We start from the raw sequence: 72089 nt of genomic DNA on the forward strand, positions 1-72089 counted from the left end.
ATCGAAAAAATGTTCAAGTGTATTCACTCGTCCTCAAATCAGGTTGACACTGCGTTGAAACCAGTCTTGCGTCATCGTAGATTACCCGACATACGATCTCACCGTTGGGATATTGGCTGCTTTGCACACAGAAGATCAGGTTAATGTCATCCACTTTTCTAATCCATTCAGATTTCGGCTACGAATATTTTGTAATACATTCCTTGAATTATTACTAGAAACATGCAATCATAGTAGACTGCAGTTCAATTTGCAGGATTACTGATAACAACAGAAAACAAGCTCAGATACAAAATCAAGAGCGAATGGTTCTTTATGTTGCACCGAAACATTTCTGAATTTTGGGTTTACATTGAGAAAATTCCATGGATTCATTTTTCTCCGCAATCTACCGTAGTCCACTCCATTTTAATGTCTTCCGAAACGTCTTCAGTTAAACATGACTGTCGAAATTAATATGTGGGGAATAAACATACCCCAAACACGTGACCAACATCATTGATATGATCGCTTTAGTGATGTATGAAAGCCGCGACATGACCGAATAAAAGCCGGCCGAAGTGGCCGTGCGGTTAAAGGCGCTGCAGTCTGGAACCGCAAGACCGCTACGGTCGCAGGATCGAATCCTGCCTCGGGCATGGATGTTTGTGATGTCCTTAGGTTAGTTAGGTTTAACTAGTTCTAAGTTCTAGGGGACTAATGACCTCAGCAGTTGAGTCCCGTAGTGCTCAGAGCCATTTGAACCATTTGACCGAATAAAATCTTCTCGGCCATTGGGTTGTCGACAGTCCGCAATCATCTCTTTTGTTAGCTGCGTTGCGAAACGATACTGATCGACAGACAGCTTTCGCAATCTCACAAAAGACACCGACCAAGAATCCGACAGTCAAATCCTTTTGGACACACAAGCTAACCACGCAGAGGGACATCACCTAGGGGTCTATAGAGGCCCTCTCTTGGTTTGAAGATTGCGATTTCAGTACGTGTCAGTATTAAACTTAGCGTCCTGGTCATGTACGGTTGTATAAACCTAATCATTTGTATGTTGGCATGCATGTAATGTATCCTAATAAGTTCATTCCAGTCTCATGCATCCCTCTCTGTATTGCAGTTTACACAAACGTAACTGTATTTCGTCTTTACTATCCTCAGTATCTGTTTGTTATTCTTTTTTTCAGAGCCAACTTCTTAGATCTATGCAAGATTGAAAGGACCTCGACAAAAAAGCATGTGAGTATGTCGTAGGCTACGATTAGTGCCTATTCTCTCATTCCCATAATATTCACAACGTATTGTTTAGTCAGCTGATTGTAATTATGCAGCTGGAAGACGGGCAGGAGGTGAAAAGACTACCCACACCCACTGGTGCCCGGAGTTGCCCGCTGTCAATGACATACTATTTACATCTCGCTCTTCCAAGAAGATCTGCCATCCTAGGGAAATTGGAAATTTGTGTTAAGTTCCTATGGGACCAACTGCTGAGGTCATCAGTCCTTAGGCTTACACACTACTTAACCCAGCTTAAAATAACTTACGCTAAGAACAACACAAACACACCAATTTCCGAGGCAGGACTCTAACCTCAGACGGCGGGTGCGGCGCGAATCGTGCCAAAGCGCCTTATCCCGCGCGGCCTCTTAAGGAACTAGATAGGATTACTGCAGCTGAGTCTGGAAGAACAGTTTCAGAATTGTAGATAGTAAAGCAGTCAATGTCTGTCTCATGTCTCACTTTGTGGCTCCAAATAAAATGGCACTATAGGCACAGTCGTTGATCGCCCGACAAACGTATCTCGTCAGCCCAAAATGTTTCTAGAGAAGATTAATTAGAAATAGAGAAAAGTTTAGATGGTGGTTTTAATATTTTCCCCTCACTTCAGTGCAACGCACATAACGTTGATAGTGCTAGCACTGCTGCCTCGACCGAGCGAGGTGGCGCAGTGGTTAGACACTGGACTCGCATTCGGGAGGACGACGGTTCAATCCCGCGTCCGGCCATCCTGTTTTAGGTTTTCCGTGATTTCCCTAAATCACTCCAGGCAAATGCCGGGATGGTTTCTCTGAAAGGGCACGGCCGACTTCCTTCCCCATCCTTCCCTAATCCGATGAGACCGATGACCACGCTGTCTGGTCTCCTTCCCCAACCAACCAACCAACTGCTGCCTCTGGATCACAGAGCCCCGGGTTCTATTCCCGGCCGGGTTGGGGATTTTCTCCACCGAGGACTGGGTGTTTGTGTTGTCCTCATCATTTCATCATCATTCATGAAAGTGGCGAGATTGGACTGATTAAAGATGGGCAATTTGTACGGGCGCTGATAACCGCGCAGTTGGGCGCTTCACAAAGCAAACATAATCATCATCATCATGACGTTGATACTACCATATGAAACTGTCAAAGAAGTTCTCCTTAGGCATGTCGTTCAGCTCGTGTCTCACGTTGGCTTCAGTGTCGGTGTCATCGTCAAAGCGTTGATGCTTCACGTGAATTTCTGCACTTTGTCGTTTTGTGGTTCAAATGGTTCAAATGGCTCTGAGCACTATGGGATTCAACTGCTGAGGTCATTAGTCCCCTAGAACTTAGAACTAGTTAAACCTAACTAACCTAAGGACATCACAAACATCCATGACCGAGGCAGGATTCGGACCTGCGACCGTAGCGGTCTTGCGGTTCCAGACTGCAGCGCCTTTAACCGCACGGCCACTTCGGCCGGCGTCGTTTTGTGGTAGTGTAACGTCACCAGTGATGATTTTGTTCTGTAAAAGTATTGTACACATTTTGTAATTCAGTAAAGTCGCAGCATACGTTAACACTAAAACTACGTCTATTCAGGCTATTTTAGTTTTATTTCTAGACCAGCCCTCGTAGATATATTATAGAATCAGATTTATTTTCTGGAGAAGGCTCAATTACTTGGGCTGAAACCTAGGTAAAGGTTGGTGTCATTAACGAAATCGAGGCTGATAGTTTCTTATACAGGGTGGTCCATTGATAGTGACGGGGCCAAATATCTCACGAATTAAGCACCAAACGAAAAATCTGCAAAGAACGAAACTCGTCTTGCTTGAAGGGGGAAACCAGATGGCGCTATGCTTGGCCCGCTAGATGGCGCTGCCATAGGTCAAACGGATATCAAATGCGTATTTTTAAAATGGGAACCCCCATTTTTATTACATATTCGTGTAGTACGTAAAGAAATATGAATGTTTATATGGACCACTTTTTTCGCTTTCTGATAGATGGCGCTGTAATAGTCACAAACGTATAAGTACGTGGTATCACGTAACACTTCGCCAGTGCGGACGGTATTTGCTTCGTGATACATTACCCATGTTAAAAAGGACCGTTTACCAATTGCGGAAAAGGTCGATATCTTGTTGATGTATGACTATTGTGATCAAAATGTCCAACAGGTGTGTGCTATGTATGCTGCTCGGTAACCAAGTGCCAGGACCGTTCGCCGGGTAGTTACGTTATTTAAGGAAACAGGAAGTGTTCAGTCACACATCTGCGGCGGTACTCCGAAAGGACACCGCCCTTCGATTGTGCCATTCCAGCACTAGTCGAAGCGCTAGGGTTTCAGGTGCCAGCCAGCCGGCCAGCTAGACAGCCAGACAGCCAGTCAGCCAGCCGAGCAGCAGCGGCAGAGGCGGCGGTCCCGGCCAGCAGCAGCGGTCCAACCGGCAGCAGCAGTCCAGCCAGCAGCAGCGGTCCAGTCAGCCAGCCCTCCAGCAGCAGCAGTCCAACCATCCAGCCCACCAGCAGCAGCAGCAGCAGCAGCAGCGGCCCCGGCCCCGTCCGCGGCAGCAGCAGCAGCAACAGCAGCTGCGGCATTCCTGCCAGCCGTCGTCAGCGCCAGCAGCGTGGGACTCTGGTCTTCGTCTGTCTTCGTCTTCATCCGTCTTCGTCTTCGTCCAACTTCGTCTTCGTCCGTCTTCGTCTGTCCCCAGTTTCTTTCCTCTCCTTTTCATCATGTGCTTTTTTGTTTATCCCTGTCGTCGTGTCAGCCCCCACCACAACTGCCATTACTGCCACCACTGCCATTGTATACACGTCGCCCTCCGCCGCCACCACCACCATTACATGGTGTGCCCAGTCACACCCCCCTCTTTCTATCCCTCCTCTTTGCACTCTCCCTTCGCCCTCACTCTTTGTCGCCCCCTCTCCAGCTTCTTCCTCCCGCTCCTCTACCTCTGATCCCTTCCCCCCACTCTCCCAGCCTGTCACTGCAGCTCCAACTCTCCCCATAGCCTTCGCCATCACTGCCACCACCGTCGCCGTCGCCGTCGCTGTCGCCTTCACCATCACCCTCTCCGGAGCCGACTGCTGCATCCACATCAGGACCTGCCCCTTCCCGCCACCTCCCTATAGCTCCCGTCCCTCATGTCACCACCCACCCTTCTGCCGCCGTTAAACGCCCTAGTTGCACCACCACCTACTCTGCTCCCAAAAAGAGATGACTGGCCCTGCTCCCTCCCCCTCCACCTCCTCCTCCTCCTCCTCCTGCCTCCCCCTATTTATACAAATACCTCCTCTCCTGTCTCGATCCTTCCCTTCTCGAGGCCAGGAATCTCTCCCTCCTCCTCTGCTAACACTTCCCTGGTGCCCCCATCTCACCCCTCACTCCCAGATGGGATTCCGTTCTCATCTCCTTTCCCAGCCCCACCCTCCATACTGACATCTTCTCCCGCCTCCCTCACCCCTGCTCCTTCACCATCTCCTACCCGCCAACCTCAACCTCCGCATCACCCACCGACCCTCACCGCTGTGATCACTCGGCTCAGTCCGCCGATCACAGAGGAGGAGGTGTTGGCGAAGTTCAAGGCGCATCCCACACTGGAGGTTCTGGCGGTCTGCCACATTTTCGACTCGTCCGGCCCCACCCGCCTTATGCGGGTTTTCTCTGAGGACGCCCCCTCCATTGACCGTCTCCTGAAGGAGGGTACCCTCCTCTTCAACCAGCGCTATAAGCTCGACCCCTCCCGTTCCCCTCCTCAATCCCTGTGCTGCCAGAGGTGTCTGCGCTATAACACACACCCAACAGCTGAGTGCCGCATTTTAGGTAAGCACTTCCTCCGGCAGTGCCCTAACCTTGAATCCCCTCCCTCCTGCAATACCTGCAATCTCCCCCATCCCACCTACTCCCAAAAGTGTAAAGCCCGACCCCCTCTGACCACTCTTGAACTCACCGACCCTGTCCGTCCTCTGGACGCCCCCACCCCTCTTGGCAATTCTTCCCCCCCCCCCCCCTCCCGCTGAGGACATCATCAGGTTCAAAAATGTTCAAATGTGTGTGAAATCTTATGGGACTTAACTGCTAAGGTCATCAGTCCCTAAGCATACACACTACTTAACCTAAATTACACTAAGGACAAACGCACACACCCATGCCTGAGGGAGGACTCGAACCTCCACCAAAACGAGCTGCACAGTCCATGACTGCAGCGCCCTAGACCGCTCGGCTAATCCTGTGCGGCATCATTAGGTTCCTCACCATTGCCCTACAAAACGTTCACCCTTTCCAGCGCCCTCACACCCTCCACCAGATCTCCCTCGCTGCCCGTTCCATTTTCCACTTAAAAATGTATGCCACCTACTCTAACAACCAGGCCCATTTCACCTTCTCCCGTCTTGACACCCTTGTCTAAATCCCAATTATGGCGCGACAGCACCGTATCCTTTTCAACAACATCCGCTCCCTTCCCGCCAACAAGAACCTCTTCCTGCACACCCTTGCCACCCACCGCGTGGATGCCTTCCTCCTCAATGAAACCTTCCTCCAACCCCACCACACCGTCCACACATCGCCCTACCTCCTTCACCGCTCCAACAATCCCCTCCCGACTGCGCGTGGCAGAGTTGCCATTGGTCACCACTGCCAGATCCCAGTTCGGCTCCAACCTCTCCTTCCCAACCCCACCGAACACCTGATCCTTAGTCTCTTCTTCCCCGGCCTTACCGTCACCTGCGCCACCACCTATGTCCGCCCTAACGCCCCTATTCCCTTCGACTTCCTCTCCCACATTGACCATACCTTTTCCTCCTACGTGGTAGCCGCTGACCTCAACATCCATAGCCGTTCCGCCGCCCAGTTACGGCGGTGGCATCAGTTCCTCTCCTCCCTTCAAGGCAAACTCATCCCCATCCCCCAGCACACCCGTTCCGAATCCAACTCCCAATGTTATCCTTTCCTCCCCTAACCTCCTTGGTCGCATAATGGTGGATGTCCTGGAGCCTATTGGTAGCGACCATCTCCCTGTCCTCCTCACCATTTCAGACGGTCGTCTCCCCCGCCCCGACCCTCGTAATGACCCTCCCCCAAAGTACGTCCATGACAATTCCCGTGCCAACTGGAATGCCTGCCGGGATATCCTCTCCACCCAGGTCGATAGGCACCCCTTCACCTACCACCACCCTGACGATATTACCCATGCCGCCTCCATTCTCCAGCAGACCTAGTCTCAGGCTGTGGGGGCCCATACACCTACTGTCGCCATCCACCCCCACTGTCCTAGCTTACCCCCACAGGCCGTCCTCCTCCTCCTCCGTGATTCCCGCCATCTCTACCATGCCTTCCTCCACACACGTGACCCGGACACACTCCGACACCACCGGCAACTCCAGCGACACATTCGAAATTTGCTTGCGGCTAAGAAACGCCAGGATTGGTGACAGACATGCACCCGTTTAAATGCTACCCTACCTATAAACTCGTCCAAGTTCTGGTCAGCCTTCCGTCGCCTTACCGGAACTAAACCCTCCCCCTACTATCCTCTTCTCCGTGATGATCACCCCTTCCCTGACACCCTTAGTAAGGCCAATCACTTTGCCTCTTACCTCTCTGATGTCTTTTTCCATCCCCGATGATCCCCAGATCGATTACTCCCTCTTCCCAGATGTCCGCAATCGAACTGACACCTCTGTCCCTCCCCTCGCACCTGGTTTCCAGTACTTGGACAACATTGCACACATGGAACTCAAACCCCCTATCACTACACAGGATCTCATAGCTACACTCTGCAAGAAACACAACACCGCTCCTGGTCATGAACGTGTCACCTACCGTCACCTTCGTGAAGCTCCTGTCTCTTTCCTCTCCACCCAGGCCAGGCTCTACAATGTAGTCCTGTCCACCGGTTACTACCCCGACGTGTGGAAAACCTCCCATATCCTGATGTTCCTTAAACCTGGTAAACCGCCTTCCGCCGTCTCCTCCTACTGTCCCATCAGCCTTACCTCAGTCTTCAGCAAGGTCCTGGAATCTATCCTCACCCTACGCATCCACCAGCATCTCTGCCAGCACCGCCTCCTTCCCATTACCCAGTGTGGCTTTCGGCCATCCTTCTCTTCCGACGACCTTCTCCTTCACCTCACTCATCTCCTTTCCGAACAGCTTAATTCCCATTGCTCCGCAATCTTCCTCTCCCTGGACCTCTAACGTGCTTATGACTGCGTATGGCATTCTGGTCTCTTCTTCAAGCTCCAAACCTTTGCCCTTCCCATTAACTACGTCCGTCTGATCGGCTCCTTTCTCTCGCGCCGTCCTTCCTACGTCACCATCCATAACACAGATTCCTACACCTTTTTTCCCTCCGACGGTGTGCCCCAAGGCTCAGTCCTCTCTCCCCTTCTGTACCTTTTATATACGGCGGACATGCCGCCGCCATCACCCCCTGTCCACCTTCTCCAGTTTGCTGATGACACCGCCTTCCTTGCCCTTGCCCCCACCCTGCAGCGCTCCCACCACCTTCTCCAATCCCATCTTGACCGGTTCACCGCTTGGTGCAACCAGTGGTTGCTCAAGGTCAATCCCTCCAAAATCCAGGCGATCATTGTAGGCAAAACCACCCCTTTCTTCCGCCTTCTTGATTTCTATCTCACCATCTATGGCCGTCCTATCGCCCTCACCCCCACCCTTAAGTACCTTGGCGTCATCCTCGACCATCGACCATCTCCGGACAATCCAAGCCAAGGCACGCTCCTGACTCCATCTCCTCAAACTCCTTTCCGGCCGTACGTGGGGTCTGGACCCCTCCACCATACTCCACACCTATAAACCCCTGATCCGCCCTATCCTTTGTTACGCCCATCCGGCCTGGATCTCCGCCCCCCCCCCCCCCCTACCTTTTATAAAAACCTTCAAATCCTTGAACGACATGCTCTCCACCTCGCCTATCGCACTTGTCTCCCCTCCCCCACGCAGATCCTGTATGATCTCATTCCGTTCCCCTACCTCCTCCTTTTCCTTGAAAGGATACAGATCCTGTACACCTCCCGCAAACTCGATCCTCCCGCCCCTGCCCGCTGCAATGCCTGTATTCCCTCATTCCACCTGGTCTCCATCTCTCCACCCTCCTTACCCTCCCCCAAGGTGGCTTCCACCAGCTCCCTCTCCATGATGATGCCCTCCTCCCCTCCATCTACCCCTCCTACCAACGTTGATCCTCCCTCCCTCTTCCTGTGTTTGCTCGTTTGGGCACCCTCCCACCCTTCTCTCTCTCTCCCCTCCCTTCTCCGTTTCTCCCAACTCCACCCCCAGGCTTCCCCTCCCCTGTCCCTCTCCTCCTCCCCCCATCTCCTCAGCCATTGGCATCCTTGTTCTACCCTCTCCCCCACTTCACCCTTCTTCCTCTCTTGGCAGGGCCCCGGACTCGCACATGCTAAGTGGACATTCGCGCGCCAGAGATCATCGCCATCAGTGTGTCGTGTGTGCCGTCGTGTTTAGTGTTCAGTGTTCACCGTCACACTCCATGGTTCACCAGTGCCATCGACATCTTCAGTGTTTGTGCTTCGTGTCAATAGTTTGTAGTGTGAATTGTCATCGAGTGTGAACGGCCTCATGTTTTTTATGTTCATGTGTCCACTGTTTTTTCCCCGCCGTTTTGTTCCAACTCATGTGTCTTCTCTGTTTTATCATTGTACTATCTTTGGCTGAAGAGCGGCGTATTTTACTGCTGCCAGCCTACCTGTTATACTGGTATTAAAATCACAATAAAGAAAAAAAAGGTCAGTCACATGTGAAACGTCAACCACGACCTGCAACAAATGATGATGCCCAAGTATGTGTTTTAGCTGCTGTCGCGGCTAATCCGCACATCAGTAGCAGACAGATTGTGCGATAATCGGAAATCTAAAAAACGTCGGTGTTGAGAATGCTATATCAACATCGATTGCACACGTACCATATTTGTATGCACCAGGAATTGCATGGCGATGACTTTGAACGTCGTGTACAGTTCTGCCACTGGGCACAAGCGAAATTACGGGACGATGATAGATTCTTTGCACGCGTTCTATTTAGCGACAAAGCGTCATTCATCACCATCAGTAACGTAAACCGGCATAATATGCACTATTGGGCAACGGAAAATCCACGAAGGCCGCGACAAGTGGAACATCAGTGACCTTGGCGGGTTAATGTATGGTGCGGCATTATGGGAGGAAGGATAATTGGTCCCCATTTTATCGATGGCAATCTAAATGGTGCAATGTTTGCTGATTTCCTACTTAATGTTCTACCGATGATACTACAAGATGTTTCACTGCATGACAGAATGGCAATGTACTTCCAACATGATGGATGTCCGGCACATAGCTCGCGTGCAGTTGAAGCGGTATTGAATAGCATATTTCATGACAGGTGGATTCGTCGTCGAAGCACCATACCATGGCCCACACGTTCACCGGATCTGACGTCCCCGGATTTCTTTCTGGGGGGAAAGTTGAAGGATATTTGCTATCATGATGCAGCGACAACGCCTAAAAACATACGTCAAAGCATTGTCAATGCATATGTGAACATTACGGAAGGCGAATTACTCGCTGTTGAGAGGAATGTGGTATTGCCAAATGCATTGAGGTTGAAGGACATCATTTTGAGCATTTATTGCTTTAATGTGGTATTTACAGGTAGTCACGCTGTAATAGCACGTGTTCTCACAAATGGTAAGTTCACAAAGGTGCATGTATCACATTGTAACAACCGAAATAAAATGATCAAACGTTCCTACGTTCTGTATTTTAATTTAAAAAACCTACCTGTTACCAACTGTTCGTCTAAAATTTTAACCCGTATGTTTGTGACTATTACAGCGCCATCTATCACAAAGCGAAAAAAGTTGTTCAACTAAAACATTCATATTTCTTTACGTATTACACGAATATGTAATAAAAAATGGGGGTTCCTATTTAAAAATAAGATGTTGATATCCGTTTGTCCTATGGTAACGCCATCTAGCGGGCCATTCATAGCGCCATCTGGTTTCCTCCTTCAAGCTAGACGAGTTTCGTTATTTGTAGGTTTTTCGTTTGACGCTTATATCGTGAGATATTTGGCCCGGTCACGATCAGTGGACCACCCTGTATACTAAATGGATATCACTGCTTGCAATCTTCTTTCCAGTCTTAGGTACAGTAAAGGCTTCCTCCACTTGTTTAGCCGCTATACGTGACACTGCTTTATGTTGAAGGCCAACTGGGAATCTCTGCACCAAGCGCCGATCCTCTCTACGCCTTCATGAATTTCGCTACAACTTCCCAACGTTGTGACTTCTCTGTATTTGACATCATTATCCTCGAGACGTAGTGAACTAAGTCATTTACATAAGCTACATAAGCTACTCTTAAGTCTGCCGATTTCGCGAATGATGACATTCTCTGTTCTGATTCATAAAGACTCTTCAACCCACACACAACGCTAGTCTGAAATTTCATACGCTCGCAATTTTTCATGATCTGACAACACGGAATTGCATTCTTGAAGTTAAGGAACACGGCATCAGACTGGGCGTCAGCATCTACAGCCTTCTGTGTTTCGTGGACGCATGGAGCAGTCTGTGTTCCATACGACCGTTGTTTCCGCATTCCTACGAAAAGATTCTCAGTCTCCTGAAATCTCATAACATGCATTCCATAGTTCCACTACCGGCACTCGTCCGCGTTATAGACCGATTGTTTTGTCCAACTGTCCGATGACCTTTCTTGATATCAAGAACAACCTACGCATTTTTCCACTCACTAGGAATGCTTCAACCGTAGAGCGAAGTTTTCTTACAGTTGGAATACTTCGCTCCTTCACCGACGTACCGAAACTGCTGCTAGAAAATCAGCAATTTCCTTCGCACACAACGTGTAGAATTGTACAGGTATCTCATCTGGTCCAGTCTCCTCCGTCGGCACTGGCTTCCATCCTAGTGAGTGTAGTGAAAAGATAACCTGGGAGATAAAGTTCCTGTGGGTTCAAAAATGGTCCAAATGGCTCTGATCACTATGGGACTTAACATCTGAGGTCATCAGTCCCCTAGAACGTAGAGCTACGTAAACCTAAATAACCTAAGGACATCATACACATCCATGCCCGAGGCAGGATTCGAACCTGAGACCGTAGCAGTCGCGCGGCTTCCTGTGGGATATGTGAAAGAATTAAAATACCTATTAAAGGGTTGACGAACTTACTCACGGCAGATTACGGCTTAAGGATAAGCAAAGAAAATACCGTGATGATGTAGAGTAGTGTACAGGTCAATAATGATTTTGTTAACAATACATTGTAAACGGCACAGTAGCGGGAGAAGCGAAGGAATTCTTCTATGTAGGAAGCAAAACTACGCAGGGTGGCCGAAATGATGAGGAATGAGAAGTAGCCTACATAGGAACACGTGATAGAAGCTTTCATTAATAACAGTGTGCTGCTGGTATCAGGTATTTATATGGCAGTGAGGGAGATGTTCCTGAACGTATACACTAGGAGCACAGTAGCTCATGAAATCGAAACGGGATCGCTGGAAATCAGGAGAAGAAGAAACTCGAAGTATTTCGGCTGTGGTGTTAACTACAAATAAAAAAATTCAATGAACAATTAAAAAACGAAATCAGTAAATATTGAAACAATTGGAGAGAAAAATGATACCTGCTGGAAGGATCAGAAAAGGCACAGAGCAGTGCGGACAGACCATCAGGGAAAAAAAACACAAATTACAAAGGACAAGAAATCACTCCACACAGGATTCTTTGAAGAACTGTGCTTCAAAAGTCTCATTACTTTACAAATGAGTTAATGTGCTAAACATTTGACGTTAAACATGTAAAATTTTTGTGACATAAGACGAAAGCCCAAAAAAATGTTGGTTTTTATTAGTTGTCGATTATTCATACATACACCAATGAAGAGTCCAAATGAAAACTAGATGAGTGTAGTGTCAGTTATTGTTTTCGGAAAAGCTGTATTTCTGCATCTCAGTTTTCAAGCATCTCAATGCTTATGACCTCATACCTCCCGAAAAGTGTGTCATACAATGATATGTTAGGTTGCTGCATAAGTCCGTAACGTTTTTGTTTTGCATGCTGGTATTACTGCTGCTATGGTTCATTTATCGACACACTGAAAAACAAGTGAAGTCCGTATCTCTCCAAGTAGTTTTTGATATTGAAGGAATATTAAAAATTAAATAGTCTGCCCTGATTAACGTGAATCCTGAATTAGGGGATATAGATAGTCGAGCGAACAATAAGATTTTAGTTATCGAAGTGTTGTTACAGGAAAGGGAGTTTTACAGAAGTCTGGATGTACCTTAGCACATTGTACAGGATTACATAAACAACATTTCCCAAGAAAGACATCATAAAAGGACTGTATTAACAAAACTATAGCTTAAATATATCGAGATGGCACTACCTAGAGCATTGAAACGATCAGCGAATGTTGCTGACGATTTCGTAAATGTGACACTCGCGAAAAATTTCTGAAAGTACTTAGAAATGTTTTGGGTGATGACGTGTAACACTATACCATCTGAAGAACTCTTATTGGGTTTAGGAGACAGTATGCAAATTAGTCGCGATTGTCAAGTAAGGTACAAAGAGTGTTGGCTTCCCATCAACCGCATACACAAAGTTACAGTGAGGTGACAAAAGTCACAGGATAGCGATATGCACGTATATAAATCTTCCATAACAAATTTTCCTTGACAAAAGTAATGGAATAGCGATATGCATGTATATAAATGAGGTAGTATCGGTCACTCAAGGTATAAAACGACAGTGTATTGGCGGAGTTGTCATTTGTACCCAGGTGTTACATGTGAAAAGGTTTCCGACTTGATTATGGGCACACGACGGAATTAACAGATTTTGAACCTCGAATAATAGTTGAAGCTAGAAGCATGGGACATTTCGGATATCGTTAGGAAATTTGTCCCTGCCACCCGTTATGAACGTTTGAGTCTCCCAGTCTGTTGTTGCTGTTGTGGTCTTCAGTCCTGAGACTGGTTTGATGCAGCTCTCCATGCTATTCTATCCTGTGCAAGCTTCATCATCTCCCAGTACCTACTGCAACCTACATCCTTCTGAATCTGCTTAGTGTATTCATCTCTTGGTCTCCCTCTACGATTTTTACCCTCCACGCTGCCCTCCAATACTAAACTGGTGATTCCTTTCTGCCTCAGAACATGTCCTACCAAATAATGATAGTTGAATAGAATTGGGGAGAACTGGGGAGAAGAGGAGTTTGTGGCACAACTTGACAAGAAGAAGGGGCCGGTTGGTAGGACATGTTCTGAGGCATCAAGGGATGACAAATTTAGCATTTGAGGGCAGCGCAGGGGGTAAAAATCGTAGAGGGAGACCAAGAGATAAAAACATTAAGCAGACTCAGAAGGATGGAGATGAAGATGAAGAAGCTTGCACAGGATAGAGTAACACGGAGAGCTGCATCAGACCAGTCTCAGGACTGAAGACCACAACAGCAACAGCAAAATGCCAACATAAGGAAAAGAAAAGAATGATTGAGCCCAAACAAAGCAGCAACTCACCGTACAAACTCCTCCGCAGATCAACAAAAGATAATGTTACGCATCTGGTGGAACAGCAACTGTATGATATACTACGAATTGCTTCCCTGAGAACTGATCATCACTGCTGATACTTATTTTCAACAACTGAAACATCTTTCAGACGCAGTCCAAGAACAACCACCCGACAAATTGCCTGAAGTGCTGTTAATCCACAAAAATGTCCGCCAGCATTCTGCTGGTCTGACAAAACCTACTAGAGAGTACTTGGGTTGGGGTGTCAATCTGCTCTTTAACCTTACGCACCTGTTCCTGCGACCTCAGATTTCACCTTTTCAGCTCTCTATCGAACAGCCTTCAAGGTACATACTTTCCGGATGAAAAAGCGATCTGAACATGCTTCTATGAGTTCCACACCTGAGGATGATGTGATTTCTACAGTCACGGAATTGAAAAGCTACGACAACGTAGGCAGAATGTTGTAAATAGTGAAGGAGGATATATTATTGATTACTAAAGTCTCCGTTATGTGCATCTGTTCTGTTTATTAACCATACGCAAAAACGCCACGCTGGCCACGGTGGCCGAACGGTTCTAGGCGCTTCAGTCCGGAACCGCGCGAGTGCTACAGTCGCAGGTTCGAATCCTCCCTCGGGCATGGATGTGTGTGATGTCCTTAGGTTAGTTAGGTTTAAGTAGTCCTAAGTTCTAGGGGACTGATGACCTTAGATGTTAAGTCCCATAGTGCTCAGAGCTACTTGGACCAAAAACGCCACGAACTTATGCACCAACCTGGTAATTTTGCAGGTACGTTAAGTGGTATATGTGAATAATGTCTGCAGAATCTATTGCAAATATAGTTAGAGGTAAAGAAATACACTCCTGGAAATGGAAAAAAGAACACATTGACACCGGTGTGTCAGACCCACCATACTTGCTCCGGACACTGCGAGAGGGCTGTACAAGCAATGATCACACGCACGGCACAGCGGACACACCAGGAACCGCGGTGTTGGCCGTCGAATGGCGCTAGCTGCGCAGCATTTGTGCACCGCCGCCGTCAGTGTCAGCCAGTTTGCTGTGGCATACGGAGCTCCATCTCAGTCTTTAACACTGGTAGCATGCCGCGACAGCGTGGACGTGAACCGTATGTGCAGTTGACGGACTTTGAGCGAGGGCGTATAGTGGGCATGCGGGAGGCCGGGTGGACGTACCGCCGAATTGCTCAACACGTGGGGCGTGAGGTCTCCACAGTACATCGATGTTGTCGCCAGTGGTCGGCGGAAGGTGCACGTGCCCGTCGACCTGGGACCGGACCGCAGCGACGCACGGATGCACGCCAAGACCGTAGGATCCTACGCACTGCCGTAGGGGACCGCACCGCCACTTCCCAGCAAATTAGGGACACTGTTGCTCCTGGGGTATCGGCGAGGACCATTCGCAACCGTCTCCATGAAGCTGGGCTACGGTCCCGCACACCGTTAGGCCGTCTTCCGCTCACGCCCCAACATCGTGCAGCCCGCCTCCAGTGGTGTCGCGACAGGCGTGAATGGAGGGACGAATGGAGACGTGTCGTCTTCAGCGATGAGAGTCCCTTCTGCCTTGGTGCCAATGATGGTCGTATGCGTGTTTGGCGCCGTGCAGGTGAGCGCCACAATCAGGACTGCATACGACCGAGGCACACAGGGCCAACACCCGGCATCATGGTGTGGGGAGCGATCTCCTACACTGGCCGTACACCACTGGTGATCGTCGAGGGGACACTGAATAGTGCACGGTACATCCAAACCGTCATCGAACCCATCGTTCTACCATTCCTAGACCGGCAAGGGAACTTGCTGTTCCAACAGGACAATGCACGTCCGCATGTATCCCGAGCCACCCAACGTGCTCTAGAAGGTGTAAGTCAACTACCCTGGCCAGCAAGATCTCCGGATCTGTCCCCCATTGAGCATGTTTGTGACTGGATGAAGCGTCGTCTCACGCGGTCTGCACGTCCAGCACGAACGCTGGTCCAACTGAGGCGCCAGGTGGAAATGTCATGGCAAGCCGTTCCACAGGACTACATCCAGCATCTCTACGATCGTCTCCATGGGAGAATAGCAGCCTGCATTGCTGCGAAAGGTGGATATACACTGTATTAGTGCCGTCATTGTGCATGCTCTGTTGCCTGTGTCTGTGTGCCTGTGGTTCTGTCAGTGTGATCATGTGATGTATCTGACCCCAGGAATGTGTCAATAAAGTTTCCCCTTCCTGGGACAATGAATTCACGGTGTTCTTATTTCAATTTCGAGGAGTGTAATAAATTAAAGGCTCATTCCTGATTCTAAAGTTATACGGTGTGTTCAGTGAAAATGTAGTAACTTTATCGTTTCACTGCTCTGTTCATGGCATAAGCGGAAAATACTTTCGAAAATGCTAGAAATTATATGTTGTTGGAAGTTGCTAAGTACTCTCATTCTCAAACAACGGGTGAATGAAGTGTGTGAAATTTGCACACCTTAAGTTACTCTGTCTCAAGGCATCAGCACAGTTCCTCACATTAATACTTGACATACTTGTTTAAAACGTTTACCCGCCAGGATAGCCGAGAGCGCTAACGTACTGCTTCCTGGACTCAGGTAGGCACGGCGGCCCCGGATCGAATTCTCCCATCGGATTAACGACGACGGCCGGTGCGCCGGCCAGCCTGGATATGGTTTTTAGGCGGTTTCCCACATCCTATTAGGTGAATACCGGGCTGGTCCCCACGTCCCGCCTCAGTTACATGGCTCGCAGACATTTGATACACATTCACGCTATTTCACGATTTACACTAGACGCAGACAGCTAGGGTAAACTAATTCCATCCCGGGGGCTATGGGGTGGCGGCAGGACGGGCATCCGGCCACCCCTTCACTTAACCATGCCAAACCCATACTTAACCCTGCCGACCCTGCGCACAATGCGGGATAAAGGCGGTAGCGAAAGAAGCGGGATAAAGGCGGTAGCGAAAGAAACAAAATATACTTTGTTAAAACCTTTATGTAGGATTGCACGTCTTCATTGGCAGATTATGACAGCTTTTTAAAGTTTTAAGTTCGATCAATAAATATACGAAACGTGGCCTCTGGAAACTGCGAGATGGTCAACCTGCAGCTGACCGCAGGACTGTTTTAGTCGTTTAGTAACGTAGAGGCGTAAAGAATGAAACCAGTCAAAATACTGATCACTAGAAACAAAAGATTAGTAAGGTTTTACACTTAACAGTGCCTGAAATGAAAATGTGTGTGAGACTAGAGAAGAGCGTGTTGCAATTACGAGACCCTGTCTGTACCCATCCGAACCCCTTATGCCTTATCGTGAGATTAGTCGGCTGTGACATCTCTGGAGCCCTCTGGGCCCAGCTGGGGACCCTCCCTTGCCGTCTCGCTCGGCACTGGAGACGCAGACAATAGTGAGACGGACCAGCGAACACCGGGGCGGCCGTCGTTAAGTCAGCGCTAGCCCCCCTTCGTGCAACCGGCTTCGCTAGCAATTAACATAATTGCCCCCTGCTCGGCTGAGCGAGAAACCGGAGTCCTTAATTAATTTCGCTTCGAACGGCTCCACTCCTGTTTACGGCAGAGCGCCGTCTGGATTACCGTCTCGCCCTCTGACTGAATACGCGCCGCTGGGGATTCTTGGAGCGTCTGGTGAGTGCAGGTATGTTGCCGCTCGCCAAAACATCAGACTCACTTTCAGAGTATAGCTGTGTCGGAGTTAATACGAAGTTGTGTAGAAAAGCAATGCCTCCGAATTTTTTACCTCCAAACTCTTACAGATTTGGACATAAAACGACTCTTACTCATATTCTTCAACTTTATTCTTCATGTGTTCTAAACCACGTAACCGCCTCCCGTTTTGACGCATAAGTTTGAAATTTTGCTCAAAGGTGCGTGGAACCTTTCCCCGTTCTCATGCAAAAGTGACGCACTGCGACGTCAAACTCCGGTTCAACGACGCATCAAGGTGTCGACACCTGCGAACATAAGGACACGGCGCGGAGGTTCATGTGACGTGTAATTTGGGTTAATGATGTCACGCTGGTAGCAGATTTCACCACAGTTCTGCTCAACACCCCCTTACACGTGTCACACGCAGTCCCCCTAACCCACATTTCACGCCTTCTTCTGATGCCTCTGCGATGGAGATCGGTACTGTGACGCCCTTCGTTGAAATCACGTGGATTTCTTGTGAGTGGCCGAGGTAAACATTCCAGATGCACTGCCGTTCAGAACTGGGACTGAAAGACCTCTGTGGGTGGCGTAAGGGACGCCAATGAAACCACCCTATTCCTGAGGTGTTGATATCTACACATTTTGCGGTCGAAAACGAGTTCGCGTACGATGAGCAACAGGAAATCTTTCTTGGAAACGTTTGACACTGCTCACTACCTCTCCGAGGTAGTCAACAGGAGGGTAAGTGGGATTGCACCTCCAATGAACATGGTCGCATACCTTTGGAGCGCAGCGCTACCGCAATTTTTCCTGTCGTGTACAGGTTAGAACCACTATGGATCGTTCAAAACCAGTCGACGAAATTTGAAGCTGATCCAAAGCAGCAAAGAGTACTTACGCTTTTTCGTTCCTGCTATTTCGTGTTGTCGTGTGGCGAGATCAAAGGGGGGATGTGACTTTAACACGTGTGTGGAAAAAACGGCAGAGGCAGGCAGATGGAATAGTAGGGATGTCAAGGGTTTGCCTACCTGAAGGCGCCTCGGACCACTTTAAAGAATATCTCTGCACACGTTCATTTTCAAAATTGTCAATAAAGATGGGTAGATGTCGCCGGAGGTTAGGAGGAAATGAGGGATCGTAAAGCGACATTTAGCGGTTTTCTTTACGCATGTGCTAATAGCACATCCCCCTCCCCCCACCTCCTCTCCTCCCTTTCTCCCCACTCCACCCAAGATCATGTCACACAGGGATACGAAATAGGAGACATGAAAAAGCATACGCACCCTTTGCTGCTTCGTATCACGTTGAAAGTTCGTCGAATCATTCTGAACGGCCGCTAGTGGTTCCAGTCTGTAAACGAGACAAAAATTTGGGGTAACGCTGCCTATGATTCTTTTGCCATGATTTATTTGTAATGGTGGGCCAGTACACAGCTGTGACAATGCAGGTTTTCTGTCAAAATTATTTTAACGAAATCTTTTTATGCATACCTGCCAAAAGAAGAGAAGAGAAATCACGCGGCTGAAAATACTCCCTTTTTCAGGTTTAAATTAATAACTTGTACATGTCACAAACTCAAAATTCAAGGGGCAGGAATAAAGTAACAATTAGCTTGCGGGTATGGAATTCGTGGTGTCTTAGTTTTTCTATACATATTCAACCTTCAATGAGCCATATATCTTACGTGAGATCTTGGTTGTAGAGGCCACAATTTAGGCTGCTCGGGAAACTTTCCAAGCTGAAAATCACCTCGTCATCATACTACAAATGCCGAACAAACAATGCTTACGTCGTCTGAGGAGAGAAGAAGAAGCCACTACCAGTCATGTTTCAGAATTCGAATCAAGAACAGCAGCCAACATGAGTAACGTAGAAGTAGATATCCTCGGAGAAGTGAAGCAACGTAATCACTTAATAGAAGTAAGTCTTCCGGTCCAGACTGTATACCAGTTAGGTTCGTTTCAGAGTATGCTGATGCATTAAATCGTTACTTAGCAGTCATATACAACCCTTGCTCGGCGAAAGATCCGTACCCAAAGACTGTAAAGTTGCACAGGTCACACCAATATTCAAGAAAGGTAGAAGGAGTAATCCACTAAATTACAGGCGAGTACTATTAACGTCGATAAGCAGAAGGATTTAGGGATATATATTATGTTCGGACATTATGAAGTACCTCCAATAGAACGGTCTATTGACACAGTCAACACGGATTTAGAAAACGTCGTTCTTGTGAAACACAACTAGCTCTTTACCCACACGAAATATTCAGTGCTATTGACAAGGAATTTCAAATTGATTCCGTATTTCTAGATTTCCAGACGGCTTTTGAAATTGTACCTCCCAAGCTGCTTGTAGTGAAATTGAGTGATTGTGGAATATCGACTCATATATGCGACTGGATTCGTGATATCCTGTCAGCGAGGTCACAGTACGTAGTAACTGACGAAATGCCATCGCTTAAAACAGAAGAGATTTTTGGCCCTCCCCGAGATAGAGTTATAGGGCCTCCGTTGTACCTTATCTATATAAATCATTTTGGGGACATCCTGAGCAACCACCTTAGATTGCTTGCCGTCTAGTAAAGTCATCATAAATCAAAATAAATTGCAAAACGATTTATAAAAGGTATATCGATGGTGCGAAAAGTGGCAATTGACTCTAAACAATGAAAAGTATGAGGTCATGTGCGCCAAAAAGAATCCGTTAAATTTCGATTATACGATAAATCAATCAGATCTAAATGCTGTAAATTCAACTAAATACGTAGGAATTATAGTTACGAACAAGTTAAATTGGAAGGAACACACAGAAAATGTTGTGGAGAAGGCTAGACAAAGACTTGGTACCCTTAGAAAATGTAACAGATCAACTAAAGAGACTGCCTACAATACGCTTGTCCGTCCTCTTTTAGAATACTGCTACGCGGTGTGGGATCCTTACCGGATAGGATTGGCGGAGCACACCGAGAAAGTTCAAAGAAGGGCAGCACGTTTTCAGTTATCGAGAGACAGTATCGTGGACATGATACAGGCTTTGAGGTGGACGTCACTAAACCAAAGCAGTTTCTCCTTGCAGCGACATCTTCTCACGAAATTTCAGTTACCAACTTCCTCACCGCAATGCGAAAATCTTTGGTTGACGAAGACCTTCATGGGGAGAAACGACCATCTTAACAATATAAGGGAAATCAGAGCTCGCACGGAAAGATATAGGTGTTGGTTTCTCCGGCGCGCTGTTCTAGAGTGGAATAATAGAGAATCGTTGCAAAGGTGGTTCGATAGGCACTCAGCGAGGCACTTAAGTGTGATCAGCAAAGTATCCATGTAGATGTAGATGTCAGATGATTATGGGAGAGGGAGACAAAATTTGATAGTCCAATGAAGCAGAATGTGTGATTTGTGCCACGTGCAGAATGTGCCTGGGCTTTTCGTGAAGACTCCCGAAGACGGCTTCCAGGAAACTTCGTCCTAACATTCTTTTGTAACCTTCAAGAGCGTAATCTCAACGTGGCTTCTCAAAAAATACTCAGCACTACTTTGCCTGATGATGATTGCGTTTTTTCCTTTTTAGGTGGTTGTGACTGTACTGCTTGGTCATAGGGTCTTACTTATACACCCAGTATTCGTTCATAGTAATTTGGCAGTTCAGGAAGTCATCAGAATGGGCCTAACACAGCTGCCATCTCCGTTCAGCGGAGTGCTTGAATGGTTGCGAGCAGTCACCGAACTCAGCAGCGAGTGACCTTTGTCATGCATCATATGACAGATATTTTTTCCATTATCACCTCGATTGTAATACTTTGATCTCCGGACAATGACCTCCACTTCTTTTGTTACTTTATATTTATTTGGCCTTCAGTAATTAGCGACCATTTAACCAGCTGAAAGCTAAATAAACGTAATATGTTATATTTATGGCATGAACTGAGAGTGCACAGACACAAGTTTTAAAAAAGATGCTGTAGAATTCTGTTGCTGATTGACACCCAAGTAAAATATTGAAAGACAGGATTTGCTAAATTAAAGGGTAATATACACTCCTGGAAATTGAAATAAGAACACCGTGAATTCATTGTCCCAGGAAGGGGAAATTTTATTGACACATTCCTGGGGTCAGATACATCACATGATCACACTGACAGAACCACAGGCACATAGACACAGGCAACAGGCATGCACAATGTCGGCACTAGTACAGTGTATATCCACCTTTCGCAGCAATACAGGCTGCTATTCTCCCATGGAGACGATCGTAGAGATGCTGGATGTAGTCCTGTGGAACGGCTTGCCATGCCATTTCCACCTGGCGCCTCAGTTGGACCAGCGTTCGTGCTGGACGTGCAGACCGCGTGAGACGACGCTTCATCCAGTCCCAAACATGCTCAATGGGGGACAGATCCGGAGATCTTGCTGGCCAGGGTAGTTGACTTACACCTTCTAGAGCACGTTGGGTGGCACGGGATACATGCGGACGTGCATTGTCCTGTTGGAACAGCAAGTTCCCTTGCCGGTCTAGGAATGGTAGAACGATGGGTTCGATGACGGTTTGGATGTACCGTGCACTATTCAGTGTCCCCTCGACGATCACCAGTGGTGTACGGCCAGTGTAGGAGATCGCTCCCCACACCATGATGCCGGGTGTTGGCCCTGTGTGCCTCGGTCATATGCAGTCCTGATTGTGGCGCTCACCTGCACGGCGCCAAACACGCATACGACCATCATTGGCACCAAGGCAGAAGCGACTCTCATCGCTGAAGACGACACGTCTCCATTCGTCCCTCCATTCACGCCTGTCGCGACACCACTGGAGGCGGGCTGCACGATGTTGGGGCGTGAGCGGAAGACGGCCTAACGGTGTGCGGGACCGTAGCCCAGCATCATGGAGACGGTTGCGAATGGTCCTCGCCGATACCCCAGGAGCAACAGTGTCCCTAATTTGCTGGGAAGTGGCGGTGCGGTCCCCTACGGCACTGCGTAGGATCCTACGGTCTTGGCGTGCATCCATGCGTCGCTGCGGTCCGGTCCCAGGTCGACGGGCACGTGCACCTTCCGCCGACCACTGGCGACAACATCGATGTACTGTGGAGACCTCACGCCCCACGTGTTGAGCAATTCGGCGGTACGTCCACCCGGCCTCCCGCATGCCCACTATACGCCCTCGCTCAAAGTCCGTCAACTGCACATACGGTTCACGTCCACGCTGTCGCGGCATGCTACCAGTGTTAAATACTGCGATGGAGCTCCGTATACCACGGCAAACTGGCTGACACTGACGGCGGCGGTGCACAAATGCTGCGCAGCTAGCGCCATTCGACGGCCAACACCGCGGTTCCTGGTGTGTCCGCTGTGCCGTGCGTGTGATCATTGCTTGTACAGCCCTCTCGCAGTGTCCGGAGCAAGTATGGTGGGTCTGACACACCGGTGTCAATGTGTTCTTTTTTCCATTTCCAGGAGTGTAGAAGAACAATATAACACTATAAAATATTAACGATGACGTTATAGCACAAATATAAATAAATGTGCAGGATCACGTTTAACAGCGGTGGTTGACATGCTGTGTAAAATTTTACGGGGCAAGAAACTTCATGGCAGATTAAAACTGTGTGCCGGACCGAGACTCGAACTCGGTTCGCAGAAGGGCTTCTGTGATGTTTGGAAGGTAGGAGACGAGGTAATAGGAGAATTGAAGCTGTGCGGAGGGCTGGTGAGTCGTGGTTGGGTAGCTCAGATGGAAGAGCACTTACCGTGATAAGCACAGTTCCCGAGTTCGAGTCTCGGTCCAGCACACAGTTTTAATCCGCCAGGAAGTTCCACAACTGCGCACACACCGCTGCAGAGAGAAAATTTCATTTGGCGGGGCAATTTAACGGAGTTCCGTGCTCTAGCAACTAAATGTAAGAAACGAAACGAATAAGAGCAATGGGGTACGAATGATCAGTGCCCAAACTGAAATAGCTATAAAAAATACACACAGTGGTCAAAAGAAGTGTTGTGTGTACTGGATATAAGAGGGAAAAAAATTGGTCTTGACACAGTCATAATAAGTCGAAAAAAATTAAAAAAATACAGTTATACTTCACAAACACAAAAAAACTTTCAAAAGTTATGTCAAAACACTACAGTTTCTTCTCAATGTCATGTTGCTTAAGACATTGTTTATGAACTGAGTGACACTCCTCTTAATTGGAAACACTACTGAATGCAGGTACGCACATGATAAGGTGGTGTAAATCTGACTGGGCGGGTAAACCCAACCGCCCTCTATTTGTGAGAAGCTGCAAAGCGGAGCGATATCGCATTAGTGTTACCATGTAGAGCATTTGCAATAACGAAAATGTCACCTTGACAGCTTTGCCGCATTTGACATTTAGACACTCAAAAGACAACAAGTGTGTTTACGATTGTTTCAATCTAATTTTTGTGCATATTTCATCACTAGATTTACCTTATTAAATAAAACGATCGCAAAACAAACGGCAAGTGATATCTATCTGTGGTAAATGAAAAATGGCATGGTCTGCTAAATCCGATCGCTAAATGGTGGGGTAAATCCGATCGCATATTTTTTGTCGTTTATGTGTATGGAATTATTTATTTATGGAAGAAAAGTGAATTTTTGTTTATATTAAGGAAAATGGTACGAAATTACAAACGATAAACGACAAAACTTAATCAAAACGATATTCGCCGAGCAGTTCCTGCAATGCACATGGGAATATCTTTACAAGCTGTCGCTCGTGATTTTACCATTTCGAAATCGACACTGCTCTTACACCGCCGTGCAATGAAATCATATTTTTTAAATTAAAATTTTCATTCATTTAACTCTCAGTTAATTTATTATTCTAAAAATTGTTATTTTTTGAATACATTTCGTTCATTTGTCTAAAAAACATAATTACTTACAATTATTTCACAAAAAAACCGTTCATTTAGAGCTCCCTGCCAAATCAGCCAAACAAATAGGGGGTCGGATTTACCCTACGATTTTTGCAAATGGCAGAAATGGACGTTTCTTGAAATACGGATATCTCAAAAACTATTGATGGTATAACAAAAATATTTTGGAAACATTTACTCCTTTATACTACCTATAATTTAACGTATATAACGTTAAATGTGACGTCGGATAAGCGTTTTATAGCCATAAGAAACTACAAAGTCGGATTTACCCCACCTTACCCTACTCCTTATCGAATTGTCCAGATAAGCCTGTGAGATACTGTGCCATTCCTCGACAATGGCCTCTATCATTCCCTGTACGGTCTCTGGTGGGAAAGGACGATTGCAAACCGCTTGCTTTAGGACGGCCCACGCATTCTCAATGCAGGTGAGATCTGAAGAACATGCAGCCGTTCCAGCCAAATGATTCTATGCTCTGCCAGGGAGGTGTTTATAAGATTGTGTGCTGGGGTCGTGCATTGTCGTACATCAGCATGAATCCCACTCCATATGTTCACGAAATGCAGCCAGTGTGATTGCAAGGATGTCTTTCTGATAGTTCACACCAGCCATCCTCCATTGTATTGACAGAGGGGGTGTCCTGTGGCCATACATGACTTCTCTCCAGAAGGTAATTGAGCTACCTTTGTAAGAATGACAGTCCTCAATACAGCAAGGGTGTACACGATGTCCTCATTGCTTCCATACACGAATATCAGTGTTGTCAGGTTGGAGACTGACACGGACCAACTCAGAAAAGGCCGTTGTGTCCCACTGCTGCCTAGGCCACAAGAAGTGGTTTCATGCCCACGCAACACGTCCAGCTCTCCGAACCCGACTTAGGGGTGGAGCCTTGAGAGGTCTTCCGGCACATAATCCGTGTTCATGCAGTCTACTTCATTTCGTTTGTGTTGACACTTGCATCCCTGCAGCTGCTTGGAACTGCAGCGTAGACGCGTGTCAGTGTAATTATGGTTTCTGTTTGCCCTTATACGCTCTTACCGCTCCTGCGCACACCTGTTGCTACTTTTCCGCGGCCACTTCTGTGACCATTCTCAACTTACCCTGTCACCAGAAACTTGTTCCACACGCTAGAGACAATGCTTTCACTCACAGTGACATTCGCTGGGCCGCCCGTCTTTTTCAATCGCTGCTCCATTGGAGTGACATCGGATTCTCTGACCGTAGAGTACTGTTGTCGAGCCCTGCTGAAGCAGTGAAACTATCGCAATGACACACAAAACAAGTAGTGCAATGTTTACTTGTGATATGGTAGCCATAGCATGCACATAAAGAACCCCCTCCTTCCCCAAGAGTAGAAATATCGACCATTTCCGTTAGAATTACGCAATGAACAACCCAACGTATCCTGCATCTATATCTACATGGATTCTCTACAAATTACATTTAAATGCCTGGCAGAGGGTTCATCGAACCACCTCCACAATTCTCTATTATTCCAATCTCGTATAGCGCGCAGGAAGAATGAACACTTATATCTTTCCGTACGAGCTCTTATTTCCCTTACTTTACCGTGGTGATCGTTCCTCCCTATGTAGGTCGGTGTCAACAAAATATTTTCGCACTCGAAGTAGGAAGTTAGTGATTGGAAATTCGAGAGAAGATTCCGTTGCAACGAAGAACGCCTTTCTTTTAAAGATTTCCAGCACAAATCCTGTATCATTTCTGTGACACTCTCTCCCATATTTTGCGATAATACAAAACGTGCTGCCTTTCTTTGAACTTTTTCGATATACTCCGTCAGTCCTATCTGCTAAGGATCCCACACCGCGCGACAGTATTCTAAAAGAGGACGGACAAGCGTAGTGTAGGCGCTTTCCTTAGTAGGTCTGTTACATTTTCTAAGTGTCCTACCAATAAAACGCAGTCTTTGGTTAGCCTTCCCCACAACATTTTCTACGTATTCCTTCCAATTTAAGTTGCTCGTAATTGTAATACCTAGGTATTTAGTTGAATTTACGGCTTTTAGATTACAATGATTTATCGTGAAACCAAAGTTTAATGAGTTCTTTTTAGCACTCATGTGCATGACCTCATACTTTTCGTTATTTAGGGTCAACTGCCACTTTTCGCACCATTCAGATATTTTTTCTAAATTGTATTGCAGTTTGTTTTGATCTTCTGATGACTTTATTAGTCGATAAACGACAGCGTCATCTGCAAACAACCGAAGACGGCTGCTCGGATTGTCTCCCAAATCGTTTATATAGATAAGGAACTGCAAAGGGCCTATAACACTAAATTTGAGAACGCCACTTTCGTTTTACACGATGACTTTCCGTCAATTACTACGAACTGTGACCTCTCTGACAGGAAATCGCAAATCCAGTCACATAACTGAGACGATATCACATAAGCACGCAATTTCAATACAAGCCGCTTATGAGGTAGTGTCAAAAGCCTTCCGGAAATACAGAAATACGGAATCGATCTGAAATCTCTTGTCAATAGCACTCAATACTTCATGTGAATAAAGAGCTAGTTGTTTTCCACAGGAGCGATGTTTCCTAAACCCATGTTGACTATTTGTCAATAGACAGTTTTCTTCGAGGTAATTCATAATGTTCGAACACAATATATGTTCCAAAATCCTGCTACATATCGACGTTAACGATATGGGCCTGAAACTTAGTGGATTATTCATACTACCTTTCTTGAATATTGGTGTGACCTGTGCAACTTTCAAGTCTTTGGGTACGGATCTATCGTCGAGTGAACGGTTGTATATGATTGTTAAGTATGGAGCTAATGCGTCAGCATACTCCGCAAGGACCCTAATTCGTATACAGTCTCGACCAGAAGACTTGCTTTTATTAAGTGATTTAAGTTGCTTCACTACTCCGAGGATATTTACTTCTACGTTACTCATGTTGGCAGCTGTTCTTGATTCGAATTCTGGAGTATTTACTTCGTCTTCTTTTGTGAAGGCATTTCGGAAGACTGTGTTTAGTAACTCTGCTTTGGCAGCACTGACTTCGATAGTATCTCCATTGCTATCGTGCAGAGAAGGCATTGATTGTTTCTTGCCGCTAACATACGTCACATACGACCAGAATCCCTTTGGATTTTCTGCCAGGTTTCGAGACAACGTTACATTGTGGAAACTGTTATAGGCATCTCGCATTGAAGTCCGCGCTAGATTTCGAGCTTCTGTAGAAGATAGCTAATCTTGGGGATTTTGCGTCTGTTAAATTTGGCATGTTTATTTCGTTGTTTCTGCATCAGTGTTCTAACCCGTTTTGTGTACCCAGGAGGATCAGCTCCGTCGTTTGTTAATTTATTTAGTATAAATCTCTCAATTGCTGTCGATACTATCTCTTTGAATTTAAGCCACATCTGGTCTACACTTATATTATTAATTTTCAGTGAGTGGAGAGTGTCTCTCAGGAAGGCGTCAAGTGAATTGTTATCTGCTATTTTGAACAGGTATATTTTTCGCTTATTTTTCGGGGATTCGGGGATTACAATATTCAGTACCGCTACGACAACCCTGTGTTCACTAATCCCTGAATCGGTTTAGATGCTCGTTATTAACTCAGGATTATTTGCCGCTAAGAGGTCAAGTGCGTTTTCACAACTGTTTACTATTCACGTGGGCTTATCAACTAACTGCTCGAAATAATTTTCAGAGAATGATTTTAGCACAATTTCGGATGATATTTTATGTTTACCTCCGGAATTAAACATGTATTTCCGCCAACATATCGAGGGTAAATTAAAGTCACCACCAACTATTATCGTATGAGTCGGGTACATGTTAGAAATCAAACTCAAGTTTTCTTTGAACCTTTCAGCAACTGTATCATCTGAATTTGGAGATCGGTAAAGGGATCCAATTATTATTTTATTACGGTTGCCAACAATGACCTCTGCCCATACTAACTCACAGGAAGTATCTACTTCAATTTTGCGGCAAGTTAAACTACATCTAACAGTAACAAACACGCCACCGGCAACCGTGTTTAGCCCATCCTTTCAGAACACCGTTAGATTCCTCGCAAAAATTTCGGCTGAGCTTATGTCCGGCTTTAGCCAGATTTCAGTGCCTATAACGATTTGAGCATCAGTGCTTTGTATTAGCGCTTGGAGCTCTGGTATTTCCCAACACAGCTACGACGGTTTACAACTGTTATACCAATGATTCCTTTATCTACGTTCTTCGTGTGTTCAACCTGCAACCTTTGTGACTGAAGCCCTTCTTGTGTTTTCCCGAGACCCTCTAACCTAAAAAACCGCCCAGTCCACGCCACACAGCCCCTGATACCCGTGTAGCCGCCTCCTGCGTATAGTGGACACCTGACCTATCCAGCGGAACCCGAAACCCAACCACCCTTTGGCGCAAGTCGAGAAATCTGCAGCCTACACGGTCGCAGAACCGTGTGAGCCTCTGATTCAGACCCTCCACTCGGCTCTGTACCAGAGGTCCGCAATCGGTCCTGTTGGCTACGCCGCAAATGGTCAGCTCTGCTTTCATCTTGTAAGCAAGAGTGGCAACGTTTACCACTTCTTTTAGCCGCTCGAAACCAGAGAGAATCTCTTCTGATCCAAAGTGACGCACATAATTCATACCGACGTTAGCAACCACCTGCAGTTGGCTGCACCCTGTGCTCTTCATGGCATCCGGGAGGACCCATTCCACATCTGGAATGACTCCACCCGGTATGCACAAGAAGTGCACATTGATTTTCTTACCCTTCTTGTTAGCCAAGTCCCTAAGGGGACCCATAACGCGCCTAACGTTGGAGCTCCCAACTACCAATAGTCCCACCCTCTGCAACTGCCCGGATCTTGCAGGCTGCGTGGTTTCCACTGAAACAGGACAGGCGACAGAACTCGGCTCAGCGACAGTGTCAGCCACAGACAGCACCTGCAACCTGATTGTCAGACAAACCGGTGAGGCCCTACGTGCGGCCGCCTGGGAAGTCTTTCGCCGCCTGCTTCGCCCTGGGGCGACCTCCCACTCGATCACAGGTGAGGGGTCAGCCTCAGTGCGAGCAGTAACTGGGTTGGCCACAGGTGAGGACCGATCGGAGGACTCAGGCGTGCTGGACGTCCGTTGGATCCCCACGGCCCGCCCACAACAGTGGTGTCCATCCACTGCAGCCTCAAGCTTTGTAATCGAAGTCATCACAGCCTGAAGCTGAGAGCGAAGTGTCACCAACTCAGCTCGCATCCGCACACAACAATCGCAGTCCCTGTCCATACTAAAGGCTGTAGAAAACTAAACCATGCAGATAAACAGACTATCGACTCGTGCTACGGAAATCTACCATAGAACCTAAGGAAAACGCATGAACTGTGTCTAGTAATACGCAGATATTCCAAAACATAACTACCGAAGCACTCAGGTGAAACTAAATAATTTGCCCCTGATAAAGAACTTGTAATATGTCACAAAATCGGTTTACTTTATGACACAAATGAAAACGCGAGAACTGTGACTGTTAAATTTACACCCAGTAACTCAAGAAACTAAACTATTAAAGCACACAGATGATATAATAAAATTCACTCCTGGTTAGGAACTAGTAAATGTCACAAAAGCAGGTTACTTATCTGTAGCTGCGTCTGTCGCGGTCAGCTACTGCTGCCTGACTCATGATTTTGATGTCGTAGCATATTTGTAGATGACAAGGTTGAGTATTAAAGTTTCAACAATATACAGCATTTATTTTGATGTATTATGTAGCGAGTGTAAGGAGGTAAAGTCTGCGCCTTTCTAAACAGAACAATTGCGACTTGTTTTTTACAATTTAAACAGAACACCGAAAACCTAAATCTAAGGAGTATTTTAATTAAGGAACATATAGCTGGTGTTATTGAACATTCATCCTATCATTTTTAGAATCATTTACTGTGGCGCATCTTTTGTACGAGAACGGCACTTCAATTATACATCCTTGATTGGAAATTTTCGCGGTAATATTTATGGTTGAATCACACAGCACAGTAACAATTGTTCATTTACGTTTGTCTCGAAGTTTCATCTATAGATAGAATCACTATAGAAGAATTACTAAAATTATCAGAAGAAAGTAATATATCTGACAAAAGATCATCCAATTCGTCATTAAGGATTTTGCTACTAACAGGACGTTACACTGAAACTATTTTTAATTACGTGATTCTTCTCTTATGTTGTTCTTCTTTAGTGGTATTGTTTATAAAACTTTGACGCTAGCATGGTCCATAACAAAACATTAAAGGGTATGAAAAGGTGAGAAACCTTTTTTTTTCGGCTAACGTTTGAGCTTTGGAAGGGTGAGTGGGCAACATCTGTGGTAGATATACAGTTACAAAAACGGGAAATTAAATCGTAAATTTCACTTTTTTGTTCTATGAAGCAATTTATCTGCATGAAATCCTTAAAAATTTATCTGTCTTTATAAACAAATACACTATGATTAGTAAGCAGTAAGCCGTCAAACATAGCACATTGTAACGTATGCTTTCTGGCATTGTTCAAACCAGAAGCTGCGAACACTGTGAACATTTGAATACCAGCTGTCAAAATCGTCAGACATGCTTCCCCACGACTCCGTTGATGCTATAATCCAGTTAAAGTAGTGTCCTAACTACTGTGTAAAAGCAGTTGTTGATACGGACGAATAGCAGTAGAATGATGAAGATTTTCTTCCTAATGCAGAATTTTGACTATCTTGGCCCGGCATGGATGGATATGAGACCATGGTCTTAATATTGACTCCCGTCAAAGCTGTAGATGTCTCCTCTTCTTCATTTCTGTGTGAAACTTTATGGAAAATGACTTTTTATCGGTCTTCTTCATTTCGCTCATTAAACCACTTATTACCTCTTACGGTACCCGTCTTTTCTTTGGATTACTGACATCTGTTTTCCCTTTAAGCTTTATATCTTTAAACTGTATTTGTAGTATGTCAGAATCCATTTTGATTCATCTTTTCTCGTTTTCTTATAACTTTCAGCAAAAAGAATTAAATTCAGCAGTAATGTATGTTTCACTTGCATCGTAGAGTTAGTGTTGTTACTAATGGAGCCGGCAGACTACGTCCTTCACCCACACCAATATTTATTGGTATTGGGTTCCATAATTTTCCAACACATGTGTAGTGTGTTCATAAATATTTTTAACTTTTAATGTAATGTCTACGGTGTATTCGTTAAGTACCTTGGATGTTCTCAGATAGCGTCAAACCATTTTTGAATGTCTATTACACCAAAGTGCCTTTTTGGTTAAGCTTTTCTTGCTTTGACCCTCGAGTGTGTCAGCCACATTTCAATTAGTCGAGCAGGCACGGAGGGTACTTTAAAACCCAGAACGTAATTTACATAACACAATCTCAAACTTTGACAAATGGTGTTTATTAAACGAATACTGTTATTGAGCATTTTAGTTCTACATTTTTTGTGAACGTGATTGATGATTTGATATTTTTACAGTAAAATGTAAATATTTAGTCGAAAATTAACACAAGGTGTTTAACACGAGGTTTACTTACTTTATTTTTCAGTTTATTGTATGTCCTCTACATTTTCGGTCTCATGAACATAAGCCACAGTTGAACAGGGGACTTAGTCTTTGCACCTGTTGTAGCTGCAAGCAATAATTGTCACTCATTTATTACAAACTTTCCGCATATAATAGGTAATTGTAATGGTTGCCGATCATCATCTTCTCGGCCAAAAGTTACATACCTCCCACTTTTCTTGTTTACTTATCCTTGAGAGATAGATACATATATATCTTCCTTTCATAAGGTTTCTCCACATTTAATGAAAAACTGCGAAATTCTTTGGGATCTTGGAGCTTCGTCAGTGTCATTGCTAATTCTTCAAGAAAATTCTTCTTCCATAATCTAGGTTTTTTTGGATTCGAAGAATACAGAATCTGTGCATTTATACCTGCTACATTCACGAAAATGTGGAAGACCACACTGGCAGTCGCCTCATTATGCATGAGATATTGTACGCGTTAAATATTAGATCCACGGTATCATCATCCCCATTTGTCATGTTTATTCCATTATTATTTCAGGGTTGTTTGCTTTACAGACACGTTCTGGTAGTCCATGTTTCATGGACAACAATACAACTAATTTGTTTTTGTTTGGTACGTGTGATGTGGGGGTGACGTCTTTTTGAAATCCAGAACTTGGAGATCCATCTTTTCGATTTTTACTTGCCAGAAATTCAACTGGTATTTCTCTTTTGTCCTTGTTCAGAGTGCCGATATAAGTGAGCTGCTTCTTCAGGAGTGGTCCCCAGAGAGTAATGGGTGTACCAGTTACCAAATGTGATGTTCTTATTGCTATCTTCAATGTCAGGAATCAGTCGCATCGGTAGATGTTTTGGCTTGACTGAGGTGTGTCATGGGCCATCATATTCTTTTCGACAGTATCTTCCAAGTTACTTGTAAAATATGTTTTTAGTAGCACATACCAAAGATGTTGATTCCACATTGTGAAGGCTTATTGGGAATTTATTGTAGGAACAGCAGCGTCCTCCAAAAGCTCCAGTTTCTTACCAATAGTCGTATAGGTCCCCAGGTTGTGTGAATTTCTGCAATTGAGAACAATCGCCTACAAGAAAAGACCAACGGCAGCTACTTTGTAATTCTTTTTTTTCCTGTCAGCTCGTGTTTTCTGTCATCAAATCGCATCCCAAATCTCTGGTAACTTATACATCCTCTCTGGACTTGCATTCCGGTTCCCTTCCAGTTCCATAGCTCTAAAGCGTTAGTGTAATGTCCTTTCTTCACTCCAATCCCATATAACCATTCCAGTAAAGGATGTCGTTAAGTTCGTAATATCTTCTTTGCATCTCTATCGCGAGAGTATTGTGATAATTCACTTTTCTTCTGTATTTACAAATTTGTAAGAGTGACAAAATTACCTAACCTATTGTTGCCTATTATTTAATGAAAAGCAGACATTTCATTATTGAGATCAACTGCACTGGTTCTAGGAGTAGGAAATACTTTCATCATGTTCTTGTTTCTAACATTTCTCTGCTTGAAGTATTTAACGTTATTTCTGCCAGCAAAAAACCCTACATTTTCATTTTCACTCGGATCATTGCTGTCACCTTCAGAGACAGACAGGACGTCTTGTTCAGAAGCACTGCCACGCTCACTATCTTGAATTACTTCCACTTCCTCGTCCGATTCACCACTTCCACTGTTGCACAGTTCGTGACCTGACCCATCCGTTATATCCGACAACTCCTGCAGTACTTTCGCTTTTTCTTCCGACGTAATTTCCCTGAATACGTAACTAACTAATGAGTTTTTGTAAACTGATCTGGTATAAATAACTAAGCACGTTTTTGTGTACATATCAAAATTTATTTACAAGACCAAGCTCTCAGAGTACTTATACACCAGTAGCGTTCTGCCAACAAATTCTGGGAAGCACAGACGCACAGAAAGCAACTCAGTAAAATTATCTAGAACAATCGATATCCGGGATAACAATAGGTGGATAGCTAGCGGTTCAGTTCTCTCTGGCAAACAGCAGTGTTGTCACTAGCAAAAATCTAAACGTGGGATAGTCAAAAGTCAGCGCACATGCTTGAGGGTTAAGTAAGCTGACAAAAAGGAACGTGGCATGAGTGTTGGAATGACCTTCCTAAAACCTAGCTGCTCTAAAAGCGTATGTTATGCTATTTTTAACGACTCTCTCATAATTTTGTAAGAAGCATCAAGCAAATTCTTACACCTGTAGTAATTAAAATGAGTTCTCCACCTGCCAGTATACTGATCTAACTTTTCCAGTTTTCGAGTACCTTTACTCGTAAATCCTGTGGATTTAGCGTACATTCATGACATGTTAAAATAATAACAGCATATTACTGAAATGTTTTCAGTTGAATGAAACCTTTGTAGCTCCCAGCAAAAACTATAATTCGTTCATTTAATTCAATAATTTGCATACAAACTGCACTGCATAATTAAAGAATAACCGACATAAAATTGGTTTATTAACCCAATACTTGACTCAGATGGAGCAACAGGTGGGCTTCACTAGTTTCTATCCGTAGTTTTCTTGAGCGGATGACGAGCGAAAGATGTGTCTCAAAACCAGAGTGCTAATTAGATCGGTATTGTATGGTCCAAGCTTTTCGGGGATACACTTCAGCGCTGGCGTTCCGCGATGACACGGCAAGAGTTCCATCAGTCCTCAGCGTTTGCCAATAACAAGTCTCCGGTAACAAGGCGGGAGAAACTTTTAACGAGAATTCAGGTGACCCGTAGCAGACCGGCGGGCTAAATGGAATCAGGTGATGCGAAGTGAGAAAGTGTAACTGCGTCTGTAAGTTCTGGTAGTTTGCTTCTTCGAGAAGAATATTTGTAAAGTAAGGCTGATTTGATTTCAAAGTAATCAAGTGGTGACAGATTATCAGAGAACCCCTTGTATTCTGTATCAGGCCCGCAAAAGTGAGTGAACAAAAAAGTAAATGTGTTTTCCGTACTAAGGTACAGGGGTTGGAGGAAAATACGGAAACACCATGTTTCAACATAAATGCGAGTGCTAGCCGAGCCTGTAGGTTGTGCCGCTGTCAGGTGTCGCTTTGAGTCGCGGTCAGGTGTTCTGTGTAGTTTTGAGGGCATTACTTCGGAACTGAGTGAATTCGAACGCAGGCAAATTGTTGGTGTTCCTACGGAGAGTGCTTTCGTAACCAAGGAAGCCGAAATGTTTGGTGTCTCAAGAGGCACCAACCTAATATTTATACCGCACAAGGGAAAAGCGGAATAATGTCATCCACCAAGTCACAACGCGAACGAAATTGTTTGTTGATAGTGACGGACTTTCACTGAAGAGTATCTGTTGCATCTATTTCTGACCTATTTTGTATCTGTATCGATATTTCTATGTCAGTTTGTAGTATTGCTTACGTATAATGTATCTGTCACGGAAATTCTTTGACTATGAAGACATGTTTCAATTATGTTAGTTCTTGAACCATGTTGTTTAAATTATGCTGGTGAATTTAAATAACTACTGAAATGATTGTTATGTAATGCACTACAAATCACTTGATACATAATTAGGGAACGTAGGGTTGAATGTAAAAGATGTGGGGAAGCCCCGCAGCTACGGAAGTACCCTGGCGGAGTGGAAAACGTGTGGATGGCGCGCAAGTGGCAATTTGTCCCTTGTGGCGAGTAAGGAGTCTGGGCTGAGCAGTGCTGTGGTTAACACCACGCAGCGGATCATTGTGGCTCATTTTCCTGGATTTTTGAGGCCAGAAGAGTTTAAGGGAAGTATTTATGGGCCTCGGATGCTGAATTTGGTGGTATCATTATCATGGCATGGTTTTTGACCCTATAAAAATATTATTTCGACGCCAAGAAGATCAGTAATAGGGCTAGGCCGATAGTACTACCATGACTGCATCGCCGCCAGGTTATCAGCCACTGAAAACTGCGCCACAGTGCCACCATCTTTCCACTATATTGTTTTGTATTTGACACTCTGTAAATGGACCAGGTATTTGTGAAAATTACTTGATTTTAATAATAATCTAGGTGTTATAAAAAACTTTATCTTACACCCGTGATTATCCCAAATCACGAACCTGGACACGATTCCTATCCTAGTGAATTTAACTCCGACTATCCTAATTTATTATAAGAAAGAGGCTGAAGTTGAATTTTACGTTGTGTTGTCATTGCACAAATTATTACAATTTTCAGTAGGTCAAAAGACTGATAATGAAGGCACATTTGTTATTTAAAGAGTTATATTTTGTTGTACTTTACTTATCTAATAATTAAAGATAAGAATACTTACCTTTCCTCATACATACTGCTGTAGTTTTGTTAATGAGCATGGTTCTTCAAATCATGAAAGTTTAAGGGTCCTCATCCACCAGCCAAATTATTTATTGAAGCAATGCAAAGATTCCTCCAGAGTCAGCGTAACTAGATTTGCATTCTGTTTGGTTGCTTCAAAATGAGTTTAAGAAAGAACTATTTACTGTGTTATCTATTCTAATGCCAGTTGGTTAATGCACAGGCAATGAAGTTATAGATAACAATCATTAGTAGAACCCCCGATTTTAATTCAGAATCATTTCAAGCTTTAGTCTGTTCAGTATTGCTACCAGTTTCATGTGTGTCGGTATTTGGTTATATAAACTCTTTCACATAGTTCACTTAAGGTACGTGTTGTTGAGAGGCATATGTTACTGTTTACTATCTCATTGGCCATTTGCTCATCTGACTTACTATTTAGTAGCACATTTACCTGCAAGGTTACTGTGTTGTAGAGTGAAGAAACAGATGTAAAGAGTTTGGTGTGTGTGTCAAAGAAGGTTAGGCTATCCTTAGCACTGCCTTCTGATTTACTATTACACTTGACACAAGAATGCCTAATTAGGCTGGCGACCTGTTTTAATATGTAATGTTAAAACTTGCTTTTGTGCTGGAAGAACGTCTGTTCCAGACCCACCGTTTACTATTGTTGATACTCTGCTGGAGTATTTCGGAAACGACTCCCAGTTTATTTGCTCTGTTTCCATTAGGTTATCTCCTTGTCACAACTTTCAAAAATTTCTGGCAGAGGTATAACGTTAGCATCGATTGTCGTTTGCAGAAACGTGGTCGTTGGTACCGTCAGAGATCGTGACAAATATTAACAGGACGACAATTGCAAAAGTCACTACAGAACTTAACGTCGCACTCGTAAACGCTGTCAGCATCAAAAGAACATGAAGAAATCTCCAGAAGTAGGTATCTGCGGGACGTGGTGGGATTCCAAAATCGCTCATCAGTGATGGAAAAGCCCGTAAGTGGAAAACGTCTGCTGAAGTCATAAGACCATAAGACGTGGTCTATGGAGCAATGGAAGAAAGTTATTTGCTCGGATGAGTCTTGTTTCACACCGTTTTCATCTTCTGGCGGAGTTTGAGTCCCAAGAGCGAAGCGTGGCGGGGTTAGGTGATTATTTGTGTAGCCATATCGTGGTATTACGTGAGCCCTCTGGCTACTCTACAAGGTCGGATTACTGCCAAGGGTTAGGTGACCATTTTGGCTAGTCAGATCCAACCCATGGTACAATGTTTCTTTCTGAATGGCGATACCGTGTTCCAAGATGAGGGGGCTGCTGTTCACACAGCTCGTATCGTCCAGGCCTGGTTTTTTGAGCACGAGGATGAACTGTCGTATCTCCCCAGCCACCACAGTCATCAAATATCGGTATTTTTTTAACTTTTGTGGTCTACGTTGCAGATAAGGGTACGTGATCGCTATCTTTTCGTCATCATTACCTGAACTTGCAGATTTTGTGGGAAGAACGATATTTCCCTGAAAATCATACCGTCCAGAGACGACGGAAGTTGTTTTGACTAACAACGGTTTTCCTACACTGTCTGAGGCACAGTAATTCATTGTATTTGTGGTGTGTCCTACCTACAGCGTAAGTAGAGATTGGTAGCCTAAGGTGCAGGAAACAGTGGTAAGAAATGGGTCACCATTCCTGTGAGTGGATTTCTTGTGGTTCATTCTTCTAGGCAAAACTTGTTCTCAGGTAATATCGTGTTGTGTCGTTGTCGGCAAATACGTCGTTAGATGACAAGTAACGACGGTTAAGGTCTTTCTAGCAGGGTTGCCCGTATTCAATGCCCCACAACTGTTCAGGGAAGACCCAACCGAAAAGTCTTTTTCCGCACTGCAAGGGGAAGTCCTGCTCAAAATGTCTCGGGAACTAGTCTACATCTGCCTCTCTGTTTCGCTTTTACTTAATCCCTACAACGGTTCTAGGCGCTCCAGTCCGGAGCCGCGCTGCTGCTACGGTCGCAGGTTCGAATCCTGCCTGGGGCATGGATGTGTGTGATGTCCTTAGGTTAGGTAGGTTTAAGTAGTTCTAAGTTCTAGGGGACTGATGACCACAGCAGTTGAGTCCCATAGTGCTCAGAGCCATTTGAGCCAATCCCTACAAAAGAATGGCTCTGACTAACAATAACCTATACCTTTCATAAATCACTTAACTCACAAAAATCTTCATTACTCTAACTACTGCAATACAGCGAGCGCCAATACTGCTAGCTAAATAAAAGATTCTAACTACTGAAGGCACTAACTACTGATAGACATAGTTAGCAAATGAAAGATTTTGATGGAGCACAAACAATGTATTTACCTTAATAGTGTTGAAAATATATATATCATTTCATGACATCCAGTCTTACAAATTTCCTTTTTCTGACGAACACACGTCCAGATCGTCCGCTCTCAAAACTCTGCCATCTCTCTCCCCACATCCACCACTGCTGGCGGCTCACCTCCAACTGTGCAACGCTACGCGCTGTTCACATCCAACTGCCCAACACTACAATAGCAAATATTCCAACAATGAATGCAAATCTGCCACAGACTGCACACAGCACAGTCAGTGATTCTCATACGGAGCGCTACGTGGCGTTGCCAACATAAAAACCTAAACAACCTACTTACAACGGAAGCTATTTATTGCTACCAATAAACCATGCCACGGTCTCCTGGATACGTTGAAACAGGAAGCGAGCAGCGGAATTGCCAATTTTCTGAGGATGACATTCAGTGATTTTGAACACCTACAAATGCTTGCATCCAAGATCCGTAAAAAATTATGAATTTCAGAATTTCAGTTTCGCCAACTGTGAGAGTTGTAACTATCACCCGATACCCTGGAAGTGGAGATTCCTTTACAACTCTCATGTATACTTTCGAGATTTATAACAAGGTATATCTTTATTTGTTATAGAAGTGTGTGCAGCCGTCATCAGTGTTTTGAAAGCATACATCAAGATATATGGAAAATTTTTGATGTTTTCTAACACATATTTGATATTTATATAGTTTTTATTTAAACATTGTAGCAGTAAAAGTGTACTGAAACATAGTAACAATAAACAATATTGAAATAAAACAATACCACATTATGAAACATAATAATAAAGTACCGTATAAATCTTATATAGAAATATTGCGTAAACGAACTCCATTGCATAATTGTACGTACATATCTACACTACGCAAATTTTATGTCCATTTGTAGTTGGATACATATGTTTGTATGTTATACCATAGGCAAGAACCGCTTCCATATCTGAGAGATGGGGAATTGAAATTGTTACTGTTATCTAGAGACTGATTATTTTATCTGTTGGGCTGGGAATGTCCGAGTTATTTAGAGAAACATCGCTTACATTTTCATTCTGACGAATGAAACATCTCGTGTCATTTGCTTTATAATGCCCTCCTTTCAAATTGAACACAATATCATTTCTTGATCCTGCTATTCCCATATTCGGTCTGTAGCTCTTCCTTAATGAGTCCGCAACCAAGTACCCAAAAATCGTTAAACTCTATTTATCATTGCTCCATTAAATTTCGGGAATGCAGCCGCATAAATTCTGCTTCTTCTTCTAATATTTCGGCTGTATATCTTTCAGCCATCATTGCTTGGGTCATATTTTTCATACATTCCAATGCTTCGTTTGTAAAATCATCGGGTTATTTACGAGTTTTTGAGCTTACATTAGATACTAGGAAGGAAGCACATTGCTTTTTCCTTCACATTGTGACGGTCCGTCGTCTTGCGCCACTGATTGTGATCTTTGCGTGTACATATCGTTGTTGGCTCAAGTGGCTCTCAGCGCAATGGGACTTAACATCTGAGGTCATCAGTCCCCTAGAACTTAGAACTACTTAAACCTAACCAACCTAAGGACATCACAGACATACGTGCCCGAGGAAGGATTCGAACCTGCGACCGTAGCGGTCGCGCGGTTCCAGACTGAAGCGCCTAGAACCTCTCCGTCACAACGTCCGGCGTATCGTTGCTGCTTTCAACAGTCAGCTACTGAAATAAAATGTGAAGGCTGATACCCTATTTGTTCAGAAACGCAAGAAATATTTGAAAATAGTAGAGAAAGTCATTTGATATAATTTTTATTAAGCACTCTGAACGTGCGCGAAATTGTTTTCACCAAGACAAGTGCGTGTGTGTGTTTGTGTGTGTGTGTGTTATAAAATCATGTCACTCATATTTTCCATAGAGATACGTGTATAAAACTAAAGACTTACAAAGCTATAGCAATGATCTTACTTTTAACGTTTTAGATACCCACCACGAGCGCTGAATAGTTGATAGTTGCCCATAATTTCTCAAGGAAATGGAATTTTACTGACTGTGCTGGTAGTATTGAAGGGAAACACATACAAACTGTGATTCCAGGACACATCGGAAATATGTTTTTTAATTACAAATTGTCCTTCAGTATTGTGGTGCTTGCTGCAGCTGATGCCAACTACAGTTTTATATACTTTTGGCTGTCAAGGAAGAATTTCTGACGGCGGAGTCTTTAAATAAAGAACGCTTCATTAAAAAATAATAGGGTTTGCCTCAGCCCACCTCATTGCCAGGGAGATTAAAAGCCGTCCTGTTTGCGTCTTTAGCACACGATGCGCTTCCTCTGATACGAAATCTGATGAAGCCATTCCCTGGCTACAAAAACCGATCATTATCACGTACTGACAGAATATTCAGTTATCGTCTAAGGCACGCATGTCGCATTCTTGAAAATGTTTTTGAGATATGAGCTGCTAAATTTCGGGCTTTTCTGTAATCTATAGCACTGCATCCCAGTATAGTGGAAACAGTGGTTCTTGCAAATGCCTATTTTGGTAAATTTTTACGATGCCATTCAAAAACAAATTACACTCCACTTGCCACTTTTGATGCGCACATAAAACATGGAGCGTGGAGATTAGAGCTAAAAGAATCACAACTTGTAGGTCTACGAACTGTGCCAAGGAGATCTCCAAATGAAGTGCAGGAAATCAGAAGATAATTTAGATATTACTTTATATCAACGGAAGTTTCAGTGCCTAGGCAGGATGAAATGATTTGAAAAAATTTTAATACGCTACTGTTTCCTAGTTATTGTTCTGTACCTCTAAAGAAATAAATGTGATTTGAAGTTCATAACAAGCATTAATTTTATATTATTTAACCTGATATTCTTCTACATCATTGCTACGACTCCCTCTTGATTGAATCGACAATAGAAGAAACATGAAAGCTTCATATCCAAACGACGAACATCTTTTAGGAGAAGTACCACTCTTCCTGCTTTCCTCTAATGTCTTGTGTTCCCACTGAAACTGGCTTTTCAAAGTGTGAATTTTTTTACTGCATTGTCGCTCTATCGCTGCTGCAACGCCAAACTATTTCAACGAACATTTGCCACGGTTTCTCTATTTGATGTGTATGAAATCTCACAAGCAGTTGTTTATTTGAAGCTGTTCAACTAGTTTAAAAGTAGTTTCAATTCTGCACAGATTAGAAAAGATAAAATATTTGCACATCACACGACGACAATAACATTGACGATTACGTGCCAGACGGAGCCAAGCTTCTCCTGAAAAATTCCACATTCCTAATGTAGCGCAATGTTGGGCAGTTTTGTTTCAGAGAATACAATTTCGATGGGATTCAAACCTTGCATCACTTTAGATCCACAGTGAACTCCAGGGACATCAGAACATGATGCAGGTCTCAATAGCGCAAGTGTCGATTCAAACTCGATTTAGCGACACAAGAAAGGTGCGAAAGATTGAGGCCCAGACTTTAAAGGAGTATCTTCCGCCCACTCCCAAGGTGTTATGGTGTCATTCCAGTTCAGCATAAATATAGATAACATAGTAGATACCGTTGGAAACTTCATGAAATTACTGACTCGGTTGTGCACAGACGTTCATTAAAACTACAGCACTAGGAAAGATATACATAACGATATTGTAATTAATATGTATAAAAATGTACTAAGAAGAAACCATGATTGCGTGGTGGAGCGTGCAAAATTTAATATGCAGAACTGTCATCCCTGATTGCAGTAACAGCTGCAATGCGGCTGTGAATAGAGTCGAAATAACCGTGGATGACAGATATGGGTTCGTGATTCTGTTCTGCCAGAACCCTCTGCCCTAGTTTACCAGTCACAATGGCTAACGAGTGGCAGTCTGTCGATGAGTAGATGTTGTCAGTTCGTGAGCGATTTGAAGGTCGGTATGGCTAGACGAACACGTTTTGTATTGAAAAACGTCAGGGCAACATGGACAACATGTGGTCTTGTGTTATCGTGTGGAAAGATAGCGTCGTGAAGATATGACACAGTCACCGTCCTTCACACGTGAGAAATGTAGAGCTACTTTCCTAATTACCGACTACCAGAACCAGAGGTTATCGTACTGTATTATATCTAATGGCACTCCACACCGTCAACCTATATGCTTGCCGAGTATGACGATGGCGAATGCAGTCCGGCAACTGTTGTTCACCTGTACTCAGGAATACGTCCATTGTAATGCTGTACATATAACAGCGACTCGGCTGAAAGGACGACTAAGTACCACTCATGTGCTCACTGTTATCACTGTGTGCACAGCTGTCGGCATGCTTCGCTCTGTTGCCGCATTAAAGAAATTCGCAACCACAGCCACAATACTGACATTCCGTGGTGTAGCAGACATCGTTTTACTGAAAAAAAAGGAGTACACATTTCCTGGCTCAAGGTACGTGGTTAAAGTGTGCGACACTACACGACCGAAGGAAGAAAATGCCTGTTCTCTCATAAAGAGACCGTCAAACCTGTTAATCATGTATTTTCATGACTATTAGGTACATCAAAACTAGACATGATTCATGATTGTCTCAATGGGAATTCCGCGATCGTTCATTAAATAAAATATGGCGTTTCAGTCTTCGATCGCTATTCTTTATTTTCAATTACCGGTTTCGTGCTAGCTGCCCATCTTCGGATCATATATTGTAGTTACAGAGTAACTTGTCCGGACAGAACACTCGGTTCGCTGTCAGAAGTAAAGTTGTCCTGCTTTAACCTTACCACTACAAGAACGAACGCCGTCAACTGGCTGAAGGGCATGGTGCTGTATTAGATGTCGCAAGCCGCGCCCGAAAAAGCCCTGGACTTGTGTGTCCACCTGACAACGAATCATGAATCGTTCCGCCACTATGAATTGTACTGCACACGACTTTCGAACGACTTAGGCGCGTGATTCGAGGATCCTCCGGCACATTGGGGTATTCAGATTCATAGCGTACGATTGATCCTCAGAGCAAATTGTTTAGAGGGAGTCCACCGTAGATTCATTACGCGAAGACGACGCGGAAGCTTATGGTGGCGGACTTTACTTATGACAGCGAACCGAGTGTTCTGTACGGACAAGTTACTGTGTAACTACAATATATGATCTGAAGATGGGCAGCTAGCCCGAAACTGGTAACTGAAAATAAAGAATAGCGATCGAAGACTGAAACGCCGTATTTTATTTAGTATTAGGTATGTCGTAGAGGAATGCGTTCTGAGTACCAGGCTAGAGGCTTTACATGCGACGGCATGTAGTTTTCGAGGAAACGGACATTGAAGTTTTATGTGTACCTTTCACAATGAGGTGACAAAAGTTGTGGGATAGCGATATGCACATGTACAAATACCGGTAGTATCGTGCACGTAAGGAATAAAAGGGCAGACCATTAGCGGAGCTGTCATTTGTACTTAGGTGAAAATATTTCCGGCGTGATTAAGGCCTCACTGCGGCAATTAACGGACTTCGAACGCGGCATGGTAGTGGGAGCTGGACGCAAGGGGCATTCCATGTCGGAAATTGTTAGGGAATTCAGTACTCCGAAATCCACAATGTCAAGAGTGTGCCGAGAGTACTAAATTTCGAGCATTAGGTCTCACCACTGACAATGTGATGGCTGACGGCCTTCACTTCACGACCGAGAGCAGCGGTGCTTGCGTAGAGTTGTCGGTGCTAACAGACAAGCAACACTGCGTTAATCGCAGCATAAATCATGTGAGATGTACGACAAATGTATCCGTTACGACAGTGAGGCGAAATTTCACGTTAATGGGCTATGGCAGCAGACGATTGACGTCAGTACCTTCGTTAACAGCACGACACAGGTTGCAGCTTCTCTCCTGGGCTCGTGCCCATGCGGTTGGACCGTAGATGACTAGAAAAACGTGGCCCGGTCAGATGAGCCCCGATTTTTTTTTTAAAGAAAGGGCCTGAGAGAAGAGTCGGGGGCAAGGAGGGCAGGGGTCGTCTTCCGAAGCCTGGCCTCGATCTCCCGTTCCCGCCCTCCCAGAGCCAAGGAAGAGGAAAAGAGTTCGATAGGATCTAGAGAACTCTATTGGGTCAAATTCACTTATATATATATATATATATATATATATATATATATATATATATATATATACCATGTATTTAATGTATTTATTTGGTTTTATATATTTTTGTTATTATTCTTGTTTGTGTTATTTTTAATTTCTTTAACGGGATCTATAACCGCAACCACAACCTTCCGAATTGTCTTCGCGTAATGAATATAAGGGGGACTCCCCATAAACCGTTTGCTCTGGGGATTTAAAAAAAAGAAAGGTTCAAATGGCTCTGAGCACTATGGGACATAACTGCTGTGGTCATCAGTCCCCTAGAACTTAGAACTACTTAAACCTAACTAACCTAAGGACATCACACACATCCATGGCCGAGGCAGGATTCGAACCTGCAACCGTTGCGGTCGCGTGGTTCTAGACTGTAGCGCCTAGAACCGCTCGGCCACTCCAGCCGACTTCTGCGGATCAATCTGATGCTGTGAATCATTTTCAAGTGTGCCTTCTAGTACTCGGAACGCCCCAGTGGACAGGAGGATCCTCGAATAATGCGCCTAAATAGTTCAATATTCGTGTGCGGTGGAATGCATGGTGGCGGAACGCGTCATGTGTCGTTGTCAGGTGGACCCACAAGTCCAGAGCGTTTTCGGGCGCTGTTTGCGACATGTAATACAGCACCATGCCCTTCAGCCAGTTGACGGCGTTCGTTCTTGCAGTGGGAAGGTTAAAGCAGGACAGGGTTCCCGATAGCCTGACGAGCTGCACGGGACAGCTCAACCTTCTGCGCCTGCCAATAGGTTCCGCTATCAATCCAACGTGACTTCACAACCGCCAGGTACACGTTCGCATAAGTAGTTTTACTGCAGCTCAGTTATCATAAAAATGGCACCCTGCAGAATTAACACACCAAATTTAAATGCTATTACAGTCGGTAAGAGCTGATGATAGGGAGTGAGTGTGGCGCATGCCTCACAAAGCCATGAACCCAAGCTGTCAACGAGGCACTGTGCAAGCTGGTAGTGGCTTCATAATGGTATGGGCTGTGTTTACATGGAATGGACTGAGTCCTCTGGATGTTCGGCTACTTGTAGACAATTTGGAGCCATTTATGGGCGTCATGTTCCCAAATTCAATGGAATTCTTGTGAATGACAATGCGCTACGTTGCCGGGTCACAATGGCTTGCGATTGGTTTGAAGAACATTTTGGGCAGTTCGAGAGAATGATTTGGCCACCAAGATATTTCGACATGAATCCCATCGAATAGTTATGAGATACGGACGAGAGGTCAGTTCTCACATAACACTTAGAAAGGGCAATGCATTCGCAATTGTGGACGACTGTAAAGACAACATGTCTCAAAATTTCTGCAGGGGACTTCCAACGACTTCTGGAGTCCATACCATGTCGAGTTGCTGCACCACGCCAGGAATAAGGAGGTCCGACACGATACCAGGAGGTGTCCCATGACTTTCGTCACCTCTGTGCTTATCAGCAAATTTAAAGATACTTAGACCGAGCCAGTGTAGTGTGTGGGCTAAGGAGGCCACATTGGAACGTTTAATCAAAGTTCGCATTGTCGAGTCCCCCATTTGCAAGCAGTCTGATGTGACTGACGAACAGCGCATTAGCTGTGGAGAAGCCGTGGCCGTCTGATACTTTGACAAACAAATATCAGCTTTTCTACTGCGGGTAACACTGCCGCATGTCACCGCCCAAATTCTTCTTCTTCCAGAAAGACGTACTATCCGAGGATCAAGATCAGTGCCATCTCGAGGATCACTAGTCATGCGATCGATTATTTATTCAGTGACTAACCTATGCATAAGCGTGATTTTTGGAACTACACTCCTGGAAATTGAAATAAGAACACCGTGAATTCATTGTCCCAGGAAGGGGAAACTTTATTGACACATTCCTGGGGTCAGATACATCACATGGTCACACCGACAGAACCACAGGCACATAGACACAGGCAACAGAGCATGCACAATGTCGGCACTAATACAGTGTATATTCACCTTTCGCAGCAATGCAGGCTGCTATTCTCCCATGGAGACGATCGTAGAGATGCTGGATGTAGTCCTGTGGAACGGCTTGCCATGCCATTTCCACCTGGCGCCTCAGTTGGACCAGCGTTCGTGCTGGACGTGCAGACCGCGTGAGACGACGCTTCATCCAGTCCCAAACATGCTCAATGGGGGACAGATCCGGAGATCTTGCTGGCCAGGGTAGTTGACTTACACCTTCTAGAGCACGTTGGGTGGCACGGGATACATGCGGACGTGCATTGTCCTGTTGGAACAGCAAGTTCCCTTGCCGGTCTAGGAATGGTAGAACGATGGGTTCGATGACGGTTTGGATGTACCGTGCACTATTCAGTGTCCCCTCGACGATCACCAGTGGTGTACGGCCAGTGTAGGAGATCGCTCCCCACACCATGATGCCGGGTGTTGGCCCTGTGTGCCTCGGTCGTATGCAGTCCTGATTGTGGCGCTCACCTGCACGGCGCCAAACACGCATACGACCATCATTGGCACCAAGGCAGAAGCGACTCTCATCGCTGAAGACGACACGTCTCCATTCGTCCCTCCATTCACGCCTGTCGCGACACCACTGGAGGCGGGCTGCACGATGTTGGGGCGTGAGCGGAAGACGGCCTAACGGTGTGCGGGACCGTAGCCCAGCTTCATGGAGACGGTTGCGAATGGTCCTCGCCGATACCCCAGGAGCAACAGTGTCCCTAATTTTCTGGGAAGTGGCGGTGCGGTCCCCTACGGCACTGCGTAGGATCCTACGGTCTTGGCGTGCATCCGTGCGTCGCTGCGGTCCGCTCCCAGGTCGACGGGCACGTGCACCTTCCGCCGACCACTGGCGACAACATCGATGTACTGTGGAGACCTCACGCCCCACGTGTTGAGCAATTCGGCGGTACGTCCACCCGGCCTCCCGCATGCCCACTATACGCCCTCGCTCAAAGTCCGTCAACTGCACATACGGTTCACGTCCACGCTGTCGCGGCATGCTACCAGTGTTAAAGACTGCGATGGAGCTCCGTATGCCACGGCAAACTGGCTGACACTGACGGCGGCGGTGCACAAATGCTGCGCAGCTAGCGCCATTCGACGGCCAACACCGCGGTTCCTGGTGTGTCCGCTGTGCCGTGCGTGTGATCATTGCTTGTACAGCCCTCTCGCAGTGTCCGGAGCCAGTATGGTGGGTCTGACACACCGGTGTCAATGTGTTCTTTTTTCCATTTCCAGGAGTGTACATGCAGGAACGGCATTGCACGATTATTAGGAATCCCAAATACAGAAAATATTTTTCGAACTTCCTCTGAAGTGCGCTGCACAAGCCGCCGCGCAGCTGTATCATCCGTGGCGAGAGATGATGAATGTGTTGCAATGACGATGACTTTACAAAGAACAACGATGACTCAACGAAAGGTATGATAAGATACACTAGGATGATGTGGCAACGCGAGGATCCTTGTTGCAATTACTCGTGGGGTGAATGTTTATGTTTTTTCAATGGGAGGGCGGGCCTTCCTTTTCTTTTCTTCTTCATGGCACGACGTAACGTCGTACATATCGACTGGATAAAAATAAATAAACGAATAAATTGTGCTTCTGGATAGCATCTTCTTGCTTCTTTTCTTCCCAGACCCCCTATCATATCTTTCTTCCCGTTGGTGCAAAGGGGACACCGTGACAAGGCCTCGCGAGACGAGCCCTGCCCACTCAATCCAAGACCCGATCACGACTTTAATAATAATAATAATATGAATCACGGCTACCACGCTAGCTGTGAGAATTCAAACCCACCCCGTTGTACACGTCGTGCAAAATTATTCAAAAAGATTCGTTTTCACCGGTGTAATTTCATTACAGCACACTTTCTTCACATGTGAATTCTGTTTGTGGTTCGTAATAAAAATTCCAAATATTGGAACAGCTTGAAAGCACAACAATAGACGAAGTATTAGCAGCACGCAGCTGCTGTAAATTCCAGATACAGACGGAGATAGTCATCTACAATTTTGACGTCTAAAACTGGCCGAACCGACTGCCGGTACCATTCGACGTATCTTAGATCCCTTACGGAAATAGGAGTGAAAAATGATCTAAACAAGATTTGTCTTTTCACAGTATATTATAACCGCGCCACAAAACATATTCCATTAGGTTTTCTTACGTTGTAAGAAACATCCGGGAAATTTGATAGGAATGTTCTAAGATGAGAAAATGACGACTCATAAATCAGAACATGTAACTGTGACTTGCATGAAATCGGGGATGTCCACGAAAATTCTGCACGTAGAGCTTTTAAAATTTGCCATTTTCCATACATAGGACACAGGAAAATGAAAGGCAAGCATGCACATGCATCGCGAAAACTATCCCAAGCAAATGAACTCCACTTTGCCAACCATGTGATCTCTATTTTTACAGACAGGTTAAAATTTTAACGAAAAAATTCGAAATGTTTACCGATCGAGGTGGCGCAGTGGTTGGCACACTAGACTCGCTTTCGGGAGGACACGACGGATCAGACCCGCGTTCGGGAATCCTGATTTAGGTTTTCCGTGATTGCCCTAAATCGCTTGAGGCAAATACCGGGATAGTTCCTTTGAAAGGACGCGGCCTATTTCCTTCACCATCCATCCCTAATCCGAGCTTGTGATGCCTCTCTAATGACCTCGTAGTCGACGGGACGTTAAAAACGAATCTCCTCCTCTTCCTTAAAATGCTCACGACTTGCTGAAGGTTAATGGAGAAATCTCTTCGAGGGTAGATTCCATAAAAATACCTTATTTAATTCTGCATCAGTTTTTTGCACCTGTTTTCACAGAAATGATCAAATACACCTGGTTGTCATCAGAGTTGATCGAAGAAAGAACAACCTTTTTTAATTTAAAAGAGCTTGTTTTACGGTATCGCGTCTGAAAATTACGTGTGCCTGCAAGACAGTAGGTTTTATTAACTGTGCGTGGTGTTCTACAAATTTTTGTTTCTGTTGCTTGTGCGATGAGTACCATCCGGAATTCTAACACACCAGGCGATGCAAGTAATAGCGAGTAAGGCGAATCTGCAGTCTATTCTATAACAAACGGAACACACTCTCGAAGAAGGTGTGCTGTAATGATTGATTTGTTAATGAAATTACTGCTGCGGAAGTGGCTGTTTTTGAATAATCTTGCATGATATATATTATTTCATGATATTCTGTGTCAGTAAATTGAAGAAAAAGGTACCTGAGTAGGCTTTGGTACCTTACCGCCAGCGTGGTAGTTACGAATCTTTATCGCTGCACTTTCATTTTGCTACTTTTTATTTCTTTTCTCAAATTCGGAAGTTCTGCCTATCGCGGGCAAGTACACTGCCGACTTTTCATTTCTTTTATTTATCGGGCCCCCATCCTACACTACAGTCCGTCCTTGGTTTGGCAAATTACGGCTTCGTAGGCTAGCTACCTTCAGTTTTATTCAATTTTCCATAAGTAAGTAAATTCTTCTTCTTTAAACCCAACTAAAAATTTCTACTGCCTCTTAAAGCCGAAACCTTCTTCTTCCTCTTCAGGGAAAGTAATTATTTAATTCGTGGACTTTTAGAAGAATTAAAATTATGTCCTCACTTCATGTGAAATAAGGAAACATAGCTAAAACAGAAAAAAGTATATGAATTGGCCAAATTGTTCCTTTTTCCAGTTTTTGGCGACAATTTTTTCTCTTTCTTCGTGCAAGTACATTTTAAATTTAGTACAAATTCACCTCCATCGTCGATGATGTAGTTTATACCGGTATAATTAAGCCGCGTAATTGTTCTCGTCTATGAACCGGGAACATCTTGAAATCTGTGTACGTTATATCCCTGTTGTTAATTTCAGCCATCGTTCTCTTTAATAGCGTTGCACATTTAAGTTTAATTCACTTCCGTATGGTGCGAATTCTTGAACGGCCTACTGTTCGGTGCAGTGCTTTGTCAGTAAAGCCACAATGTTCACAGCAAAGTTTTCTTGTGAGTCTCAGGTGGCGTCGCCGTGATGCCGTCGGAGACAGAGATCCTTTACGAAAACGTAAGCGACCGAGCGCAGCTTTGAACTTAACAGTCGCATGCGAAACGTCAGATCACACAAGTTTCCAGTTAAGGTCTTTGTGTTTTATTCGGCTCACAGATGTGCGGACTGTTTCCATCTCTGGTTCTCCCGTAGTGTAGTTCTTTCCATTTGGGAATTTTTCTAGAGTTACGAGTAAGATTTAAGTTCCTAGCGTTTTATCTACTAAGGAGCATCATATTTTCTCCACCATTGATTTGTAATTACTCCTATCCGGTTTGCTCATGTTCTTCTTCAGTTTAACGCCGAGCTCTTCCATTTCGTCGCATTCAGTGAAGGGATGTGGCGTGAGTCGTGAAGTTTCCTTCAACCGTAGGAGTCGGGTTTTGTTATTGATTATAGTTGCTCCTGCTGTGCCCGTTTTTTATGTATCCGTTGTTCCTAATATCTTCCTAATATCTTGATATAATGATATTTTTAATATCTTGCCAGTATCTCGATGCTGCATGATCAAGATCGTTATTTCGTCGACATAACCGTTAACAGTGGATCCCTGTGAACCCACATATAGTCCAGAGATTGGGTTGGCGATTGAAAGTACCACTGGTTCGAAGGAAATTGTGAATAATATCATGGATAACGGGCATCCAGTCAGACTGGTCCTCTATTTGTGTTTTGGGCACCATTGGATTCCACTCTGATAGTAGTATATCTATTGCGGCCTGTGGGAAGCTAGAGTGTTTCAGAACATTTCTTAGATATTGGTTGCTGACTTTGTCGAAAGGATTTTCCAGGTCGATGATCAACAACTTAGTCGTTTCGTTCTGGTACACTAACGAGAGCGAAGTCCATCTGTGATTTTCCTGTTTGGCCAGGCCCGATTACACTTAGAAAAGTCCGTTGCGGCTATTATGTGCGCCATTATTTTTGAGTCTGCACTTTATAAAGCTATTGACCTATAACCAGTTATTCTTCTTGGTTTCAAAGTTTCCGGTACAAGGACTCTAATTATTGGTTCATTTTCTGTATATATATGGGCCACAATTTGTTTTATGAATTCGGTAAATTCTGCTTTGATAACATACCCGGAGTCTTTGAAAAATTCGTACAGTATACTGTTAATGACCGGACTCCTACTTCGTGCTAAGTGCTTTATAATGTCTTCAATTTCTACTTTGCAAATGAGGTCTGTCAAAATCGCAACATTTTCGTTGGTGAGATAAGTCGTTTAGTTTTGTTGCAAACTTGCTCTCTTGGTAGGTGTGATGGTTGTTTTCCGAACAGTCTCCAGAAATGATTCTTAATACCTATCATTTTAGCGATTGAATTTTCAAATTTTGTGTGTACTGATGGGCGATCTGTTGTAATTGCTAAAAACCATTCAACAACCAAGATCGAATATTTCTTTAAAACAACAGGTTTCAACAGTTTGCTGTCATCTTCAGGTCTTAAAAATCTTTTTGTTGTAAAACGTGTTTCATTTTATGCTGAATCTCTCGTCAAGATTTCAAGTTCTGATTTTTACCCACTTGACATCTTGACGTGAGGTTCAGTGCCAAATGAATAAGTTTTAAAATAAAAAGATTGTTAAAGTCTGAAGACGACAGCAAAGTCTATCGAAATCGGTTTTCTTAAATAAAGAAATATTTTATGTGATCTTGGCTGTTGAATGGTTTCTGTCATAATAGCGGTATCGTTCTCTTCAGAAGACGGTAGATTTCCGATAAATCTATGTCCCTGACGTTTCTGTTCTCTACTGACGTGGTATATGCGCCATTGTTCGTCTGGAATGTATCCCTTATCTTTGCAAGTGATGCCTTCGTTTTCTTTTTGAATTTCTTCATTTCGCGAGGTCGGTCTCCTCCGTTACCCATCTTGTCTTGGAGTTTTCGAAAAATCATATAATATTATTCGATGTTTTTCCTTCTAGTGTCACTGATCCTATACGCTACGTTTCTGAACCGTTACAGCGTTAAGTCAAGCGCCGGCACGCCAGCCGGGAACAATAGAGTAGAGACGGCTGTGAAGATGACGTCAGACAATTGCACACTGACCGACCCCTCTCCAGGACGACAACGCTACAACAGGGGCCCCTATACAAAGAGGATATAAACGCCGCACCTGTCTCGGCTCAGTTGAAGAGTAGCTTCAAGACTAGAAACTTGTATAGAAGCGTCGACACTAGTTAATTTGTTTGTACATTCCATGTAGCTCAAACTTGGAATTGTTGTACTGAAAAACTTGATTATTTCGGATGTCGCCCTTTGCTTGGGACACATCTATGTAATCGCAAAGTCAGGTATTTTAATATTTTCCTTTTGTAATAAAACTCACTAATACGATTTGTTTGAATGTTGCCTAGCGATCAGAGAAAGCAGGTTTCCTAGACACCCCATATTTGACGACTAGACTGGATTTAACATGAACAGTTTACGAATTCCAGGTTCCACGGGTTTTTCCTACCATTCAAGAGTACTATTAAAGAACCGCTTCTCATAAACCCACGTTCGATAACATCCACAGAATCTGTTTTCACTCACTCAGGGTTAAGCAGGTTCCAATTTCATCCCCAGTGTCTTTTTCCTGATTTTTTGGCCCCGTGTAAATCTTTTAATTTAACGACTACTACGTAGTGGTGTGAGAAGCTGGCGGGAATTGCTTCCTAGTCCTGCACATCTATTTCGGTTCTGGTATAAAATCTGTCCTGTCTCGAGGCTAACAGTGGATATAGGTACGTGTAGTAGGTCCGCTTGATGTCCAATCGGTCTATGACATCTGTCTTCCAATCATGTTGTGTAAGGGGCTACAGCTAGGGGTTCATCCTGCTGTGTCTTCCGATCTTACAACACAACTAAACTCTCCCCCAAGATTATGTCACCCTTTGCATGTCTCATCTTGTATGTTCTCTACTTGTTCTATTATTTGTCATGCTGGAGCATAAATGTTTAGCATTGTTATTTCGTATAGTTTGCCTTCGATAACGCGTCCATCCGGCTGCTTTTCTAAGTTTAATTCCAGTCCCATTCTGGTTAAAATCCACCCACTCGTACCGCTAGAGCCGACATTTTTGCACACATGGTATTGCTGCTGTAGGTTTATCTCTTCGCGAGCTATTTCCTGAAGGAATGGTATGTCTACGTTTTCGGTTTTTAAAAAATTGCCTAGAATCCTCATCTTTTCTCACTTGTTAATCCGAAGATATTTAGGGCGAGTGGATTAAGCACTCTCCTGTTGTCCATTGAAAGCTGTTTGACAATTGTCGTGTCCCTTCATATCACACTATTTACTTGTCTTATCCGGATTCGTTTCGAGGAGATTCACTGTTCATTTCTGCCTTCTCGTCGTTTTAGTATTCCCTTTCCGCATCTTTCTCATTTCTTCGACCTGCCAAATATAGATTCGGTTTGGCTTTCAGTCTTGGTGCCTTCTCAAGACCTTGAGATTTCATAGCCTTCTGGTTGCCAATACTTCCCTCTGTTGCCTTGACTATGTACTTTGCAGATCGCGTGGTGATGGTGAAAGCTCTTCCAGTGCAGTATTCATAGCTTTTGTGGTTTCACTCAGCTGATGCTGTGTTGTTGCCTGTTGTGTTGCTTCATGCATTGGTTGGTGTTTACTTTCCTGCTGTGGACAGCCCAGGGGACGCGCCACGTCTGGTTGTCGGTATTGAGGAACACCTGTGTCCGCGTGAGTTTCCATCTCGGGTCCACCTCGTACTGCTGGAACGTTGTCGGACTTCTGTTCCTTGATATCTGAGCCGTTGTTTCTTCAGGGTCTTCTCCGGAGCTCTTACTGCCTTTTTCTAATAACGTATCTTGTCGTTTTGATTTTGATAAACACAAGTACTTCCATTTTCCTGGTCTGTTTCGTTTTATTGCTGTTGAATTGGAATTTTGTGGATTTTCTTGAACATTAGTTGAAGCCTTGTCTTTTGATCGTTATCTGATTTCTTGCGTATTTCATTTTTTTACTGGTCTCTTGTTCAATGGTGGGAATTCCTCTTAAGCTAAACTAGGGGATTGGTCAGTCAATTCCATGTGAGTATTCTCGGCGTTTCCCGCTGCTGTACTTGCCTCTTGTCCGTTGTTGCAGATTATTTCGTAGAATAAACTCTCGTCTTGAGGCAGTTCTCTCGAATATGTCCTGGTTCATTACGCACGTGACATATGGGTGTTTGACCAATGTACACTCCTGGAAATTGAAATAAGAACACCGTGAATTCATTGTCCCAGGAAGGGGAAACTTTATTGACACATTCCTGGGGTCAGATACATCACATGATCACACTGACAGAACCACAGGCACACAGACACAGGCAACAGAGCATGCACAATGTCGGCACTAGTACAGTGTATATCCACCTTTCGCAGCAATGCAGGCTGCTATTCTCCCACGGAGACGATCGTAGAGATGCTGGATGTAGTCCTGTGGAACGGCTTGCCATGCCATTTCCACCTGTCGCCTCAATTGGACCAGCGTTCGTGCTGGACGTGCAGACCGCGTGAGACGACGCTTCATCCAGTCCCAAACATGCTCAATGGGGGACAGATCCGGAGATCTTGCTGGCCAGGGTAGTTGACTTACACCTTCTAGAGCACGTTGGGTGGCACGGGATACATGCGGACGTGCTTTGTCCTGTTGGAACAGAAAATTCCCTTGCCGGTATAGGAATGGTAGAACGATGGGTTCGATGACGGTTTGGATGTACCGTGCACTATTCAGTGTCCCCTCGATGATCACCAGTGGTGTACGGCCAGTGTAGGAGATCGCTCCCCACACCATGATGCCGGGTGTTGGCCCTGTGTGCCTCGGTCGTATGCAGTCCTGATTGTGGCGCTCACCTGCACGGCGCCAAACACGCATACGACCATCATTGGCACCAAGGCAGAAGCGACTCTCATCGCTGAAGACGACACGTCTCCATTCGTCCCTCCATTCACACCTGTCGCGACACCACTGGAGGCGGGCTGCACGATGTTGGGGCGTGAGCGGAAGACGGCCTAACGGTGTGCGGTACCGTAGCCCAGCTTCATGGAGACGGTTGCGAATGGTCCTCGCTGGTACCCCAGGAGCAACAGTGTCCCTAATTTGCTGGGAAGTGGCGGTGCGGTCCCCTACGGCACTGCGTAGGATCCTACGGTCTTGGCGTGCATCCGTGCGTCGCTGCGGTCCGGTCCCAGGTCGACGGGCACGTGCACCTTCCGCCGACCACTGGCGACAACATCGATGTACTGTGGAGACCTCACGCCCCACGTGTTGAGCAATTCGGCGGTACGTCCGCCCGGCCTCCCGCATGCCCACTATACGCCCTCGCTCAAAGTCCGTCAACTGCACATACGGTTCACGTCCACGCTGTCGCGGCATGCTACCAGTGTTAAAGACTGCGATGGAGCTCCGTATGCCACGGCAAACTGGCTGACACTGACGGCGGCGGTGCACAAATGCTGCGCAGCTAGCGCCATTCGACGGCCAACACCGCGGTTCCTGGTGCGTCCGCTGTGCCGTGCGTGTGATCATTGCTTGTACAGCCCTCTCGCAGTGTCCGGAGCAAGTATGGTGGGTCTGACACACCGGTGTCAATGTGTTCTTTTTTCCATTTCCAGGAGTGTATGTTGTGTTGGCTTTGTAACCGCCTACAAGACCGTGGGACGGGATATCGGAAGTAACAAACATTTGTACAGATCTAATAGCGTTTTAGCGCTGAATCTTGTACTTACCAGACCGCTTTTCGAATTTGATGCTTTTCACTTGTCCATAATTAGAAAGTATCTGTATCAAGTTCTTGCTGTGTTCTCTGGAGGAAGATTTAGCTGTCGTTTTTGGGGTGACCGTGCGCTCAAGAGCGAAGTTTAAGCACCCTTACAATTATAGAAAGAAATTCATATGATTAAATGGGCTAAAAGTGTTGGCACGCCCACTCACTCACTCACTCACTATCACGTCCTCAACACGCGCTTTAATCCACACAACCACTCTGCATCACATTCCGAAAATAACGGAAGAAAACAAAAACGGAGGAGGAGCTAACACAACCGCACGAGGATATGTATCTGACTGACCGCTTGCAAGAAACGTGGGTGAGCCAATCACCATGTTTTAACATTAAGGGGCTCCGGAACGCCCTATATTTGCAATGTTAAAATAACGCTTATAAATTACATCTTTCCTCACAAAGTATTTGAGGTAGGATGTTGAACTTTTTACAGATTATTTATTGGAATATGGGCTGCAACTTCACACAGGGATTTTACAAAATTTTAGTTCAGTTATTAAAGATGATTTTTTTTTCAATTGTAATGAAAATTCACAACATTTTTTGCAATTTTTTATTTATATATTCAAAAATATACAGTTTTTTGGAAAAAGGCTGTGTTAAATTATGCAGAAGGTACTGTGTAACATTTACTGAAAGTTTGAAACAAATATGTTTGGAAGATCCTTAGAAAACATGTAATTAGTATGAGAAAATAAAAGTTTTGGGAATCGAGCGACAAAGATTGGATTAACTTTTTAGTGCATTCCAGGTCCATAGGATGGATTATCTTCATCCTCTGCAAACTCCTCCTCCAGCTTCCTCTTGTTCCTCCTCCTGTTTACTCTTGCTTGTATTTCTAGACTCTTTACAGCCCTGTCTGCAGCCCGAAGGCGTTACTTGTCTAAAGCAAGCATCGCTCGTTGTTGTGTTCGTAGATTTTGCTACCATTTTCTTCAGTTGCAGTTACTGCAACACTGTTCCAAAAGGCGGTCATGTATGAACACTTATCACATTTCAGTTGTATTTCACTAGCAAGTCCTACGTGCTTTATTATGGAGAGTTCCAGACCAACTTCACTACGATGAATACATCTTACACAGTTTGAAAAAATTCCTTTGAGAACCGACATGTCAAATATTTCATTCACATCCGATTCGCCCATAAAACATTCATAGTTTTCACTAATTGAACCAAGCTTCTTCTGTGAAGTATTTTCTTTCCCACTTTGACTGCTATGGGCAGGTGTACTTGAGAGGTTAGGTTCACTCACTTGGTTATCGTCTTTATTGTTTACAGTAATAACACATACCTTTGGCTTTCCAACATTTCTCCTTTTCTTAAAAGCCTTCAGAGGATTTCTAATAACTTTACTTTTACTCTTTATTATACTTCAACAAAACAGAGACTCAAGAAACAGAATTAATTACGAATATTTTCGAGATAACGACAGAGTAAATAAACATGAAACAATCGACAATCACACCAGCGATATATATTGAACCATCACAGGTTAGCCACAACACATACTTCATCTCACATCACTAAAATGTACCTGATGAACACGAACGTTAATAATAACACCATTTGACAGCAGTTTAACAGCGCCACAGTGGGTCACGCCCATGTAGAACACATTTCAAAAAAAAATTGAAAAATAATTGTGGTCTTCGGAATTGAATAAATTATATATCTATTAAAAGGTAATAGTCTGCAGATTCAGAAAACGCAAAAAAGTAAAAATTGAACTTTTCATGATTTTGAGCCTTTCCGGAGCCCCTTAAGAACATCTCCCTTAACAAAACCTTAAAACTGTCACCACGTTTGCTTGAACGTTTCTTAAAATAGAGGACAGATCTGCTGGCAAATTTGCAGCTGTGCTATGGACCTAAAGTAAAACAGAGTCTAGTAAAACATGGCGCACAGTGATCTGTATGAAGCAAGCACCGCACACTGGAGGTCGTCGTCCCAGAGCAAGAGGAGTGTGGTCTATGCAGAGACGAGTAAGGAGGGCTTCGTCCAGACTGCGTGGCTGCAAAAGAGTTAGGCCACGGCAGCGTAGAGGGCTTACGTGCAACTGTTAGTTCCAGCCACTCCTCTTACCTTCGATACATGACTCTGTACCTCAACAGCGTGGAGATAGCATGAAGGTGGATTGTACACTGAGTTAACTGGTAATCACGACACTCGTCCTTTGCTGCTACACCTACCCCTCCGTTCCCCGCAATACCCAAGTGCCCTGGAACCTAGCAGCCGTTGATTTGGCTGTGTCGTGAATATTCCGGACTACTTCATCTGCTGGATACAAGCGTTGTAGAGAGTGAAAGGCACTCAGAGAACAAACAGTGAATTTAGCACTTGAAGCACGTCTCATCTTCTCCAGTGCCCGAAAGATCGTATATAATTCCGCATTAAAGACAGTTAATTCCTGAGGCAGTCGGACCTTGAGCTTGACCCATGCGCAAACACAGTCGTGGAGTTGTGGTGCACAGTTAAAATGTAATAAAATAATGTACTAAAAACATGCAGGGGCACAGTCTTTCCTGTACTGCACCAAATCCAAAATTACTCTGGTCCTCTGCAGTAACCATGATGGCAGGCGGTTAAGACCCTGCATTTGGGGCTGTACGTGCATCACACCAATTGACTCCAGTACACGCTGCACGCAGATCAGAAACCCCGTTGTTGATCGTGGACGACTGGAGATTCCAGAGGTGGATGAGCAGCAGTGTGGTATGCAAGTGAAGTCAGAGCTGCGGAACTTACGTGCCTAATGCCCTATAAGGAGCTTCCGTCGGATGGTGAGTGGTACTCCCCAACCTCAGCACCGAGACTTGGTATGGGGCTGGTCTGTAAGCATCTGCGGCCAGCCTAACCTCTCAAGGTGGATAGATAGCGTCAATAATCTTCAGGTAAGAAGGCCTCGCTGAGCCGTACACTGTGCAGCCATAGTCTAGACGCTAAAGCACAAAAACCGTACAAAATTGGAGCAGATCCGCCCTGTCTGCTCCCCAAGTCCTTTGGCTATGGCACTTCATGATACTCAGTGCCTTCAGAGTACTGGCTTTCAGGGCTCTCAGGTACGCCAACACGATAATTTGCAGTCAAACATGAAGCCCAGAATCTTCATTGAGTCTTTAAAATGTTGAATGGTATCCCTCATATGCATGTCAGGTACATTAAAAATACGAAAAGGACGATTAAAATGAACACACACACTTATCCGCAGAAAACTGAAAACCCGTGTTTGCAGCCAATTCGTCTAAACTCTGCGCCCTAAGTTGCAACTGACGAATCGCTGTTGCATCACCGGAAGAGGAACAGAAATCAGGAAAATCGTCCACAAATAAGGTCCGATAATTGAATACTGCTCCTCTGGCTCAGAACCATACCAGAAAGAACTGACAAGAGAGAGAGAGAGAGAAAGACAGAAGACACAAAGTAGAGCAGCGCTTTTCGTCACGGGTTGTGTACTAAGAAGGAAAGCGTCACGAAGACATTCATCCAGTGCCATTGGCAGAGGCTACAAGAGAATCGTTGTGCGTCACATTGTGGTTTTCCGTTAAAATTTCGAGGAGAGTCAATCGAAGTATTGATTTCCCCTAGGTAGATCTCACGAAAAGACCAGTTAAGTAAAACTAAAGGTATTTGAACTCACATGGAGGTTTGGCAACAGCCTTTCTTTCTGCGCACCATTCTTTTGTGGCTGCAAAGACAAAAGTGCAAGTGTCGTATGCCATGCACCCTCCACCACACACCGTGATGTGAATTGCGGAATATAGCGGTTGATGGAGATGTACACTATGCCTGTAAATAAACTGACATTAGTAATACAGTACCCTACTTTTTCCAAGCCAGCGGATATGTTTTGTTAGAGAAGCAAATATTCGAACCGATTTTATTCCAGAGAGCGATTTTAGTTGTGCTAGAGGTGGTAATAGTTGCAGGATCTCTACTAATATCAGCGGAAGTTTATGCAAACTTCTTCGAATCACAAAATAGCTGGGATACTCTACTTTTTGGCACATTCTGGGCATAATGAAAGAATTCTGGAAAGCATGTATGATGAGCGCTTCGTCGTGGTTTAGGGGCCAGACTTTACTCCGAACAGTGTTTGGGAGGTTTCGCGTGGCGTTGCAGCAACCTTTCGAATCACCCCATTATGCCAGATTACATTAAGAGCTGGTGCTGCCAGGCAGCAGCACGTATTGTATTTGACTTGAGTTCGTAGTTTCGCTGAATATTTTGAAGGATAGCTTCGGCATTGATGGCATATATTCGCTGTAACTTCCGCAATTGTCGGTTTTACAATGAATATAGCTAAAACGTTGTCGTTCAAGAAACTCTTAATGTTTTGTCGTTAATAGCTGTAAGCGGTGGTAAGTTATTGAGTATCCCCGCTAGCGACAAGCAACTAGCCATTGTGGAGAAGTAGCGCTGATTAATTACATTGCCTCAAATGGGCAACGTATCTCTGGAGTTCTGGTGAACCACCGAAATCAGAATAGGAAAGAAACGCCACTTCCCGGTGGCGTAAAATGCCTACATCCCTCGACCCCACTTAATGACAGAAGATCTCCAACACCTGGCTGCGATGTTGCCAGCTTCCTACCGCATACCGGCAGCTGTGGGGGAGCGGTTCAAGGCCCTTCAGTCCGGAACCGCGCTGCTGCTATGGTCGCGGGTTCAAATCCTGCCCCGGGCATGGATGTGATGTCCTTAGGTTAGTTAGGTTTAAGTAGTTCTAAGTCTACGGGACTGATGACCTAGGTGTTAAGTCCCATAGTGCTTAGAGCCATTTGAACCATTTCCTTTTTTATCTACAGCGTAGTTCAGAAGATTGTGGCTCAACTGATGTAAAGCCATAGTTTCCTGCAACTGACCCAACACTTACGCTTTATCATACAAAAGTAAAAAATAACTCGCGTTCCATGATTAGAGTTGAAAGACGTACGAAGCAGCCACATCAAGATTACTTTTCTAGCCAAACGGACTGCAGTGTTGAAGGCAGTTCCAAGTTTTGTTGACAGATTTCATCATCTTAGCTCGAGGGCATATGACTTACTATAGCTATAGATGCTTTACAGCTGGGAATTCCAAACTTGAGTGAATGGCTGTTTATCACAGTTTCTTTGGAGGCAATTTTTTGTTAAATTAGAGAGCTCATGATTTTTTTGAGGAGTGCTCGCCGATAAACGGTGTTGACTAAGCCTATGCAAGTAGAGTTGGTGATACGGTGTCTGTCAGATCCCGAAAGTTTAGTTTTGTGTGGCATTAAAATCTCCATTCCTATACGTGTTATCCTCAGACCTTCGTCTTCGTTGCATGCGAAGGGCATCGCAAGTAACAAGTTGGAGGCTAAACAAGTACTGAAACTTCCTGGCAGATTAAAACTGTGTGCGGACCGAGACTCGAAATCGGGACCTTTGCCTTTCGCGGGCAAGTGCTCTACCAACTGAGCTACCCAAGCCCGACTCACGCCCCGTCCCCACAGCTTTCTTTCAGGAGTGTTAGTTGTGCAAGGTTCGCAGGAGAGCTTCTGTAAAGTTTGGATGGTAGGAGACGAGGTACTGGCAGAAGCATAGCTGTGAGGACGGGGGGTGAGTCGTGCTTGGGTAGCTCAGTTGGTAGAGCACTTGCTGGAAGTTTCATATCAGCGTACACTCCGCTGCAGAGTGAAAATCTCATTCTGTAAACAAGTACTGTTAGTGTAGCATGTTTCCGGCCAATGATCAGCTCCAGTAATCAAACTTGTACAAGCTGGCCATGAGCAGCATAAAATTGTGCTATTCTAACCTCGTCTTGCAGTCACAGCGAATCTGGTGACCCTTACAATAACTGTTACAACAACATAGTAGTGCTGACAGTCGTGCCGGATCAGCTAAACTACATTTTCCTTGCTGACAATTGAACAAACACACCGCGTATCGTGCCCAGAGAACATCCGTAACCAGGAAGTCGTGATCGTGTGAAGGACGCAATCGCGTGACATCGTGCAGCTAAGATCAGGATAAGCACATTGTTACGATATGTTCTTGCCTCAAATTATGCACAGAAAATTTGATTAAAGACCATCACATTGAAAGCATTTAAGTCCTAGCGTCCGATATATGCAGATTTCACCGTTATTAACTTCTCGAAAGTGTAGGACGAATTATTCATACTATTAAGTAACGTAGCTCTTAAAATTATACCACTTACGACTTCTTAAATCATGTATAGGATGTTTCTGTAAGAGAGTGAAAAAATTTAACGGGACATATAGGATGCTCCACTAGACGATGTGAGGTAGAGAACCTGGAATCGGAGAAGCCAGCTTAAGCAGATAATAGGAATAAGATCACATTCCTGGGTACTTCTTTACTTGTATTACAGTTATCTGCAAATACCACCATCATTGCCACACTGAAAATACCATTTTTACTGTATCTGCTGAAAGTGATGGCCATCAACCTCAATGCAAGCATGACGTCGGCGATCAAGGTTCTGACGCACCCGGACAAATACCCTTATTGTGTTTCGAATCACATCACAGGCTACTAGAATTGTGGCTACTAATTCCATCTCCGTATCCACTGGGATCTCTTACACAAGTGACTTTAGATGTACCCATAGTAAATAATCACGGGGGACCGCGAAATACAGCATTGGGATGATTGCGGATATCCACATTGAAATGAGACGGTGCACCGTCACGTTGTATCCGCGTCCCTTCACCAACAGCCAACCTTAAGTTCTCCAACACCTCAGGTAGAGCTCATTGCACGAACCTTAAGTACAGGTGGCCATTCAGACGGCCAGGTAGAATATGTGGCCCATTGTGATTGTCCCTACAATGCCGTCCAAATAAACAGCGCAGCACGTGTAAACTTGTACACACGTTAGTTATAATCAAGCTGCAAAACAGTAACGCTAGACAAAGCGGGAGACAAGCTTACCTCCATATCTCCCTAAGCTGCTTCTCCGACCCCAGGTTCCCTATATGTTCCTTCTCTGCGTCCTGTTAGGTTTTTGCACGCTCTTACGAAAACAAATGGTTCAAATGTCTGAGCACTATGCGACTTAACTTCTGAGGTCATCAGTCGCCTAGAACTTAGAACTGATTAAACCTAACCTAACCTAATGACATCACACACATCCATGCCCGCGGCAGGAATCGAACCTGCGACCGTAGCGGTCGCTCGGTTCCAGACTGCAGCGCCTAGAACCGCACGGCCACTCCGGCCGGCATACGGAAACACCCTGTGTATTTTCTTACAGCATATCTCTCTACAAATTACATCTTTGACAGACCGTACGCAAACACATAGCTTAGGTACAATTTGTGTGTCTAACTGTGCACTTGAAACCATGCAGTCAGCGTTCTGCTGTTGTAGCGACAGGACAACATATTCCTCATGTTATTAAAAGTTTCACAATGTGTTTGGCAGGTCAAAGAGTGGATGTGGCCATAGTTTACGGAGCAGGTAACCGAACTGTTTTTGCAGCGGTAAGCTGGAAGATATCCCTATCATGCAACTCTTAGTGAAACTGTCCAGAAAAAGTTCGAAACAGGAGCAGTTCATCACACACTGAAACGTTTTCAGCGACAAAAATTCTTATATTTCATTCTCTGGTATATTCTGTTTCATCTTTATACGTGCCTAGAGGCACTAAAATACGAATCACACGTAAATCATTCTTCACAATCTCGCACCACCAAGCTGGTCTAGCACTTGTCTTGTAAATGTATTGCCATCCAGTCACATAAGCAGTGGTTTTCAAATACTTTCGGTGCCGTCTGTGTTAAATTTCGCTTAACTCATCGAACATTCTCTAGAGTGGTTATTTTTCAATTGCAAAAGGAGGTCAGTGTTCTCCTCAGAATAGCGCGATTGCTGTGAGACAGAATGCAAATAGAAAGTATACATTAAAAGGAGGAACATTAAATTTTAGTTCAGGATGCATGAAAAGCCGTTTTTAAAGAAAGCTGGCATATAACACTGAGACAGTTCTTTACGTTTGTCAGTACAGAACGCGGTCTCTTAATTCACGTACGCACGTCATAAAGTTTTCAGTGTACAGCGAGTCATCTAATTCATACTACATATAGCTTTCAGTTACCGTATTTAACATCAAAATCAATCAGATTGAAAAGTAGGAAGCATAAAATGCTCTATCAGTGAAAGATCAGTCGTTACCTATTGTCGGTGAGCTTGTTAGCATTATTATGTGTACGACAAAACGAGTAAACACAACTGATTACATCAATGCAGTGTCGATACGGCCGTTTATTTCATCAACGACAGACAAAGCAGAAACATCACAGCTTATCTTTATTTATTTATGTATTTATCGTATGGCAATACATATATAAAGATTTCAAACCTAGAACATGTCAACATTTTACACAGATCTCCAGGGTAAAATAACACAAATGACAACAGCTACATACGGATTACAAGGTCTTTTACATATTTTATCACATCAGTCATCACTGTTAGGAAATCGTCGGTGAGGTCCTTGGGGGCACGTGTGAGATATGTTCATATAACATGAGCAACTGCCCGTTGTTCCGCACCAGTCGCACGATGGTGATGATTTTCACCACTTGTATAGAGTCTCTGCACATCTTCCACTTCCCGCGCCCGGGTTCCCGGGTTCGGTTCCCGGCGGGGTCAGGGATTTTCTCTGCCTCGTGATGACTGGGTGTTGTGTGATGTCCTTAGGTTAGTTACGTTTAAGTAGTTCTAAGTTCTAGGGGACTGATGACCATAGATGTTAAGTCCCATAGGGCTCAGAGCCATTTGAACCATTTGAACATCTTCCACGGGCCGTTCGGATGCGGTGCAGGCTGGTCAAATCCATGGAGTATCTTCTGGACGCAAGAGAGTTTCAGGCATTTTTGAGGACAGTTTTGTTGCCTGAAGCGTTTCCATTCATCGAAGTCCATTCATTGAAGTCAGTTTCCGTGAGAATCCTGGCTTGATGGGAGTGGGATCTCCTGATTGAAGTCTTTTTCGCCCTAGGGTTGGTTCAAATGGCTCTGAGCACTATGGGACTTAACATCTGAGGTCATCAGTCCCCTAGAACTTGTTTTAAAAAAAATCTTTATTCAATTCATTGTATTATACATGTTTAACCCACTACCTGACTACATTAGTGGGTCCTAATAATGATACAAAGAAAATGCAACTTTCTATTCTACACTACAGGTAGTTTTATTATTATTATTAATCTAATCTTACCGCTGTGAGGTTCTAAGCTACTTAATATACAAGGAAACTACATGCTACCTGCAGCGTTACAGGTGTGCCAGTGCTACTATAAACCTGATGGATGTTGGCCAGGCCCACTGAGCTAATCCCAGTGGGCATGCCCCTTGCACTGGGCTGGCCCTTAACTTGGTATCGCTGCAGTCTAGAACTTAGAAGTAATTAAACATAAATAACCTAAAGACATCACACACATCCATGCCCGAGGCATGATTCGAACCTGCAACCGTAGCAGTCGCGCGGTTCCGGACTGAAGTGCCTAGAACCGCTCGGCCACGCTGCGTAGGGCCAATGACTTTTCGCGTCCGTGACATTCCTCTGGGTGGTGCTAAAGAACAGTCACTTTATGACAGATATCTAAAACCAAGAAGCAGACGCAGCCAGATAATCTCAAATATCTCAAATGAATTTGTCACAAGTCATGGAGTCTCGATCTCTAGCCCCCATCTACACATGCCTACTGCACATGTTACCAACAGCGGCACCAGCGATGCAACGCCGACATTCTTTCAAAGAGACGGTCAACAGGTTCGTCTCCTGATGGTGGAAGATTTTAACTTCCAGCATTCGGGCAGCAAGCGGAGGAGAGATAGTTGGCCACAGCTCCTGATCACCAATATCCTGGACTAAACGTCAGACCTTTACGCAGTGTCTCATGAAGTGAGTACATGTGTCACTGCTGCTAGTATTTCGTCAGTGGGATGGGCGACACCTTGATGCTGTTAGAGAGGAATAGGCTATATGATGGTACCAGGCTTCACCCTCTCCCTTTCTTTCTTCCATAACAATAGAAACTCAACACTAGGTTGTACAAGCACTCGTCACGGTGATCCATGCCGAAGAGGTCGACGCTTGATATTTTATCACATGCTGGAGAATGGCGATAGCAAACCACCTCCACTAGGACATTGTCTAGGGCGGTGATTCAGGATTCTGGCATCTGCTCCCCTACATTCATTCACTGTAGTTTATTCCTGTGAGGCTGTTTTCTGCTCAGTACCTGTATCCTCGCCCTGTGAGGTTTCCAAAAGAATCTATCGGACCAGTGGCAATAGCTACTACAGAGCAGTTCTTGCGATCCAGGAGAAAATAGCTTATATGAGTTCGGATACAAAAGAAGACTGGCTAACAGCGCCGCAGCTCTGAGGGTTACCAAACAGTAAAAGGCGTCACCAAAGCAGTCCCCTTTTGAATCTAATCGTGTCTCATTGAGTTCTGTGTCCTGCTTAACACTTCTCTTCTTTTAATTCCTAGTGAGACCGAGTAGCAGCTCCTCCGATTCTCCTGTCGGTGGAGAGCAAGGAAACAAACGTAGTTAACTGGTTCTCTTATCAGGATCGTTATCGCCCTCACAAGTATCTTCGACACACACACACACACACACACACACACACACACGGTGGTCCATCTGAAGTTTCGGATGAGATTATCTCTAAAACTATACATCGGGTAAAAATAGTGCGGAAGACAAGTTCAAAAGCTCAAAGGGGGACATCAAATGATACTACACGTGAACCCCAGCCCCCGCCCCGTTGGGTTGGGTGGGGGCTAACTTTTAAATCTTAAATGTAAACCTCCATTTTTATTACAGGTTCGGATTCTCCGTAAAAAAGTAATCAAGTTTTGTCTGAAACATTTTTAAACCATTGAGAGATGGCGCTGAAATCGAGAAAAATGAAAGTAGGGAAGAACTCCTATTTATTTAGAATTATCCGAGAAGGATGCATCAAATCGATACAAAATGTGCACCAATTCTTTCATTAGGCCAAATTAAGCTTTTTTCTACAAAATGTATCCTATCCGCCACAGTTTTTGATGGAGGGAGGTGGAATGATATCAAAATCTCGTTAGGGAACTCTTCACAATTGCATTACTCACCCGGCTTGGCGCTACCGTGGCCAAACTGCGAACTATGGCTCAGTATAAAGGTCGGTGCAATGTGATCAGACGTCACTTCACTTTCAGGTTGTGGATCGTAAACATCGACTGACGAAAGTAAATTATTCTTAACATGGCTCACTACCCTCCTACAGAGATTGTTGATATGATGTTAATTTTAGGTGAATGCCATATCAGTTACTCTGCAGCTGCGCAATTGTATGTGGATCGTTTCCCAAATAGACGACATCCAACGAATACATTATTCGAAATTGCACTCAACTAGCTCGAAATGGATACATGCACCGTCCACCTCGTCATCGCGAATGCAATGAAAATGACGCTCTTACCCTTTCGTTCTCGCCTGTGTTCAACTGTATCCCAAAATGACTAGTCGTACGTTTCAGAGACAAACTGGAGTACCGAAATCAACTGTTTTGAGGATTTTGAGGGCACATAAATATCGTGCGTATCGTATCACACTATCTCAGGCATTAACGCCGAAATATATGCAAATAAGCCTGCATTTCTGCCAATGGGCCTTGGAAATGATAAGAGGTGACAATTATTTTTTTAGATACGTTATGTTTACCGATGAAGCCACATTGAAAAGCATTGGCGAATTTAATCGTCATGATTGTCATTATTGGTCTGTCAATCCAAACTGGCACAGACCAAATGGTTCAAATGGCTCTGAGCACTATGGGACTTAACTGCTAAGGTCATCAGTCCCCTAGAACTTAGAACTACTTAAACCTAACTACCTTAGGACATCACACACATCCATGCCCGAGGCAGGATTCGAACCTGCGACCGTAGCGGTCACGCGGTTCCAGACTGTAGCGCCTTTAACCACTTGGCCACCCCGGCCGGCTGGCACAGACCTGTTGACAATAAAAACAAATTGTCATTGACGGTCTGGTGTGGAATTTTAAACGGTTACTTGATAGGACCGTATTTTTTTGATCGAAATATTACTGAAGAATCTTATTTACAAGGGGACTCACACTAATGGAGCACACCAACATGTAAGAGAGAAGGGGACACACACTAATGAAGCACCCCATGGGAACATCAAACTACTACGTCCATGTTGTTGTTCCTGGGTAACGATAAAAGTAGGATACAGTACATTTTGTATAAAAATAGCTGAATTTGGCGTGAAGAAAGAATTGGTTCAAATTTTTTATCGATTTGATGGGTCTTTCTCGGATCGTTCTAAATAAATCAGAGTTCTCACCCAATTTTACTTTTTTCTCGATTTCAGCGTCATCTGTCAATGGTTTAAAAAAATGTTTCAGACAAAACTTGATTACTTTTTTATGGAGAATCTACAATAAAAAATGGGTGTTTCCATTTAAGATTTAAAAGATGCCCCCACCCCACCAAAGGGGGCGGGGGCTGGAGGTTACGTGTAGTATCATTTGATGTCCCTCTCTCAGCTTATGAACTTGTCTTACCCCCTATTTTTACACGATGTATAGTTTTCGAGATCATCTCATCCGAAACTTCTGATGGACCACCCTGTATATTGCTGGAAAAAAATAGTACACCCTTTCAGAGATTTCCAATTCACTCAAGATTTATTGTTGCAATCCTACATAAGGAGCACCTGAAACGAATTACATTTACGGATCAATAGCACAAGCGGTTCTGCGGTACCAGGTATCCATCCATTCTGCAACACACGTATTAGAACGTGGTGTAGCCTCCGCAGGCGGAAATACAGACATGGAATCTGGCATTCACTCTATTGTACAGGTGGCACATACTGTCCTGGGATAGTTTATGCCACTCCTGCTTGACCTGTCCACGTAGTTTGTAACGTGCGCGTGGGGCACGATACTCATTAAAGCATGTACTGTGGTAAGTTGACGGGCTTCACCTTATGAGAAAGGATTTTTGTATAGAAATGGACCGCGTGTACCTGAATGGAGGCAAATCAGACTTACACCCACTCTGTAATAACAATGATACGTCAAGCAAGTCCGAAATGCAGCTACACGTCAGGACGGACAAGAAACAACACAGAAGATGCTACCAATTTGTTAATAATACGGTCGCCAGCCTAATTAGGCATTAACTGAGTTTCTTCCCTGTACAAGTTGATGTACGTTCAAGCAAAACAACACGTAGTAACACAGCATAATATGGTAAATTTTAGAACCAGAAAATCTATTGAACTGATAATTTCACTTTCTGAACTGTTAGGGATAAACCACAAATACATAACACTACACTATAATGTTTACTACAAAACTTCGTACTGTCTATTGATCTGATTAAAATCGGGCATAGGTTTCCCTAGAAATAGCACTTTCGAAACACACACCCAATGTCAATTTTGATAAAGGTAAAACACTGATAAATTTTGGTTTCTATTTTGGCTTTGACTTTGCTGGTCAAATCAGTTTAGAACACTTCAGAATTCAAATGAATAAAAAGGGGGGGGGACCCTGAAACTGTTATGATCACTGTATTAAAACAATTAATTACTGAAATCATTATGCCCTCAAGATTTCCAATATATGATTTACTACTCTTTTTGTCTTATTTCCTGTTCATTTAAATACCATTATATCTGTCTCGAAATAATTAAGTTTCATTACTAACTCAATATGAAAATTATCTTCCCACTTTGTCAGACCTTTGTTATTCGTCTATTAGTTCATTAACAAAAAAATTCTTTAAACATCATTCTAACATAGTTAGGTCTGCAGGTAATTATTATTAACACAAACTTTAATTTTTCATCTTGGGACACTCGGATTGCACAACATTTGGAAAGGACCCTGTCTAGGTTAGTTGCGAGGATAATTAAATGATAGGACAGTTCTGGTAAAATTTAAGTTGTTATTGAATAGTGTCGAACAAAAGTAACACTGGTCCACACGAATACAGTACTAAAAGTTTCAACCTGTTTGTACCGATGTGGCGGTTGGCAGGTGGCGAGATGGCGAGGCACAGAGCGCACATACAACCACAGCAATGGCTCTTGATGTATCGGCACTTTACTTCTTCATAGCGTCGCAATACTTTTCCATTTAGTGCCTATGGAATTTTGCCATGCTGTATAGGCGTCGGAACGGCATATCCGAGGCTCAATGAAACTACGTCTTCCAGGAGAGCCTCCTCGATCCAGAACGTGTTGCTCAGACCAATGCCCAATTCCGACTACTACTGCTGAGCCCGTTATGCCGTGCAGCGCCCATGTGCATTTTCCCTCGCTCACCTGCCATCCACCTTTTACCGCTCCCCTACAGACAGGGTATTCACCAGAGGTTTTGCATTCTACATATCCTAACACATTGCCTACGTATGGACCAGACGCACAATTACAATTTTAAACATGTTGCAATAGATTCAACGTTTGTTACACTTCAATTCTATTACAATATTGCTTGAAATTTGACATAAACATTAATATTCACATCGAAATTTGTTTACAGTTTTCTTAACACAATGACATGAAACAAAAAAGAAATGAAATCAGAACATCGATTACACTAATTTATCGAAAATCAGAAGAAAAAAATATTATATATACAATAGTACAGCGTTGTTGTTGTTACAAGTTTAGTAAGAGTTGTTGGCTCACGAGTCGCAAGAGTCACTTCTCGTCGCATCATATCCCACAAGATCGTGCTGGCCAGGCAAGTTGCTGCACGTCTTACAGAGCACGTTGAGTTTCACAGGCAGTGTGTTGGCGAGCATTATCGTGTTGGAACAACACATCACATTCCCCTTGCGAGAACAGCGAAATAACATGCCTAACAACATTCGACAATACGGAGCGCTCGTTAGCGTCCCTTCCAGAAACACCAAAAGTGTACGAGAGTTGTAACTTTCTGCACCCAGAGCATAAGGCGTAGTAGGGAGCTAGTGTGTCTTGGAAGATGGACGAGAGGTGTGCGTGCCCAATGCCCCTCTGCTAATAACTGGTTCGCAACAGTTCGTGTTGACACGTCTGGGCTCACAAGCCTCTTATCTGTGCTGCGGTAGTTGTACGATCTGCCACTACTGCCCTTATAATACAATACTAGTGGGCGTGTACGCTGTACGCACATCCAGAACCTAGTCTACAGGTACGAGAATGTTCACGTAACCACTGAAACCAGCGTCGTTGCACAATTGACGCAAGGTGTCCAACTTGTGTGACAATTCTCCGACAGGACCATCTCGCCACACGGAATGCCACAGTCTGACCCCTTTCAAACTCGCTCAGTTGGCTGTACGAAGAACGAGAAAGTTTCTGGAGCCTGGATACCTTCTTACTTCACATGTTTGTACTACACTGAGCTTCTAGAATGCTACCGTCTCGTCAAAATAAAGAAAAAGCACTTACTGAAATGTGTGCGCCACAGGCATCAGAAACGGATGGGTCCTCCCACCAGAGTTCAACCCCGTGATTAGATGGTCCATGTCCTATAGGGAGACACGAGTGAATAGGGCTTCGTCGTGCCTTTGTGACCGGAAGGAGAAACGCCACGGACGTACAGTGGCTTTCACAATCCGCAGCTTGTGGTCCCTCACC

The sequence above is a fragment of the Schistocerca americana genome, chromosome 5, assembly GCF_021461395.2.
Source record: "Schistocerca americana isolate TAMUIC-IGC-003095 chromosome 5, iqSchAmer2.1, whole genome shotgun sequence".
Classification (NCBI taxonomy): domain Eukaryota; kingdom Metazoa; phylum Arthropoda; class Insecta; order Orthoptera; family Acrididae; genus Schistocerca; species Schistocerca americana.